This window comes from Cornus florida, unplaced genomic scaffold, assembly GCF_030987335.1.
Source record: "Cornus florida cultivar Cherokee Brave unplaced genomic scaffold, ASM3098733v1 CherokeeBrave_3.0.0_Hap2_Chr06, whole genome shotgun sequence".
Taxonomy (NCBI): Eukaryota; Viridiplantae; Streptophyta; class Magnoliopsida; order Cornales; family Cornaceae; genus Cornus; species Cornus florida.
Genome location: NW_026775576.1, coordinates 46,914,158 through 46,986,246, shown reverse-complemented (window position 1 = coordinate 46,986,246; position 72,089 = coordinate 46,914,158). Strand labels below are relative to the sequence as shown.

The following is a 72,089-nucleotide window of genomic DNA, read 5'->3' as shown; positions in this document are numbered from 1 at the left end:
AGTAATTAATCTGTGGGGCGATCAAGTCGCAGCGAAGGAATGCTATATGTTGACACAAGTTGAAGCAAAGAGGGTGTCGACTCAACAGCAACCAGGTGTGGCTTCCAAAACTGGACCCAAATAGCAATTACAGAGCCCTCTGCCCAAGTATCTTAAGGTAGAAGAGGAAGAGGAAATTGCGAAGCCCACCGAGGAGACCCTTGAAGCCGTGGAAGTTTTCCTCAGCAACCCTCAGAAGGTTACTTATCTAGGCTTTTCCTCCGCGTCTGAAGAAAAGGAAGCGTTAATTGATGTTATCCAGAGCAATGCAGATGCTTTTGCGTAGGATCACTCGGACATGGTAGGGATCGATCCCTTAGTTTCCTGCCATAGTTTAAAGGTGGATCCGGAGTTCAAACCGGTTAAGCAGAAACACCGAAGGTTTGCCCCCGAACGCAATCACATTATAGCTGAAGAAGTGAGCAAATTGTTGCAAGCAGGTTTCATTCAAGAAGTGCAATATCCCCAGTGGTTGTCAAACATGGTAGTCGTACAAAAGAAGAATGGAAAGTGGAGGGTTTGTGTAGACTATACCAACCTTAACAAAGCCTGCCTAAAGATAGCTTCCCTCTGCCCAAGATAGATCAGATGGTTGATGCTACCACCGGCTACTAGAGGCTGACATTCCTTGATGCATACTCGGGATACAATCAAATTCCTATGAACCCCGAAGATGAAGAAAAAACGGCTTTCATTACAGAAAAGGGGACTTATTGTTACAGAGTCATGCCCTTCAGACTGAAGAATGCTGGAGCTACTTATCAATGTCTTGTTAACAAGATATTTGATAATCTATTGGGAAAGACAGTTGTAGCATATATAGATGACATAGTGGTTAAAAGTGTGAAGAAAGAAGATCATCCGAAGCATCTACAGGAAGTTTTCAATACCTTGAAGAAGTACAACATGAAGCTGAATCCATCCAAGTGCTCCTTCGTGGTATCATCAGGTCAATTCCTCGGCCACATAGTGAATAAAAGGGGGATAGAGGTAAGTCCGACTCAGGCTAAGGCCCTCATCCAGAATCAGGAACCAAAAAATCGCAGGGAGGTGCAGGTTCTTACCGGTCGGATCACAGCCCTCAGCCGATTTATACCCCGATTGTCAAATAAGTGCAAACTATTCTTCGATGCTATACGATCTAAGAATAAAGATATATAGGGACCTCAGCAGCAGGAGGTCTTCAGTCAGTTGAAAGGTTACATGGCCGAACCACCAATTCTATCCGCTCCAAAACCCGGGGAGGTTCTTATTATGTATTTGGCAATTTCTAATATAGCGACAAGTGCAGCATTGATTAGAAAGGAAGGAAAGAGGCAATATCCAGTCTTCTACACAAGTAAGACCATGACAGTTGCGGAGACACGATATAACAAAGCAGAAAAAGTCATCTTAGCCTTGGTCTATGCCAAGAGAAAGCTTCGGCATTATTTTGAATCTCATAACATTGTGGTACTCACCAACTATCCTATACGGGGTATACTCTCTAAGCCCAATCTATCTGGGAGAATTACCAGGTGGGCTATCGAGCTTAGTTCCTTCGACATAACTTATGAGCCAAAGGTGTCGCACAAAGGGTAGGCCGTAGCAGACTTTCTTCTCGAATATGAAGACACTCCCGAAGAGCCGGTACACCCTGAACCACAGTGGGAACTTCGAGTCGATGGCTCCTTAAATCAAGCAAGTGCAGGGGTAGGAGTTGTAATGTTAACACCCGAAGGCACCAAGTTGCAGCAATCTATTTGTTTGAAGTTCCCGGCTACAAACAATGAGGCCGAGTACGAGGCGTTACTTGCTAGTCTTCGATTGGCCAGCAGCCTCCAGGTACGTTGTTTAAAGGTTTTTAGTGACTTACAACTTGTTATAAATCAAGTGACAGGTCAGTACCATCCCAAAGAGAAAAGAATGAAAGCATATAAAGAAGCTGTAGAGAACGCTGCACGGAGATTCGATCAGATCGAATTCTATCAGGTACCTCGTGTTGAGAATGCCGAAGCAGATCAATTGGCCACATCAAGGTCATCCTCAAATGAAGATCTGACTCGGATTGTGCCGATTGATGTCCTGGACGAGCCCAGCACTAATCCTCCGTAGGAAGTAATGGTGATTCCAGTTGTTCCTCGAGAACTGTGTTGGATTGATCCATTGGAAGCCTACCTCAAGCATGGAGTTCTTCCAAACCAGAAGTCCGAAGCACGGAAGCTCCGTCTCACCGCAGCTAAATATGCCATCATTAACAATCAGTTATACCGAAAGTCATTTTCAGGTCCTTACCTGAAATGTTTAAGCCCTACTGAGGCTCTTGTGGTGTTAAAACAAATCCATGATGGAGATTGTGGCAACCATTCTGGAGGTAGATCCCTTGCGCATGAAGTTCTGACTCAAGGTTACTTCTGACCGTACTTGGCCCGGAATACAGAAAAGTATACTCGGAGGTGTGACAAATGTCAACATCACGGTCCCATGAAGCATCAACCTGCTGAAGATTTGCATGTAATGGCAAATCCATGGCCATTCGCACAATGGGGGATTGATATGGTGGGTCCGTTACCCAAGACTGTGGAACAAAAGGAGTACGTGCTACTGGCTACCGATTATTTCACTAAATAGGTAGAAGCCGAGGCCTACTCAAGTGTGACCCATGAGCAGGTAAAAACTTTCCTTTGGAACAACATCATTTACCGGTCTGGGGTCCCAAAAGTCATTATGATGGACAATGGTAAGAACCTTGATAATAGAAGTACAAGAAAATTCTTCGCTGAGCATGGAATTATACAAAAGTTAGCTACAGTTAGTCATCCATAAGGGAATGAACAGGCTGAAATAACTATCAGTTGTTTAAAGAAGAAACTGGAGAAACTCAAAATGAAATGGTACAAGAATCTCCCTCAGGTGCTTTGGGCGTATCGAACCACACCACGGCGGCCCACGGGGAAGAGTCCATTTGCATTGGCTTATGGATCCGAAGCGGCGGTTCCAGCCCTTCGGACATCCTTGTTGCTTGAAGGAGACAATAGTCAGCAGCTCAAACATAGTCTTGACCTCCTCGATGAAAAAAGGGATGATGCAGCAATTAAGCTTGCTTCATATCAGCAGCAGCTGTGCAACAGTTATAACAAACGTGTTAGATTCCGGAGCTTTGCGGTAGGCGATTGGGTTCTGAAGTAAGAGAAAGCTTATGTAAAGAAACTGGAACCTAATTGGACTGGACCCTACAGGATTACCGAAGTAATGGGGAAGGGAGCATATCATTTGGCCGAAACTGACGGACGTCCCATTGTGCATCCTTGGAGTGCAATACACCTTAAACGGTATTTTCATTAGATAAGTTTGTCAATTTTATTAAGAATTCTTCACAAATAAGGCTGCGTAAGCCCACAGTTAGCCATGTTTTTTTTTATTTTGCTTCTATTTGTTTCTTTCCATAAAAATGGGGGCCATACCACCATTTTATGATCATGCAATTTTTATGCAAAGAAAGAAATTTGAAATTTTCAAATTTTATGCAAAGAAATTTTCATACTACACTATGATTATGCAATTTTTATGCTTTTATGCAAAGCAATGTTAGAAGCAAGTTATTAAAAAGCATGCGTTTTGACCTATGGTTAAAACTCTTTGTCCTACATCGGATAAACATATAAAGGAAATGTGGTCAATATATACGTAGTCCATTACATATGGTTGCCAAGAAGGGAGTATCAATGGAGGAAAGTCTCCAAAGTAAACAAATAGGAAACTTCCCAGCCATTGTTACTCGTTTTCTTGGCCTCCTATCATTTTTGAGTCCTCGGCAAGTTGTTTAAAAAAAAAAAAACGACGAAGAAAAGAATATATATATGAAAACTACCCTCAGGCTCATCGCCGGGGAGTAATTCATTCACCTCAGACCCTAAGTGTCCGGCTCGGCAAAATCTCGTTTCGGACCCTAAGTGTCCGGCTCGGCAAAATCTCGCCTCGGACCCTAAGTGTCCGGCTCGGCAAAATCTCGCGTCGGACCCTAAGTGTTCGGCTCGGCAAAATCTCGCCTCGGACCCTAAGTGTTCGGCTCGGCAAAATCTCGCCTCGGACCCTAAGTGTCCGGCTTGGAAAACTCCCTCAGGCTCAGCACCAGGGAGTCCCTCAGGCCCAGCGCCAGGGAGTAATCCATTCGCCTTAGACACTGAGTGTTCGGCTCGGAAAACCTCTTATTTATTTTGCTTCGGTCCAAAACAAATAAGGAACCTTCAGGCAAAGTACCTTCTTTTAAAATAATAATAATAATAATAATAATAATAATAATAATAATAATAATCTCTCAACAGAGTGTGTGCAATATCAGAAGCATACAAGCATACTCAATCGAAGCAGAATAAAAGAAACACAACTTAAGAAACAAGGTTATATTATTCAAATTTATCATTCTCAAAATTGTTTCATTACAAGGGAAAAAAAGGGAAAAAAAATAAATTTGCTTGATCTTACTTCTTCTTCGGATCAAATGGGGCAGATTCGAAAGCGTCTACTACAGCTGGACTTGCAGGTGGAGGGATTGAAGGACCAGGAGTTACAGGAGTTGATGAGCTTGGAGGATCTTCCGGGTGAGCCTTCACCATTTCAGCAAAAAGCACCTCAGCCTCCTGAGCCTTCGGACCCTCATTATAAGGGAAGGACACCCCCATGTTCACATCAAAGGCATCAGGATCCATCGTTTTGGGGCCTGAGCCTTGATTGAAGCCGGACCGATAGGCTTTTGCACTTGACAAGCGCACCAGACTAGAGTAACGACCTTGTATCTGCCTTCCGGCAATGATGCAAGTGCTAAGGGCATCATTCAAACGCTGGATTTCAGCCTCCAGCGACTCAACTTTTGCATCAGAAGCAGCCAGATGCTTCTTGTAAACATCCCGAGCCTCATATGCAATTTGTGCATTGGCAATGGCATGGGATGCCTTCTTCTCAGAGTTGCTGAGGTCTTTCTCCAGCTTCTTAAGAGAAATAGACTGAGCCTCAGTAGTAACACAGAGGGCCATAGTATGATACAAGCCCTGCGTCATGAGATAATAACAATGTAAGAAAATTTGTAAGACAATTATGACAATGGAAATGAAGGAAGGAGCAAACCTCTACGGCACGAACAGGGGCAGATGGGAGTAGCTATTCCAACCCCATTCTGCTGATAATTTCTTCATCCATGGGGAGCTACATTCCCCGAGCGACGGCAAGTGCTGTAGATGGGTCAGTGATCATAGAATCACCAACATGAAGGATGGACTTGTCAGCCCTCGAGAAGGAAGGAGTCCAAGGTGCCCCAACCTCGCCAAGGACGTAGGCGCTGACCTCATCCTCAAGGTTAATCTCCTCGGCTTTCTTCCTTTTGCTTTTTGGGTTGGAAGCAGCCTTGGGTTTCGTGGTTGAAGAAGGGTTCAGCCTTGCCCTTTTGTTCAAGGGGACTTCGTCAATCTCCTTCTCCTGCTCATTTGTACGCAATATAGTCAGCGGGGCATTCTCTGCAGCTTTCCTCTTTAAGGCTTCAGCCCTCTGTTTTTCTTCCTCAGTCATGGGGAAGCTGTCGAATGATGGAAGTGAGAGGTCTATGAGATCAGCGGTTACAGCTCTGGAAGCAACTGCTTTAAGACTTGCAGAAGTAAGTAAGCTCTCGACCGAGGGAGGGTCACTCCAAACCTGCCCTTCCAGGAAGGAAAGCCTCTTCTTGGCAGCCGAAGAAGGAAATGTTGCTGTAAAAACACTAAGAAACTCGTAAATATATCGAAAGAATAAGACTCAACATGGGAAACAGCCAGAACAATCTTCATGAAGAAAATAGGGATATTCTATACCTAACTTCCCGAACTTGCAAGGGATTGGGAGTTTGCTCGATTGGGGCACGGCAAATCTCCCTTTAACGATTATCATCCTCTCTTTCTACTTCTTCTCAAAAATAGGGAGGTCTGTACATATCCTTTTGTGCAAGGGGGAAGTGAAAAAGAAACGACAAGGTTCGGTCCCATGCTTAGAAATAGAATAAGTAATCAGCAAGTCAGCCAGAGTCAGGTCAAGACTCTCCTGCCACCGGCGAATGAGGAGTGCCGAGATTACTCGAAGGAAGTTAGGGTTTACTTGCAGGGGTGCAATCCCCAATTTGTTGAAGACTAAATGATAGAAAGGATGAAGGGGGAACCTAAGAGCGTTGAGATGCCCAACAAAGATGAGCAATTCGTCTTCTCCAACGCCCTTGCCGGCGCAAAAATCAGCGCCTTTGGGGTATTCTGCAATTTCTACCCCCTCGGGAATCTCGAATTCTTCCATTACGGATTCAATGGAGAACGGGATGTGACGAATAGATAAAATTACATTTCTTTCTTCCTTAATGAGGATATTATCCGACCTAGAGGTGGATGTTCAGCTTGGATCAGGGAAGCACCCGGCTGATTAGCCAAGTCATTTACAGGTTTAGGAAAGTTCGAAACCCTAGGTGGGGGAACCCTAATGAGATTAGGGGAAGACGAGGGAGTAGACTCAGAATCTATGATCTCTATACGCTCAAGAGTAGTCGAAGTACTCATAATGCAAGATCGAAGAGAAAAAGATGAAGAACTAACCTGATAAGACGACAGAATGAAGAACGCACGAAACGTAGTGAGAGCAAAAGAAACCCTTATGGAATCTCTTAAGGCAGAATGGCAATCGGCAATCTTCGAACCGTCTTTTTACAAAATAGACAACCGTGCAACTTCAATTCCCTTTTTAATAGAAGCCGCAATCCAATTAAAAAGGGAATTGGGGGCAAAGTGTGGAGGGAAAAATCTCCTTCTAATGAGAACTGTACACGTCATCGCAATATAAATACTCATCACAAATGTCAGAGGCCCATCCTGCTCAAAGCCCGGTCCAAGCTCGTTGACAACCCAAAATCATAATACACAAGCCCAAGGTCACAGCTAATTGATCTCTGTAGCATTGCTCAAGCCCGAAACAAGAGATCTAGCCCGTTAACAATGTCACATGGATCAGGTTACTTACAGCCCAAATCCATTGAAAGGAAATTAGTCCTATTAGAAGAAGGATACAACAAAGAAAGAAAATACTGCACAAGGAAAATTATACAAAGGAAGGAGCTATATTTGTAAAGAATTTCTGTCGGGAAAGAATTGGAGGACAAGCAATGCGAGTCCTACCATAATTCAACCAATCTTTTGTGTATAAATAGAGGCCCAGACCTCCAATAAAAAATAAAAATAAAAAGCAATTCTACGCTTCTCTATACACTGTTCTTATTTATTCTTAATGTTTTTTGAGTGAGTTTTTTATTTTTCTCAATCATTATTAGTTGAGCGAAATTTTGCACCTACAATAACTGAGTTTTCTGAAAATAATTTTCTATTCTCTGAATTTTTTAGAACTGTTTTCAGAATTACAAACCAGACAACCCAAAAATGACTTGAAGGAAAAATGAGTAATTTACTGAGGCCCCAATCCTAAACATTTTGTGTTTTTGTTTCTTAATAAAAACATAAACAATGTAATGTTATGAAAGTGTGTTCAATGGTGATGAGAATTATATTTGGTAATATAAAAAATTTTATAAGATTTTTAGAAGTAAAAATATAAAAATATTAGTAAAAAAATATTACAAGTTTGGAAAATAAAATGATTGGTTAAAAAGGATAACTAGATTTTTTTTTGGTGTTCTGTAGCAATACTTCAATGCGGAAACACTAAATTGGTGTTCTAGTTTTGGCAATTTTTTTTTTTCAAAAATAAATATGGTAAGTACAACAAAAGTTTTTATTTTTTATTTTTTATTTTTTAGGGAAGGTTAAGTAAACACACACCCATGCCTCTAAGACCCGACCTCTCATTTGTATATGAGACTTTGTACTAAAAAAGAGTAATGATACTCACACCGAACACTTGCAGTGAATTGTCTAACCGAATAATTTTTAATTAGCTATTTATACCAAATATAATTAAGTAGAATGTTCAACTTCCTTATTTATTGCATAATTAACTAATTAAAAGAGTAGGTTTATCAATTCACTACAATTATTCGGCCGCAAGAATCATTTTCACTAAGTAAAAGCAGTTACCAAACATGTCTTTAAGGAAGATTTTAAGCTGATGAATTTTTTACTCCTCCAAAAGTGATAGACAAGATAATTCTGGTTTATTTATTTATTTAAATAGTGAATTCTTGTCTTGTCCCTCACAAAATAAAACATATTATTTTCATTTCATATTTTTTCCCACAACTTTTCCAAATGCAAATAGAAAGTTTATTACTATCATTTTTTTCTCTTTTTTTGTTTTCCCTCTCCTAAAGTTTTCCAAATATGAAGAGTCGTCAGTGCTACGAAGTATTATTTTGTTTGATGACTTTAGAATATTTCATAACATGAGAAGAATAATAGAAATGTGGCCTATATTTAGAAATTTTGAAATTTCCTTCAAAATATGAACTGCTGCAAATAAGACCTAAATTGAGATTTTTATAATCTCTTAGGGACCATACGTCAAATCTTGTTAGTATTTTGAAAAAGACTATTTATTAAAAATGGAGAACTACAATGATATTGAATTAGGTTCTTATTTTTATCATTTTATAAAAAATTAAAGTTCAAACTAATCATTGATATGTTAAACATTTAGTTAATGAAAAATTATATATATATATATATATATAGATAAATAGCTCGTCCTTGTATATATATTTATACACACACACACTAGTATTGTATAGTCTACACGTGGTGTAAGATGATTGGACAGCACATTCCCACATGCTACCAATCTTCATTTGCTTGGCTTTGCTTGGCAAGTTTTGTTAATAACGAGATTAAATGGTGAAAAGTAGAATAGAAGTAAACTGATGGAAGTTTTTCACCATAATGAGAAAATGAAGATAGTTTTTTCTGTAAGGATGTGTTTGGACAAGTGAGTATCTGGTTTGAATGATGGAAATGAGAGGATAATAAATAGAAGGATTTTGGAGGATAGGGAAAAAGATTAAAGATAAAGGAGGGCTTCACTTACGCTTTTCAGAGTGATTTTTTTTTTTATTTTTTATTTTTTTATTCTTCCAAAAGTGGAAGAAAACAGATCAATTTTACTTTTTTTATTTTTTTATTTTTGGTTGTAACCATGAATGCCTATCTTATCACTTGCAAAATAAAACATATATATATATATATATAGTTTCTCCATTATCTTTTCCACAAAAAAAAAAAAAAAAAAAAATTACTACTAATTTTTTTTTTTTTTTTCCATAATTGGCGTTGTATTAACAGAAATAATAATTACATATGCAACGAGGGCATACATTCATAAATAAAAGGAAAAACTAATATACAACCAAAGCTTCAATGAAGCTCAAAACAAAAACAGATTTCGAAAAATAGAACTACAAAAAACCAACACCCAAGAAAGAATATCAGTCAATGTAGCTTTCTGAACTTAAAGAACCTCCATCAATATATTCCTAGCCACTTCCTCTTGAGAATTTGAAGCAGAACCATGAAGCTTGTCATTTCTCTCCCTCCATATAACCCACAAGACAACAGCAAACAGGCTTCTTAAAATTTTGAAGCATGATATAATTGATCACGCCATAAGAATAACTCCTCAAAAGACGAGACAGCAGCAAACTGGGCCAAATTTCAGTGTAGAACTACGCCTAACCATGACCAAATAGCCTAAGTGAAAGCACAGGTGAGGAACAAATGATCTTTAGTATCCACAGCGCTATTACATAGAGAGCATCTAGGTGCCAAATGAACCTTTCTTCTCTGCAAATTTACCATACTTGGCAACCTATTCTGCATTGCGAAAACAACAGTAGGAGACCACCTTGGTCTAGCTCTCCCCCAACACAAATGGTACCATTGAACATCTTCTACAGCAACCCTGCAACTTTCCCATGCAACTTTCCCAAGCATTCTTGAAAGAGAACTTTCCCCCAGCCCACAAAAGTTTATCCTCATGTGGGCTAATCTATAATGACACAATATAATGCGAGTTAGGCGGTGCGGAATGTGTTAGTTGATTTAGTTGTGATTAAATCCCTAAATGACCTAGATGAGAATATTAGGTCAACTTGTCCAATTTTTGTGATTGATTAATTTATCTAAACAATATAATCAATTAAATATCCACAATCAGAAAGATAAATACTGAAAAGTAAAGCAAGTAAAGTTAGAGAAATGACACCCCTAGCGAGGAAATCAATTGGAAAACCTCAAGGTTTTATGCGCTATCCTAAGCGTAAAAAGATCCACTATATATGAAGTACAGTACACCGAACTCTGACTTAAACTCAAACCCCTTCACTCTACCAAGACTCAATCTGCTAAATGTCTCTGACTTTGCGACTTCCTATCCAATAGCTCTCGACTTTAGATTCATGTCTCAAACCCTGTAGAAAGTTGTTGGTAGATCAACAACACTTTGCAAGTGCCTTGATCCCTTCAAAGTGTGATCTGAAATTCTTCTTGTTGAATCTGAATTTGATGTAGAAAAAGTAGATCTGCTTTTCAGAATTTCTGAATCTTCAATTATGCTCAAATTCTAATGAGATAGAGAACAACACTTTTAAATACTTGTGTACATATGTGTGTGCTATCAAAATATAAACAGAAAAATCAAATTTGATTTTCTGAAAAATATCTCTCAAAAGGCTCTTTCAAAATAATGAATTTTTTGTTCCGAAGAGTCGTACATCAATGTTGAATAAAAGAGAGATTATATAGAAGTTTGGAAGGCCTAAAAATACTTGGAAACCAAGTCAATTTCGTGCACAGATTTTTGGAAAGAAGTCTACCCTCAAAAGGAATCAAAACAGGGCGGGATGATAAGTTACCAAAACAGATCTGTAAGCCTTGAACCGGTTCAGAAAAGTGGAACCGGTTCAAGATGGCCATGTAAAAATCGAAGTACACTTTTGATTCTTGACCCGGTTCAGGATGATTGAACCGGTTCAAGATGGTCAATCTTGAATAATACCAAAAAGCCTCAGATGTTAAACCTGTTCCAAGATTCTTGAACCAATTCAAGTTTGGCAGAATGTAAATTCTTCATAAAACCCTAAGTTTCAACCTCCCAAGTGTACTCACACACTCTCTTACCTCTCTAAAGTATTGTTCTCATCATCCTGGAGTGTATTAAGGCATGAACACTTGAACTTCTTCAAATCCGCTTCCGATCTTCAATCTTGAAATTATAAACCGAAATATTACAACTCGATCAGATTTGTTTTGACAACAAAATTAGCCAATTACAAAATATATATATCTCACAATCTCCCCCTTTAGCAATTTCTTGACAAAACCCTAAAAACAAATTTATAATCTACCCAAGCAGAAAAAGAAAATTACAATTTGTTAAAGAAATACAACGGAATTCTTCTTGAACCTCATGAAGCTTCAACACTTGTAGAAACCTGTGATCTGCACATCATCTCAACAAAAACTACCCGTGAAGCTTACTCAAGAAACAATACACACAAGCATAAAATAGCAATGAAAGCTAATAATGCCCAAAAGTCAATGCAATGCAAATGCAATGATCAAATATTCACCCTTTCAATGTAAATAGTATCTCTCCCCCTAAATGATAACTCTCAACTCTCTCCCCCTTTTTGTCAGAAATTGACAAGGGTCTAAATGAAGAAATATTCTAGAAGAAAGAAGCAATCAACCATATAGAACTTGTAAATTGAACCCAATGAGAATATAGACTCCACATGACTATATGAATAAAGAAACCATAACTAAGATCAATTAATTCATTGAAGTTCCATAAACTTAGTAAGTGTAGTAAAATCACCACCAAGTTCTAATTTGTCAATTATTTCAATTTCAAATAATAAATCAGTGATATCACATATCCTAAGTCAAACAATTAACATGTGCAAAAGATTCCTTTTTTTCTCTCTCTTTTTGTACTCCATTTTTCTTTTTGTACACATGACGACTTTCACACTGTATGAGTAGTTATGATTGTTACTTAGCTCTCTCCCCTAAACTTCCAAAGGAAGTATTGTGCTAATATAATGTATATTTATGTATATCTACATATACGTGTCTTTTGTGTGTGAAAGCAAGTGTTGTTAGCAAAAAGTATCTCATCTGTCAAAAGGAGAAAACTTATAGTATTTACATTAAAACTATCCACTTTTTCATTTACTAAAAAAAAACAAAATAGAGATTTTTGATTGAGAGGAGTATCACATGTCAAAATATTTCCGAGTAAAACTTCTCATATAATGAGATTATTTTGTTAACTTATATCAACATATTTTCTTTTTCTATGCTTATATAGTTATATGTCTATTCATGTAAAGCAAGTTGGCCAAGATCACAAGGTGCCAAAAAAAACAAAAAAAAAAGTTCACAAGCTTCCCTTGGTATAACCAAATTGCTATTTATGTGATGTCATTCTTATGTCATGGGCATTACTTAGAAACAACATATAAATATGTCTCTTGCAAAGTCCACTGTTTTGGAGACCAAGAATTATATACATATGCATATTTGACACACACACTTAACACGTACACTTCTCACCATTTGCTGAACCAGCTAGTTTGAGATAGTTTTTTGGAACTCCGGGTTGGGTACGAATCAGTTGCCACTTAGGTAGAATTAGAACATATTTTCATATAATAGAAACAAATATTGGGAGAGTCAAATTTAGTTCTCTTGGATCCCGTTGGGCCACAAACGTCTTGCGGTTATATTTATTCAATCTTTATGAATGTTTCAAATCTTGAGTTAAAAGTGTGTACCAGTCTATGTATTGAAAGCTGGAAAAAAAAAAAAAAAAAAAAAAAAAAAAGAAGAAAAGAAAAAATGAAGAAGCTATGTTTTAAAGGTTGATGCTTAACAAAAGCTGTTCTCAACAGCTTTAACGTAAAAATAAAAAATAAAATAAAAATAAAATTGAGCTAAATTGAATTAAAGAATTGAATAAAAGTTGTTGTCAACAGCTTTAACTTATATGATTAGAAGTTACGCTTGCAGTAGTACACTAACAAAAAAAATTAGATAGTTTTTAGCCAACTTTTTAAAACACCAACCTTGCTCAAGTTTGTTATATTTTCTAAAAAAATTCGGTGGCACTAGGCTGGTGAAATAGTAAATAGATGCCTAATATTTTTGTCTATCAAGTCTTGCCACTATAATTTTGTTGTTGATAAATTATACTAACTTGGTAAAATAGAGCAATGAGTGAGCCATTTAAAAGGCTCACTGACTGTTATATGTTATATAGTTAGTAAAGCGGTGAATATAAGTTTTTTTTAAGCAAGAAAGGAAGGAGAAATCAAACAATAACCAAGAAGGATAAGATGAAATAGAAGATGAATCAAGCGATGCAGACATCATCAATTTAATGAAGTACAATATGATTGAAGTCTGGTAGATTTTAAAAAAAATAAAGTCGAATATGAAGATAATTATAATGTCTAGTTATATATCAATATATGCTATCATAGACAACTAAAGTGTGATTGGAGGCAAAACCACAATTTTAGACAACATGTACATCTCATGGATAACTTTTTGCAATGTTAGTAAGATTAGTTAGGGTAGTTTAGAGAATTAGTTTCTAAACAGATGGTAATAAAGCTAGAATTAGAGGTGTAGCCATTTGCAAATCAAAACTCAATAGCTTGGTTTTAAGAGACAATGTAAAGATATTAGAGCAATATCTTTTTTTTCAATTTAAAAAATATTATTCAAATAAAGTTTTTGTGAGATGTAATGAATATGGGGGCTTATAATCTTTTGGAAGACCATGTTAGTTTGATAATAGATTGCCCACCTTTGCAAAAAATAGATAATTACATTTACCTACCTTGTATATTACCTAAAATTAATAACAGGAAACTCTTATATAGTTTCAAATATAACACTTACCTCTCGTGTCAGTGTTGAGTTCATTGACTTTGACTCGAAGGTGTTAAATGACTACTATACCCATTATACTTTTCTTCATGGACAAAATAACATTTTGAAGCTTTCTAAGGGCATTATCAGGTTTTAAGTAAATATTGAGCATGATATGAGCAGACATGAGTGTTAGATTTTATGATAAAGGAAGTTAGTATTATATGTGAAGGGAGATTATGTTATTGAAGATGCAAGAAAAATCATTCTCTATAATAGGAAAGATTTTCTCACACTCTAAACAATCTGCCTCTCTTTCCTTCCTAGCTTATATTTATAAAAGCTTACATTTGCCCTAATTTCTTACATTTTGGCCCTAGGTTAAAGGTTGATGGGCCTTCTTCCTTGGTGGGGTGATTCACTTACACCAAATAACCCAAATGGAGGCTGTTTTCACTATTTTTGACTAAACACTAATTGTGCTTGAACTATGGATCCTTCGGATGGTAAGCAACTCAGTCGGTTAGGTCTGTTGGGTTGCACCTGGCCTTGCCACATTTCCCAACTCTTCATCTGCACCTTTAATTTCCCCATAATGATTAGGGCGAGATTAATGTATAATGATAGTGATGAAGGCTATGATTGGACATGATGGTGTGGGGGATGTGTAAGGGCAAGCCGCGTTAGGTGCTTAAGTTTCCGAATCGTTAAAATTGTTGACTTCTCCATGTGAAAGCCTTAAACTTCTATAAATTGGAGATGGCTTTGTTCATTACCTTCTCTTGTCACTACCAAGTACTTCCCTTGCAATCTCTGTACACTAATCTTTAAGCTTCCCTACGGTAAGAATCTGTGTTTTCTGGCGATCTTCCTACTTTCCTGCTTTCTTCGTCTTCAAGGTTAGTCTTTTTTTTTTCTTTTTTTCTTTTTTTTTTTTTTTTTTTTTTTTTTTTTTTTTTTTGTAATCTCTTCTCTTTCTCATTTTTTTTCCAACCTTACTCCCATCACCACATGCATTAACATCGAAGCCCTTCGCCTTCGTTATAATATCCCCGACGGCATCACCACCCATCTTTACTCGAACGATAAGAGTGCCAGTACCGCGAGGGCCTTAAAAATGATGAAATCTTGTTTACCCCCTCCCAACTCTACGTGGTTAGGTTTCCCCTTCATCCTTTATTCCACTCGGTCCTCAATGCCCTAGGGTTAGCCACACTTCATGTAATGATCCTGATTTTTCCTATTTTCCATTTTTTGGATTTTTCTAATTTTTCGGGGTTGTTTCTATCTTGTCTCGTTTTACATGCCGGATACTGTGGGGTGTGCCGAATGCGTTGCGAGGGTTGGTTGGGCATTTCCTTAAGTTCAGGACTCTTGGAAATGCATTGGTTGTCATTTCGGTATTTTTTCATTTTTCAGGCTGGAAGGTCCCAGGTGGGACCCGTTATCGGTGTTGTGGAGCAATGGGATTGTGTTTCGGGTCTATTGCATTTCATGCATTGTTATTTTGTATAATTTTATGGGTACATATTTAAATGTGCAGTGGTATTATGTTTGTTGTATATATATATATGTTATAAAGTAAAATGAGATATTTTGGTAATTGTGGGACCCACCACTAAGTAAGCCATTATTTATAACCTTGGAATCACTTTAGATGATCATCAGATCATCTCTCTCTCGCACAGTGCACTTCTTCCTTCTCATTTTCTATTTTTTTTTTTAATTTCACCACACTTTGAACTTAGATCTAGGTTTTTCCATTGGAAATTTGATATTGTCACCGAAGACAAAGTCGATGAGTATGACGAGAACTCCATTTCGATTGGAGCAATTTTCGGTTTGGAGCTTCCTTGAATTTTGTGATTTTGGGTTTCTTGAGCTGATTTGGGACTTCTTGGATTCTTGGTCTCCAATTGAGGTAGTGGTCTTCCTAATGCCACAAGCTTTGCCTTTTAATTGAGCAATTCTAATTCTTCTTCTTATATTTTGAAAATTTGTGAAATGTGAAATGAAATTTCTGGCTTGTGTATGTTAACACTATGTTAAGTGTTTAAAGCATGATTGGTTTTCAATTATGTATCAAAGGCATACTTGATTTTATTCTATTGAAGTTATGTTAATGTATGGTTGATAGTATGATGTTGATTTGTGAGTGATTTTATATTAAGCATGCTTAAGGATAATTCTCGTAAATGCCTTGTTTACAAATAGTGAGTTGTGAATGCCATGTTGATGTGTTATTACTATATTGTTGATTTTGATGTTAAGAAGATGTGACATGGTGCATTGCATGACATGGCATAAAAAAAGGGGTTTTGAAAAATGTTTTAAGAGAAGGAAGTTCATACCAAGGAAAGATTTAGCTTGAAATGGGAAGTGAATTTTTTAAAATTGAACTGGATTTTGTGAGTTCGGGGTTATCTTGACCTAGAGGGAGCGCAGTCCGGTGTAGGGCATGAAAAGTTTGATACTAGGCCCTTTAACGGTTGTTAGGCCTTACCAGAATTGGAACCAGGGACAGTTGTCAATCTCGCCTTGGTAAAGTCAGTTAGCAAGTTTTCAAAAAAGTGTGAGTTGGGCCGGTATAGACCAAGTTGGGACGGGGTGCATTACATTTCATATCATACACGATATTTTGTAGATTATGTTATGTGATTGAGAACACTGTTTGTCATATTATAAATGTTAGACGGATTGCCAATGTATAATCCCATTTTCTATTATTTCTTTATATGTTACGTAGCTCAAGGGAGTCCAAAGTTGGCGCCTTAGGCGACTTCTACTGAGCGGTTGTGCTCACCGCATTATTTTACTATTTTTAGGATACAGAAAAGAAGTGGTGGACGATAATCCACCACAAGTTTAGTATGGATTAGAAGACTGTTTTTGGTTACATTTTATAGTTAAACACCATTTTGTAAAACCTTATTATGACATGTATAATTTTGTGACATGGGGACTGTAATTGTAACCATTTTCATTTTGTTGTAACTTAAACTAAAGGGTTATGGCCATTGAAGCATGTAACAGACTTCATTTTTTTCCTCTTCCTCGCATTCAGGTATTCTTTGATGGTTAGTCGACTACTATACATGGGTAGTCTACTGGGGTTAGCTGACTACCATACCGGGGTAGTCTACTGAGGGTTAGCTGACTATAGCATAGGGGTAGTCTACTGGGTATCATTTAAAATGAAATAACAAAAAAATAAAAAATATATAAAATTTTCCTTATATTCACGTGCTGGACCTTTATAATTAGGGTCATTCCACCAATGAGTACTAGAAGGATCTATGAATTGTACTAGTTACATCTTAACCTTAAAAATGACAACATTACCCCTAAATGATCTCGTGTTCGGGTAAGAACCCGGTTAGTGATTCGGACCCTCAGGTTCGAGTCATTATAAATTTGGTATTAGAGTCTGACCAGCCGGAAGTGTGGCCAATGAGAACGTTGGGGCCCAAAGGGGGGTGATTGTGGCGACTTTGTGGGCAGGTGTGTGTGAACATATACAGGTGACACCAGTAGGCTACCACACTAGGCGAGCTATAGGTGCACAATCCCATATCACCTGGGGTGTGGAGGGGGTAAATGTTATATATAGATTCAACACCCTTCTATGGCACGACGCTTTTTAAAGTCGCGATGGCTGTGAACATACTAGAACTCCAAAATTAAGCGTGCTTAACTTAGAGTAGTACGAGGATAGGTGACCCCCTGGGAAGTTTCTAGTCCAGGGGAGCCAAAAACAGATAATATTGTGTCTAGCTAGGGTGAGGGTCTTTACAAATAGTATCAAAGCGATGGTTCGAAAACCATTAGGACGACAGGTAGAGGCCTACCTAGGGTTGGGTGAAAGTTGAATTGCATTGTTTATGTACTTATGTGTTAAAGTGTTTGTTGTTTGAGAAGCATGTTTATTTACTTAATTGCTTATGTGTTTACGTTTTTGAAAGGTATGCTTACTTATTAAGTGTTCATATGTTTATGTGTTTAAATGTCATGGTAATGTATACGGAATAATTATGTGATAATGATTAAAAGCATGCTGATTTTGATAAGATGACTAGTGTGAAGAGTATGGTGACTGCAAGTGGTAGGCACGGTGTGTGTAATTTTATTTTAAATAATAATGTGGCAAATAGTGAGCACGGTATGTGCAAGCATGTTTAGTATGGTATTATGACGGTTATTTAAGTTTGGTTTATGCAAGCATTTTCTTATGAAAAATCGGGTGTTTAATTTTTTTTTTTTAAATGAAAGGACATGATTATATCATGGTATGTGGTACGGTTATCATATATGTGTTTATGTGTGCATATATGGTTGGGTACGGGATGGTTGCTGGTACGGCAGAGTACTTGTTGCGGCATTGATGGTTGTGTAAGTTTTGACCTGAGTAGGCAAGGAGCTCGGTTGCTCCAGAGTTATTTGGGTGTCAGTTCTTATCAAATGAATATTGTAGGTCTTTAGCTCGCGGATTGGGCTATTAGGTACATTGTTGCTTCAGTTTTCTCATTATTTTTTTGGGCGTAGTGCTTGGGGTACGACTTTCGACCGATTGCGTATGGCACAGTGCGATGTCCAGGGTGAGACGTATGAGTTTCATGTGTTAGCGCGTGGGTTCCTGTGATCATAGAGGTCAGGTATACGATGTGAGGTTTTCGTGAGGCATGCATGACTTTTACAGGTTAGTGTTTGTGACTTAGGTCACGGTTTGGTACTGAGGTTCTCTTCGAACCAGTTTGTGGTGGGTGTGATGGAGGTTGCTCAAGTCACGAGTGTAGTCTATGGATTACAGACGTATATTTCAGATATTTTGGCACGGTCTAAGGAAGTGTGTTGGTTATGATTGTTGAGGAGATTTGTTAGACTCTGTAAGTTTAAGATGGCGTGGGCATTGACTGGAGTCATGCAAGTGCTGGGTAACCGATTGATAGATGTAGTTCAGTGTGTGATCTTGCAAGAGTATATTTTAGAGACTGGTTTATTGATGAGTGATTCCCATTTCGGATAGCTATAGGAGTACGGCAGGTAATTGACTCTCGGTGAGTTGATTGCATAACTCGGTGGATGAGCAGGGTTATAGGTTGTCACGGTTGTCGAGAGAGTCTCGAGGTGGTGTATTGTGGTTAGTTTTGGCTGTGTAGTGTAGGATTGCACGATAAGGCAGGTAGTAGGTGGTCATTGAAGTGCTTGGTTGTTTGCGGATGAAGTGATAAATGATGGGTACTATGTTACCAAATGGATTATTGTTTGGAGTGATTTGGGACGAGGGTGATCTCGTAAGTATAGCAGGTAGCCCCATTTAACTTTTGTTAGGGCCAAGGGTGTTCTGAGGAATGGTGAAGAGAGAAGGTGATGGTGTTGATGCTAGGGCGTAAGGTTCCTTTGGCTGAATGTGTAGGTTGTCTTGGGAGGAATGGTTGAAGTATCCGATGAAGTGTTAGTAACTGATTGTGTTGTTAATGGCTTTGAGGGGACAGTTGGGTGTTGAGCATTCTAGGTTTTGTGCTCATTTTTCTTTTGAGATTTGTTGGCATATATGGAATTGCCGTATAGAAGTTCTTTTCTGCTAATAAGTAGTGGTTGTTGTGGGAAGTATTGAGAGTGGGGCATACTCTCTTGTTGTGATAGTGTCATCCTAGGGATGTTTGAAGGGAGATTGTTTGGTGGTAGCCTGTTGAGTTGGTGGGACGTGAGTTCAAGTTGTCATTTGAGAATGATGGTAGTAAAGGCATTATGGAGGGATGTTTTGCACTTGTGAACAGAATAGTTTAAGGTATGATCTGAGGGTAGATTAGAGAGTATGAGTTGTTTGTTATGTGTTGTCAAGTAGGTGATGGAATTGTGCACCAGTTGAGGCGATTGTGGACGATTTAGTCTTTAGAGCCGGTGAAGGCGGTGTTGCCATGTAGGCGCATTTTTTTCTGACGAGTTAGTGGGTTGCTGTGATCGAGTTCACGGGTCTTGTGTGCACGTTGTTTGAGGCAGTGTTGTCGGGGAAAGTAGAGATGGAATAGGTGTTGAGGTGTCATTTCACGACATAAAGGGTATCGATTGGGAATGACTGGTTCCAGATGGAAAGGGACGCAATGTCCGAAGGGTTATAATTGTTTCTAGTGTTAGTATGTTGTGAGCATTAATGCTCTTATCTGATGGTCATATTGTGGGATATACCTTAGTACTCGACGAATGGGTGGTATAGATCTGATTTGTTTTGGCTAGCATGAGTATCGCGGTGTAGTGTATTCGAGGTTCCGGTGTTGATAGTGTTTGGCGGTCCGTTAGTGGCGAGATCACCTAGATTTGAGTTTGTAGTCTTGTACGGGCATCCAATTAGCTTTTCTCCTTGTGTGTAAAGAGTTTAGTTTATCTCAGGTGAGATTGGGTGTCCACGGCTGGGCAAATGATGAGCAACGTGTGATAGGGTGTCAGGTGCAATCAGGTACAAGTCGTCAATCTCTTGTTAGAGCGGGGTTTGTTACCTTTTCCATTTGTTCTAGTCTTAACAAGGACGTCGTTTGTCATATGCCTTGTCCTCTATCTAGGAGTTGAGCGCTTCCGCGGATGGGCTAACCCGTGTGAGGGTTGTTATGTTATTAGAGTTCACTGGTAAAGGTTTGGTTGAATGGGTCGACTCACTCCCATGGAGGGAATGGAGTCTTTGGTTTTTGTTATGCTTATTCTGAGGGTAGTTTTAACTAATGGTGTGTGAGGCACGAGTTACCGAATAGGGATTGTGTGTTTCTAATTTCTGGTATTAGCGGTGATGGCTAGGGGATGCGTTATGAACTGTAAGTTTGAGGATGATTAGGTAATGTGATGTGAGTCATGCACTCAGATCTTTTTATAGGCGTTTAATTCGAGCAATGTCTTGAGGACAAGTGTCGATGTTGCCTTTAAATTACGTGATTAGAGAAAGTGAAAGTGGGATTTCATTGAGGAATAATGGGAAAGATTGACTTTGGTTTTGAGATCTCAGGCATGAGTTAGTCGCATTGTGTGTTTTGATAAGGTAAGAATTGAATCGAGTGATGTTATGGAGTTGTTTAACTGGTATGGGTGTTATGAGGAGATTAGAGAGCTTTTATGCTAGTCGATAATTATGACATTTGGTGCTGTGTTATTTTTAGATTGTTACGGGTTGTGTGATTAAAGCATGATTGAGATTTTTAGAACAGGAATATGACTGTATAGTTATTGAGGTGTAGAGCGACGGATTGATAGTGAGTGGATATCATGTTTGTCTTGTGGGCTGTGTGAGGTTGTGTTTGGGGTTTGGACTTGAGGACAGAAATGACATCTGTGTTGAGACCGGATTGATGATAAGAATGGCCTGGCCAATCATTTCTCCTGAATCAGTCCTTCTTTAGCACGATGTCGGGTCAAAGGTTAATGATTATTTTAATTTGTCAGGGACAGTGAGAGCATGGTACTGTGCGTTGTATCGGTATGACAGTGTGGATTCAAATGATTAATTTATCTCGGGTGACGAGGTATGTTAGGTAAGACCAAATGTCAGATAAAGGGTGGTGGTACGACCATTGATTATTGAAGATCTTATTTTGAGGATTTGCCTCCTGGGTATAGGATAGTTCGTTTTATTGTTCCAGTGACTCATGATTATGCAGTCATTGGGAGATTTGTTGTTTAGTCATCTTGAGGTTGTTAAGTGTAATGATTGCCAAATGGTGCAGTTAGTGGTCGTTTGTATCGAGATGTGATGGTGTAACTATGTATTAGATAGCGAGTGTTTGGTCTGACAGGGTTGTATAGATTTGGGTTTGAGCTTGGTTATGAGATGGATGAAATTCCTCGTATGGGATTTAGGATGTCTTTTAAAGGACGAGTTGAGATTGGATGTCTTCATGTTCAGTGGTCTGGTGACTGTGCTTCTTTCTAGCTTTGAAGCCTTGCGAAGTAGTGTAAAGTAGACCGATGTCCATTGTGTTATGATGTGGTGAGGGATGAATACCCTCATAGGGTGGTGAATATCGTGTTTTAGTGGCAGCATGGTGTGATTGCCTATTGACGTCCGATGTCAAAGGCAGTAAGGTTGGTGAGTTCATAACCTTGCAGCTTTGTGAAGTGTCTCTTGTGAAGGTTTGTGTCTGTGGGTCTCCTCTTTAAGGAGGGTCGATTTTGAGGACGGAATCTTTTTAAGGAGGGTGGAATGTAATGATCCTGATTTTTCCTATTTTCCATTTTCTGAATTTTTTAAATTTTTCGAGGTTATTTTTGTCTTATCTCGTTTTACGTGCCGGACACTGTGGGGTGTGCTGGGTGTGTTGCGAGGGTTGGTTTGGCATTTCCTTGAGTTCAAGTGTGATGACCCTGTGGGCGGATGTGCCGTGGGTGGGTGCGAGAGACACTAATAGGATACCACACTGGCGAGTTACGAGTGCACAAGTCCCACATCACCTGGGAAAGGGAATGTGAAGTGCTTATATATAGGTGTGTTATCTCCAATTGGTAGGAGGTTTTTTGGGATAAAGCCCAAGAGCAAAACCGTGTGGGTTCAGGCCCAAAGCGGACAATATCATACTATGTAGTGGAGTGGGTCGTTACAAATGGTATCAGAGCCTGACCCAGCCAGAAGTGTGCCGACGGGGACGTCGGGCCTCTAAGGAGGGTGGATTGTGATGACCTTGTAGGCGGGTGTGCCGTGGGCAGGTGCGAGAGACACTGTCAGGCTACCACACTGGCGAGCTACGGGTGCACAGTCCCACATTGCCTGGGTAGAGGAAAGGTGAAGTGCTTATATGTAAGTGTGTCATCTCCAATTGGTATGAGGCCTTTTGGGATAAAAGCCCAAGAGTAAAACCGTGCGGGCTCAGGCCCAAAGCGGACAATATCATACCATGTGGTGGAGTGGGTCATTACATCAGAACTCTTGAAAATGTATTGGTTGTCATTTTGGCATTTTTTTATTTTTCGGGCCAGAAGGTCCCAAGTGGGACCCGCTATCGGTGTTGTGGAGCACGGGGATTGTGTTTCGGGTCATTGTTATTTTGTATAATTTTGTGGGTACATGTTTAAATGTGTGGTGGTATTATGTTTGTTGTGTGTGTATATATATATATATGTTATAAAGTAAAATGAGATATTTGGTAATTGTGGGACCGCCACTAAGTAAGCCATTACTTATGACTTTGGAATCACTTTAGATGATGATCAGATTATCTCTCTCTCACACAATGCACTTTCTCCTTCTCATTTTCTATTTTCCTTTTCATTTCACCACATTTTGAAGCTTAGATTTAGGTTTTTCCATTGGGAATTTGACGTTGTCACCGAAGATAAAGTCGATGAGCACGACGAGAACTTCGTTTTGATCGGAGCAATTTTTGGTTTGGAACTACCTTAAATTTCATGATTTAGGGTTTCTTGAGCTGATTTGGGGCTTCTTGGGTTTTTCGTCTCCAATTAAGGTAGGGGTCTTCCTAAAGCCTCAAGATTTGCCTTTTAATTGAGCAATTCTAATACTTCTTCTTATATTTTGAAAATTTGTGAACTGTGAAATGAAATTTCCGCCTTGTGTTTTTAACACTATGTTAAGTGTTTAAAGCATGATTGGTTTTCAATTATGTGTCAAAGGCATGCTTGATTTTATTCTATAGAAGTTATGTTAATGTATGGTTGATAGTATGATGTTGATTTGTGAGTGATTTTATATTAAGCATGCTTAAGGATAATTCTTATAAATGTCGTGTTTACAAATAGTGAGCTGTGAATGCCATGTTGATGTGTTATTACTATATTGTTGATTTTGATGTCAAGAAGATGTGAGATGGTGCATTGCATGACATGGCATGAAAAGAGTTTGAAAAAGGTTTTGAGAAAAGGAAGTTCATACCAAGGAAAGGTTTAGCTTGAAATGCAAAGTGAATTTTTTTAAATCGAACTGGAATTCGCGAGTCCGGGGCTAGCTTGACCTAAAGGAAGCGTGGCCCAGTGTAAGGCATAAAAAAGTTGATACTAGGCCCTTTAACAGCTACCAAGCTTTGCCATAATTGTAATCGGGGATAGTTATTAATCTCGCCTTGGTAAAGTCAGTTAACGGGTTTTCAAAAAAGTGAGAGTTGGGTCGGTATAGACCAAGTTGGGACAGGGTGTATTACATTTCATATCATGCACGACATTTTGTAGAATTATGTTATGTGATTGAGAACACTGCTTATTATATTATAAATGTTATACGGACTCCCAATGTATGACCCCATTTTTTATTATTCCTTTATGTGTTACGTGACTCAAGGGAGTCCAAAGTTGGCGCCTTAGGTGACTTCTACTGAGCGGTTATGCTCACCCCATTATTTTACTATTTTCAGGATATGGAAAGGAAGTGGCGGACAATAATCCACCATAAGTTTAGTATTGATTAGAAGACTGTTTTTGGTTACCTTTTATAGTTAAACACCATTCTGTAAAACCTTATTATAACATGTATAATTTTGTGACATCGGGGCTGTAATTGTAACCATTTTCATTTTGTTGTAACTTAAACTAAAGGGTTATGGCCATTGAAGCATGTAATAGACTTCTTTTTTTTCCCTCTTCCTCGCATCCAGGTATTCCTTTACGGTTAGTCGACTACCATACAGGGGTAGTCTACTTGGGGTTAGCTGACTACCATACAGGGGTAGTCTATTAGGTACCATTTAAAATGAAATAACAAAAAAATAAAAATATAAAATTTTCCTTATATTCACATGCTGGACCTTTATAATTAGGGTCATTCCACCAATGAGTACTAGAAGGATCTGTGAATTGTACTAGTTATATCTTATCCTTAAAAATGACAGCATTACCCCTAGATGATCTCGGGTTTGGGTAACGACCCGGTTAGCGATTCGGATACTCGGGTTCGGGTCGCTACACTTTAGTTAAATCCTAACTTCTATAGGATTATTTCTGCCTTAATATTCTTAAATCTAGAACGGGGCCTTCAGTTAGATGCATTTAACCTTTTCTTTTGCTATAAAGTGATTAGGACCAGTAAAAATGGCGTTCGGTACCATCTCCATCCTATTACTAATCGAAAAATTTGCACTGACACTTCTGATTCGAACAAGAATTGGAAGAAGAATCCTATTGTCATTCGGGGCAATTGGAAGTCCCCTCAGACCCCTTTTCCTACCATACCCAGAGAGTTCAGGATGAGTGCCCTTCCAACCTTCACTCCATATAAAACACATATATATGAGTGCACGTGTCAAGAGTGTCTTCCACACTTTTGTAGTTTTCTTGCCCATCACTTGGGATTTTTTTCTGACTTCTTTGATTTCGAGATTTGCAAAGCGAGGCTTAGGATTCTGCAGTCGTCTGTTTAGAACAACATCCCTAAAGCCTCAATTTTCTTAACATAAGTGGCTTTAAAGAAAATTACAGTTGTAGCAAGCCAAATCTTACCAATGGAAGATACTCCAATTCCCACCTTTGGCATGGCAAGGAGGAATGAAAGGCTTGCATTTGTTGACCTGAATGGCTTTCCTATCCCTCATTCTCTTTCTGCCTCCACCCAGACGACCTCCACTTAGGCTACCGTCCCCTCTTCTGCCATTTTTGATAAAGCCCTAGGCAAGAGGGTTGTTGAAGGAGATGTGAGGGGTGATGACAAAGGGTCAAGCCAAAGGCGGAAGGGAGTCGAGTCAAGGGATAGTGATCAGAAAGTGCCGTTCAGATGAACCCCCTCAAAATCCCAATGTCGTCTATCCCAATGCCGAAATTGTTATCCCCTTTAGGCCAGTTTTCATTAGAGATGATAGCTCCATGGTGTCTCTTGATGACACCATGTTCAGGGATGGGCCTACTACAAGAATATGTGGACTCTAAAGGACTTGGAGGCTAGGTTAAACTCAGCAGGGAGGAGATTTTTAGTCGGATCCTTCTTGAAGCAGTTGAGGTATGCCTTGCCCCTTCTCTTCTACTTTAATTCATAAATTCTTTTTGGGGATTAACCCATTGACTCATTTATTTTAACTCTCTAGATGCCTTTATTAGCCTTGCAGACTTTGTTCGGCATTACAGCTATGCAAAGGACGATTGAGCAGAGTGACAAAACGGTCAGTCAGTTAGCCTCCCGAGAAAAAATGGATGAGGATGACCTGAAGGGTGCTTAGACTCGGGTTCGACTTACCAAAGAGAAGTTTACTACTGTAGACAATGCTCGAGCTGAGCTGGTTGGTCAGCTAGAGGCAGAGAGGGTTGCTCAGCTTGCCTTGGAGCAAAAGAATGATGAGCTCAATGGGGAGATAGTCTGTCTTCTTGAGCTCCTGAGCAGAGTGAAGACGGGGAAAAAAGCCATGCACGAACGGTTTTCCCAGATTGGGGCTGTTCGCTTTACCAATGGTTATAGAGACAGGTTTATAAACCACAGTAATTTGACTGACCCTGGTGATAAGCGCTGGAATGTGCACATTTAAACCCCTTAATCATGAATGTTCTAGGACCTTTATCTATCTTATTTTCCCGTTTTAGTCTAATTTCATGTTATTCCCCTTTTCAGACACTTATCTCTAAAACATGTAAAATCAGTTAAATTAGAGCACTGGAGGAAGCAATCTAAAGTCTAGTTAAAAAAAAGGAGCAAAGTGGAAACAAAGTGGTGAAAAAGTCCTCTATGATTAATCGAACAGGGCCATGATCGATTGCACTACGATCGTTCCAACCATGCCATGATGGATCGAACCCCTTGTCCTTATCCTCAGGAAAATTTCCTTTTCGATCGATCCAACCTTTCCTTCGATCGATCGAATCTTTTGATCTTATCTTCACCAACCACTTTTGTCCTTTTCCCATAAATATCTCAGCCTTGTCCTTATCCAAATAAATGCACCGCCTCACTTCGATCGATCAGAGCAACCATATGATCGATCGAACTGCCTCAAAATGCGTGAAAAACAGATTTCAAGCTGAATTGAAGGTGTGTTAGTGGTGTAATCATTTGGAGGTCCTAGTGCACGAGGTCTGACCATTGGGTGTGATATTTGAGTTACCTATATAAGGAATTTGGTTATTTTTAGCATGTAGGTGGGTTAGTTTAGAGATTGGCTAGAGATTAGAGAGAAAACATTACATTTTTAGGAGAGTTCTTCATTCTTTTAGGGTTTCCACTAAGAACACCAAGGAGGAAGATGAATTTAACCATGGAGGAAGCCCTTGAGGGTTGGGTGACACCAATCATGAGTGGCTAGACTATTCTCTTAGGGTTAGAGATAACCCTAAGCATACTTCCTAGACTTTGATGATTGTAATTAATGGGGATTTGATTTGTAACTATTGTTTTGAGCTCTTTTATATAAATCTTGTTTTTACATGATTTGTGTAGTTTAATACTTCCAATTGATCTTTTAATTCTATTCATATGTCTATGTATATTGGAATGAATGGTCATATGCTTTACACTTGATTCTTTACACTTGATGCATGTCTATGTGTATTAAATTGATGAGTCTAGTGTGGGTCAAGGCATGGTGCTTAATGGATTACTCTTGTGGTTTATTTGATGGTTCATACTTATTTCTTGATGGATTATACCACCTCCTTAGTTTAATTAGTTTAATTTTCATGTCATTAGCATAGTTGTAGTTTAATTGTCTTAATTACCTAGATAGGTGGACATTCCATTCTTGTTGTTTGATGATCCATGCTTATGAGTACAAGTAGTATATTTCTCTAGATTGTTGAGTGTGCATTGATTGTGGGCTTATGGAAGGATTAATGGCTTAATTTGATATATTGTGCTATCCACTTGATTGTTTGGACAATGTATGCTTACTTGGCCATCCAAGTTTATCAATCCAATCAATTGCACACACCTTGTTTACAACATATAATCTCCCTAATTTATCAAATGTTGAATGTCTAGAAAATCAATGCTTAGTGATGAACTCTATGTCCCAAGAACCCTCTCTCATTCTCTACATCTCACTTATTTTACTTGCTTTATATTGCATTACTTTAGTTTACATTGTAGTATAATTAAACCAACAAAACCCCTTTTGATTATTCGACCTACTAATCTAACATTAATTCCGGAATACCTTCTCTTTCCCTTGGGACGATCCCTACTCACTCTTGTTACTTTAGTAGTTAGTAGTGATAGTGGTATTTTACAAATTTAAGTTTGGCCACAATCTTTATCGCACTTTGAGTGTTGGTTGTCAATCGCGCAGTCACCTGGTAAGGTGTATGATGGACCGAATGACTATGAACAGAATCTGAAGATTGACCCTCTTGGTACTTACGTGAATCCTCTTCCTGACGATCTTGAAGAGGTCTTTGTCGAATGCAAAAAGGTAGTTGAGGCTGCAGATGGCTCTCTGACCCTTCGTTCTCCTTCTACTGGGAAAGGACGGACCTGCTCCTGTTGCTCCAACCCTTCCTACCCCCTGATGGATCTGATGAAGTAGAGATCATAGAGGATGCAACCTAGCTTTATGGCCCCTTTACTTTATTTTTTCCCTTACTTCCCTTTTTTTTTTTTTTTTAAATGTAATTGAAGAGAGGGATGACTATTTGTACTTGAAATGAATTAATAAAAGAGTTTTTTTTGTTGAATCCAGAGATCTTCAATTCTTGTTTTGAATTTCTTGCCAAGTGTTTTTGTTTGAAAAATTTTCTAAGTGTTTGGCGTCATATTTGTGTTTACAATTAAACTTCAATTTTGTTTGAAAAATTTTCTAAGTGTTTGGCGATTGGCCACTCTGCCACTTCACTTTTATTGAATTTTTTTTAAGTGTTTGGCATTCTCCCTTCATAGAGTCCCTACGATTTGCATCAGGTCATCGTGCCTAACCTGTTGGTTCTCTTCTTGCTGGCGGGAGCCTTCATCTCCAATCATAGCTCTCGATCGGAGCTGTGTCATTCGTTGCTGAAATTAATGAATCATTCTATCTTTCCCATAGACGGCGCCAGATGAAGATGCAAGAAAAATCACTCTCTATATATAGGAAATATTTTATCACACTCCAAACAATTTGTCTCTCTTTCTTTTTCTAGCTTCTATTTATAGAAGCCTATATTTGCCCTAATTTCTTATGTTTTGCCCCTAAGTTGAAGATTGATGGTCTTCTTCCTTGGTGGAGTGATTCACTTACACCAAACATGCCCAAATAGATGCCTACTTTCACTATTTTTGACTAAACACCAATTGGTCTTGAACTATGGATCCTTCAGATGGTGAGCTGCCTAGCCGGTCGGGTCTATTGGACTGCACCTAGCCCAGCCTACGCTTGTTCACATTTCCCAACCCTTCAGATATTTAGACAATCTCAGAAAAAAAGATAGTGTAATTATCCTTTGGAATATATATTTTTTTATGCCTTTTATACAATGAATTTTTTTTTTTTTCGAATTATACAATGAAGTTAATTCAAAAAAAAGAAAGAAAGGGCATGCTTACTTTTTTTCTTATTATTATTATTTTTTAGGTGATCTTGAACTTGGGTTAAATGTTGATTCGGAAATTTTATCGACCACACTGTCTTAATGATACTGAATCCTCTATTTTCGTTTAATTAATAACGCATTAATATGACCTTACAATTCCGAAAAAATAAAAAATAAAAAAATAATATGATCTTCCAAGAAAAAAAGAAGAAGGTAATTACTACGTGTTACTTTGCACGGCGTCGTTCTTGTGCAAAATGCATTTCTCTCTCTTGGATTTCCTTCTCTCTTCCCCATTCAAAACCTCTTCATTGCACTCATTTTAAATCTAAGAAACCCAAATCGATTCAATTCTCTTTACCCATATTTTTCTTGGTTTTTGATTGTTGTGAATAGAAAGAGATCGTGCGTGAGGGAGTCCCAAGGTTTTCAATTGGAGTCCGCAGTTTGAGTTCGTCGGCATTAGTCGGGTTTGCCGCCTCCACCGCCACATCGCCACCATAGCCGGCGGTGGCACTCCTAAGGGTCTTCTTTCACTTCTAGGTACGTTTCATTTGCGAAATCGTTTTACTGCTAGAACATAATTGATTTATTTATTTATTTATTTTTAAATTTTAAAATTGCTTGCATGTTGAACTGATATACATCACAAAGTTTCACAAGGTAAAAATTGTAAAATTGCTTAAATGGTTTTGGATTGATCTGAATGAAGACATTTTATTTGAAATTGAAGATTGTTGGAAGCAATAACATAAAATAATGAAACGGCTATCATCCTCCTTGTACTCTCTAAGCCATTTTCTACCCTGTAACATGTAATAGAATTGTGCTAATTAATTAGTATTATCACCTAAGGCGTTTTGACTTTCATGGAGTTGAGACCAAATTGCAATAGAGTGTGTGGACCAAACGGTGGTGGATAAATTAAGAGGGTCAGTTGTAAAGTATGTTTTGTGACGGAACATGTAGAGAGGATCAAGTACATTGTGTGGAGCAAACGGATTGCCGATAACAAGTTGCAGTAGATTGTGTAAAGTTGGAGCATTAGGTGGATCAAGTAACAACATCCATTCCAGCCACCTGCTACACATAGAGAGCACAATCTTAATATAGACATGCATCAAACCAGGAAATTCCCAGCTAGAACTATCAGGTCCAAGCATCCAAATACTATCCTCCCATGCTCTTCTTTAGATCAGATAAGCCAATCCCCATAGTGCCACAAACCTAAAAAATAATTGATTTTGAAGCATTTTAAGAAATTCCACTATGTAACCTTCCATTTTTTCTTTGGACTGCCCCTATCATGAACCAACTTGATCAACAGTTTCAAATTGCCTCCATTGCCAATTTAGAAAATCAAACATTCCTATCCAAACTTGCTGAACATAAGAACATTTGACAAACAGATGGTCTATTGAGTCACCATCGTGCATGCAGTTAAAACATACAGGTACTACAATTATTCATCTCCTTTTAAGGTTCGATAAGGAAGGAAATTTATTTTGAATCATTAAACAAGTTGTACTACTAGCAGCAGGTCTGCATCTATTCCTGATCAAGAGATACCAATCTTTTTTTGAGTAAGGAAAACTGCGGCAATTTCAAAAGGCTTTAAAGGAACAGTTACTTTTTTTTTTTCAAAGAGATCAAGCCTGGGCCATGGTGAATCTCAGTAGAAGAAATCTGATCCCTTGTGAGTTTTTTTTTTTTTTTTTTTTTTTGGGTACTCACACACACGTGCCTCCACCGAGGTTCGAACCCCTGAACTTTGGGAAGTAGGAGCCTAGTACCGCTAGACCACTAGCCTGTTGGTGATCCCTTATGAGTTCTGCAGCTGAATCTAGGAATTAGGCCTCACCCACCTGCCGTCTTGAAGAATACTACACAGATCAGCATCTTTAGGGATATCAAATTGCCTCTCAATATTATGCCCAAATATTTGAATTAGAGACGAGCCTTTCCACCAAGGGTCAAGAAACAGATTTAATGATTTATCATCACCAATTTTGAATTCTAAGTTTGCAATTAAAATCTGTATAACCTCAATTAAACTTTTCCAGTTTCTAGAATGATGATTTTTTGGAACACAATACCAAACAGATGGTTTATGTAGATTCATAGCTTTGATCCAAGCTATCCACAGTCTTTGTTTTGTATAAAATCCCAAAGCAATGCACACTTTGCAGCCTTGTTTATATTTGCAACCTTCCTTATCCCAATTCCCCCTTCAGCTTTTGGTCTGGTAACATCATCCATTTCTTCAAATGAAGTTGTCTGACATTTAAACAGCTTCTCAATTTGCCCTATAGCAGCCATTGGCAATTTGAAAGCATGAAGCTACTGTTTTCAATAATTCCACTCTACCAGCCAAGGAAACATTTAAAGAACTCCAGCTATTCAGTTTTGCAATCCCCATTCGTAATCCCTTCGTCTGTCATCGGTAAACCCAAGTATATGATGGGGAGAGTACCCATTCTCATGTTTATCATTATAATAATTCTTCACTTCCTTCTCACTGAGTTGGAGAAATAAACTCGACTCTTTTCCACATTCACAGCAAGCCAAGATAATTTTTTGAATATGTCAAGACAATTTGAAATACTTCTATTAGATCCCATATGAGCTTTTGCTACTATAAGCAGTTCATCAACATCGAAGCAATGAAGGAAACCAATGCGAGCTTTTTTAACTGGAGCGCAAGATTGAAATATACTTTACCTCAGTTTGCATTTGAAGCTGATAATAGCTCATTAGGTCTTAAGAACTTGAAATTTACACATTTACAATACATGGTTAAGCATTCGATTGGTCAAGTCTAGCCTTCGTTCAATTTCTTAAATCTTGCTTTTAGATTATAAGAACTTGGACGCCAAAAATTATAGTGTTGCAGTTAAGCGTTGAATTTGCGAAGTCGGGCATTCAAATATGTGGGTGTTGATCAGCATGCCCTAAAAAAATTGGGATATATATATATATATATATATTTTTTGGATAAGTAAAAATATATTAAAAAAACGTTCAAAAGGGGAATGTGTCCCTAATACACAAAAATGAAAGAGCAAAAGCCAAACCTACGGACCAACAGAGTCCAATAGAACAAAAAAATCATCAATCGAGGAGCAAGCGCTGCCTCTAACATAACAGAAAAGAGAGCGAAGAATAAGAGACTTAAGGTTTGCAAAAGACGATTCCTTCCCTTCAAAGTTTCTGTTATTTCGCTCTTTCCAAATACTCCACCAAACACAATGTGGGGAGACCCTCCAAAAATCACGAGCATGACCAGAAACAGGGCAGCTTCTGCAAGCGTTAATTAATTGGAAAGAGTGCTTAGGCATTACCCACTGAACGCCAAAAATACTGAATATGAGATTCCAACAATCAGATGCAACAGGACAATGCATAAGAAGATGGTTCACGGACTCACCATCAGCTTTACAGAGATAGCACCAGTTAACAACGGTATTACCTCTCTTACGCAGATTATCCAATGTTAGAATTTTCCCCAGGTAGCAGTCTAAACAAAGAAGGCAACTCTAATAGGAGCTTTAGAGTGCCAAATACACTTCCATGGGAAATTATGTCCAATAAAATTAGACAAACACAAGAACATGGATCGAACTTCGTATCTACCATGAAAAAAGGGGGTCCACAAAAGATCATCACAACCTCTGTCAACATCCTTCTGTCTATACAACAGGTCCAAAAAGACGCAAACTTCTGCTATCTCCCAATCCTGAAAAGAACGCCTAAAACGTACATCCCACGTAACTCCATTGTTATCAAGATGATAACAATCAATTACATAAGCATGCTTATTCTCGGCAATGCTAAAGAGACGAGGAAAGGAAAGAGACAACAACTTATCACCACACCATAAGTCTTCCCAAAATCTTACATTCATACCATTACAAACCTTGAACTGAATATGGGTGGAAAACACATCCCAACTTTTTCGAATGAACTTCCAAATAATAGAAAGAGGACGAGAGGACCAACCTCCACTCTCCTCCCCAAAATGACACGAGATAACTCTTCTCCATTGTCGATGATGCTCTTTACCAAACCTCCATAACCACTTCCCCAATAAGGCTCTATTAAAAGGGACCAACTTTCGGATACCTAACCCGCCAAACTTCAATGGTTTGCAAACCTGCTCCCAATTAACAAGATGATACTTAAACTCCTCTCCTTTTCCACCCTAAAGAAAATCTCTCTGAATTTTTTCAATTCGTTCAGCAACAGAGCACGGAACAGAGATAAGAAATATGTGGGAAGGGACGAGAGGGTGATCTTAATAAGAGTGACCTTCCCCCCTTTCGAAAGATACTGTTTTTTCTATCCCGTTAATCTTTTTTCATACTTGTTAATCACTGGATCCCAAGTCCCCACTCTACTGAGATTCCTAAAGGTAATCCCAGATAAGGGAGTGGAAAAGCATCCACTCCACACCCAAGAATAGCAGCTAAAGAGGAAATATTAGAAACCTCCCCCACTGGGACAAGCACACTCTTTCCAACATTAATCTTAAGACCAGACACTGCTTGGAAGCATGTAAGATTGCACCTCAAATACCTGAGTTGGGAAACATCAGCGTTACAGAAAACCAAGGTATCATCTGCAAACAACAAATGGGATATCTCAATCTGGTTAGCAACATCTTTGCCAATAGTGAATCCCCTTATGTACCCCAAATCCTCTGCCTTTTTCATTAATCTACTCATTCCCTCCGTGACAATAAGGAAAAGAAAAGACGACAAAGGATCTCCTTGTCTCAAACCACGCGAGCTCGGAAAAAAACCAACAGGAGAGCCGTTCACAAGCACAGAGAACATTACTGACGAGATACAAGATTCAATCCATTTTATCCATCGATCCCCAAACCCCATTCTTCGAAGCAAGTAAAGAAAAAATTTCCTATTCACGTGATCATAAGCTTTCTCGATGTCAAGTTTGCATAATACACCAGGAACTTCACTCTTAAACCCGGAGTCGACACATTCTTCTGCGATAAGAACGGAGTCTAAAATCTGTCTACCAACAACAAAAGCATTTTGTGACTCTGAGATAATTCCATCCAAAACATTTCGCATTCTAAGAATAAGGACCTTGGCAATAAGCTTATACATACACTCCACTAGACTGATTGGCCGGAAGTCCTTAATTTCAGAGGCGTTGCCCTTCTTAGGAATAAGAGCAATGAAAGATGCATTTAATGATTTCTCAAATGTTCCATGAGAATGAAATTCCTGAAAAGTGCCCATTACCTCATTACGCACCACCTCCCAGCTCTCCTTCAGAAACCGCATAGTGAATCCGTCTGGCCTGGAGCTTTATCACCATTACAACTGGATAACGCCTTGAGAACTTCCTCTTCAGAGAACGGAACCTCAAGCATATCACTATCCAGCAAAGAAATAGCATCGAAATGCCAACCATCAAGTTTTGGTCTCCATTCCAAAGTCTCGGTATAAAGCTGCTGATAAATAGAAACAATACCCCCACGCACCTCATCTTCTTTCCGTAACTCTAAACCATTAACACGAATACGCCCAATGTTATTGTATCTTCTATGAGCGTTAGCAAGCTTGTGAAAGAATTTAGTATTGCGGTCACCTTCTTTAAGCTATAAAGCCCGAGATTTCTGACGCCACGAAATCTCCTCCATAGTAGCTATCTCAGCAAAAGTCGCTTGACAAGACACTCTTCTAGAGTGTAGAGATTCCGTGACTTGCCCTATCTCATCAAGACGATCAATCTCAGCAATATCAGCCAGGACTCTATTTTTCTGCCATTCAAGATTCCCAAACACATCTTTGTTCCACTTCTTAAGCTCAGATTTGAGAATCTGAAACTTCTTAGCAAGCACATAGCTAGTAGAGCCAGTAAACGTTGCTTCCTCCCACCAGGACTGGACCTTCCCTTGGAAGTCCTCAGCTCTCAACCACATATTTTCGAAACGAAATGGAGTCCGTCTAGATCTCATACCTCCACAATCAAGAACTAAGGGCACATGATCAGACGTGACTCTAACCAAAGTTGCCTGAGTGACATCCGAGAACTTCTCCTCCCAATCTCTAGAAATCAGGAATCTGTTGAGCCTCGATAAAGTAACTGAGTCTCTGCCGCTAGACCAAGTGAAAGTTGCCCCTTCCAATGGCAAATCAATTAGAAGGTGACCATCAATAAAGTCGGAGAACTGGGTAATCTCCGAAGACCACCTCCCCCTTGTGGATCTCTCAAATGGAGGCCGAACAGAATTGAAATCCCCACCTAAGCACCAAGGCAATGACCACAATTCCTTAATGTAGCTAAGTTCCGACCAAAAAACAGGTCTATCACAATCAATAATGGGTCCATAAACTCCAGAAAAGACCCAACTGAAATTATCATCTTCCATCTGAAACACGCATGACAAAGAAAAAAGCCCTTTCCAGATATTCGTTCTGGACATCCATCTACGATCCCACATAATAAGAATGCCACCTGATGTACCAGAGGTGTTCAAGGCTTCCCAATCCACGAACCTACTTCCCCAAAGGCTTCTAACCACATCATCAGAAATAGAAGCCAACTTGGTTTTTTGCAAACAAATAACATGGGCATTACACTTCTTCAAAACAACTTTAACCACCTTTCTTTTGTCCGGATCATTTAATCCACGGACGTTCCATGTAATAATTCGTATCTTCATTGAGAACCAAAAATAATCCGTTCCCCTCCACCCTGCTTCCCACTTCTGGTCCTTCCCCTTTCTTTATTCACCCTATCCTTCCCTTCGTAATTGACATTGGAAATAAGGTTCTTAACCTTCTGATCACCTTTCCGATGTGCATGTTTCCTATTTTTAACAACTTTTGTGCTTTTAGAGGTCTCTGTATTATTGTTTCCTGCCACAATATCATGAAGAATGGTTTGTGTTCGATCATCATCTCCTTCCAAAGAGACACCCAAAGCTTCGCTGACCTCGCCAATATTATCCAACACCCAGTCCATACCCAAATCGTTAACCGTCTCTAAGCAATCACGGTGCACAGTTGCTAAGGGTTCCATGATGTCCACATCAGATTGATCAATATCCCAGGCAAGAGGACAGATCTGTTGAGACTGATCTACAAAGTCCTCCCCTTTGCTTTCAATACTATGCTGATACAAGTTTAATTGTAGATTCAACTTTGTTCCAGGGTCATCCGTAAAATTTGTCATCAAATCATGGGTATAGTTCGTCCCAGTCACGGAGGGTAGACCATTTAAGCCTTTTAGAGCAACAGAGAGCTTAAGTTCATTAAGTAAAGTCATGGCTAAATCATCTGTCAGCTTAAAATGAAGGTCTCGTCCAACACAAACTGTCACCCTGTTGGAACAACCAATACTTTCGGACTTGGTCATTGAAGACGGTGATTCTGCATCCCGTGGAATAATGGCTTCAGAAAGACCTCTCCTTTGATCCAAACGATCCTCCACTCCACCTTCACCATTTCCCATCACCTCACACGAAGAAGGGGTAGAAGATAAGTTCTTAGGATGAGAGACAGAGGTCGAACCTAGAGAAGGAGAAGGAGAGCGTGCTACTCATTTCTGTTTTTCAGTATGAGTCTATTGAGTACCACGTCGAACAGCTGAGGCAACCGACCATCTCCACTTTTCTTTCTCAGTCTGACGCTGAAATGAAGAAGAGGAGAGATTTTGATAATGGGCTTGAGTGTGAACCTGAGCTTTTCTTGGATCTGGTTCGTTAAGAACTGAAACAGAAAATGAGTTGGGTCCTCTAAGAACTCGTCTTTTAGTGTGGGCTGGCTTAGGCCCAAAATCAGGCTTGAACCTTAACACTTTAGTTTGCCCATAACCCTTCCGGCCCAAATCAACTTTAGGCCAATCTGTGTGGCCCAACCCAGCCTCCTTACCAACCCTTGTAGATAAGGATAGGGTCGAATTTGGAATTGAGTCTCTACGAGCGCCACGTGTAAATTTATCCTTGTCAACTATGACGTGCGTGACCGGCGCGTGTCGTTTACTTGGTCTTCCTCGCACCCATTCTTCCTCCAGCATATGATGAGACCCTTCGCCGCCTTCAATACTCTCTGTCAAGGGAACCAACGCCGGCGCAATTTCTTCCCAGATCGCCACCTTATAACAGAAAGTCTCATCATTAATAAACACAAATTGCGGACAGGTCGATCATATTCTCACTATAATTCGAACACTTTCGGCGTCCCTTGTTTCATTAGCAGCAACTCCCACAAATCCGCTACACAACTCTCCTACTTCAACAAATAAAGCATTACACCATAGGTCAAGGGGAAGTCCAAACATCCGAATCTGTTTGAGACCTTTTTCTCTAAGGAAGCTGCAACAACCAACCCTAAAAGACCATACATCGATCCGCAGGGTTGTAGATCCCCATTGACGCCGGCCTTCCTTCAACACATGATGGGCTTTGGCCTGAGAAGGAAACCTGAAAAGGAGTAGCGAATCAGATAATGGAGTAACACCCACTCCACATGACGTATTCCATGCTCTCGCCGCCCATTCCTCCACACAATCACATCCCCCAACTTCCTTGTCAAAACGCCCGACCAAGCCAGATGAGAGAACTGATTTCCTCCCTGCGACGGACTCCCCGTCGATGTACAAAGACGGTCCTCGATGTGGAACTGCCGACTTCACATCCCCAGTTAGTGAAATTCTTGGAATCCTTGCAGTCTCTAAATAAGATTTCATCGCGAACGAAAACAAAAAAAGAAAGAAAAGGACAAAGTCACTATCGCCTTGAAATCGCCCCTAGTGGGGTGAAATCGCCCATAGTGACGTCATCAATATCTCTTGGTCCAATATGAAAGTGAAAAATTGACAAGTCTAAATAAGATTTCAATATATATATATATATTTGACAAGTCTCGAAAAATTGGGATGATTGTTTAAAGTAAACCATATACTTTTTGTAGTAATTGTCTTTTGATTAGACTAAAAGAAATGGTTGTTATAGAAAAAAGTAAAAGAAAGCGCAAATGATCTAAATCCTAATTATTAAAAGAAATACATACCATAAACACAAGCCAGTAACCCTACAACTAGAGACAAAATGAATACAACTAATAGTGCTGCAAATACATAGGTTTTTTCAATAAAATGCAAAATTAAATATATTACATAGAAATTAAACAGTAGAGAGATAGAATTCCTAACCCTAATGGCCTAATCCGAGTGGGACATAGAAAAGTAAGAGAACGGAGAAATGCTTTACTAAGAACTTACATTGCTGGAAATAGGACATGGTAATATTCTGAAACGTTCTGTCTTTCCTTTTATTTTTCCTTCTACCCACTTTTTTTTTCCCATCCTCCCTTTCCATCTCTTGTCTTTCCTTTGGATGAGAAAACCTTGAATTTTTTATTGGATGAGAAAGACTTATTATTATTATTATTATTTTTTTTCATTTTGGGCTTTGAGATCAAAGGCCAACACAAACCCGCTAATTTTGAATTTGGGTTTGAGTCATGTTGACGGGTTGTGCCAATCTAAAAGCATTGATCAAATAGAGGGGGAGGCATAGAGATACAATGGTTCCAGCTGTGAAAGAGAAAAGAAGGGGAGGCTTAGAGAGAGAAAATGGGTTTAGCCGTGCAAGAAAAAAACAAATGCAAAGAGAGAGAAAATGAGTTTGGCCATTCGGTAATGGCATTGATGAATCTGGCACTCAAAACGACGTCTTTTGAAGATATTTCCTTGAGTGTCAGAAGTGGTGTCTTATAAATTGTACTTCTGTGTAACATAAGAAGTGCCAACATCTTAAGGTAATTCTTACCCTAGAAATCAGTACTCATTGGCATGCTTGAATTAGAAGATTCAATTGTTTGAAAACATAGTAGATCATTCATGTATTGTCATCTTTCGTAATTTTTTGTACATTATTGTTTTTATATAAACCCTAGCTAGTTTTATTGCATAAATCTCACTACATCAACGCTGGAATGGTCACATTGCCATTTTGGATCTTTGACATGTTTCCTCTGTTTGTTTTGAATTAGAATGGTTCTTCCAAGTAATTTGTTGAAATATTAATGTTAGGAATCCATTTACATTGACTGGTGTTTTATAAGTGATGCTGTTTTCTTAATCTTTAATTCATGTGGTTGATGAATATTCCCGAAACGCTCACTTAAACAGTCTATCTAATGGGTTCAGCTGGAAAGAAATTAATTTCTCAGAAAAATCTCAATCCAAACAGACATGGGTCGTGCAAAAAAATATATCTTGTGAAACATTTCATGTTCAATTAAAACATAGCTTCAGGATTTGATGAATTTTACTGTAACTAATACCGCTTTGAGGATTATTGCTGTTTATATTAGAAAGAACTTGAATGCCTACTGTTTCATTTCTTGGTAGTTTGGAGACAGTTTCTCTTTCATTTTATTGTAGATTGGAGGCCAATTCCAACTTTTTACGTTATCAGTCTGCGATGATATAACTTTATCACTTTACTGTAGAAATCAAACTCTTAACCTTTTTCAATTAAAACTAAAAGAGACTTGAGTTAAGTAGTAGTTTGGAAAGGCTTTGTTTGGTTGAGTTGAGTTTAAAATTTGTTATGAGGAATTTTTCAGGAAAGCTTTCATTTTGAATTATGTGGTAACCTGTTAGACCTTGAAACGAGATAGAAAAAGGGGTAGCTCAGTGCATGAGGCTCCTGCCACTGTGGGCTCTAGGGTGGATTAGATGTACACGGCCTTACCTCCGCATGTGGAGAGGTTGTTTGCTTTTTCAAACCCGCGACCTCCAGCTCAAATTGGAGCAACCTTACCGTTGCGCCAAGGCCCGCCCTCAAACCTTGAAACAAGATACTTTGGAAAAGTTAATCTATTTCTATATGTTATTTTATTGTTTTTTGCAGAGTATGTTTTGTGCTTAATAAAGTTTAAATTACCCGTGGGCACTTGTTTTGTTTTATTACTTTCCCAGATTCTTGTAATAACAATTGGAATATCAAGTATATAATATTTCTCCCTTGACTCATTAGTGCAGATATGGTCATTCTGTTACCAAGATCAAGGAACTGATGCTACAAGCATGCCGTCCTTTTCTCAGTTTGTTGCCTCCAATGGCAATATGTTCTGGGGATGGTTCTTTCTCATATTTGGCTCTATATTCTTTCTAGGTTTCTTCTACACAGCAATTATGTCAAAGTTTCTTCCACCATCAGAGAATGTTTTCTTATCTGCCATACAAAATGATAGGTAAAATTCTGTTGCACTGGGTTCCATCTCTAGACAAATTATTGAAAAATTTGACATTGCTGATTCCTATATTAAGCAATGTAATATTCTTCTAATTTTCTAAACTATTGTTTACCCAAGGGAATGATGTGTTTCGCTCAATGTTCGGCAAATTAGCTAGTTTTGAATTATTATTGTAGCACTGTATTGTCACACTTCTTAATATTGAAATCATATACTTGCTTCTGTTTATTGTATATTGGGGTGCATTGCATTCAATTAATGGAGTATCTTTAGGGTTGTTTGTGGTGCTCAGAGTTACACAAAATTCGTGATACAAGTATACATATGATTAAAAAAATTGTGATTTAAGTTCACCAAGTAAATATTAGATAGACGTCTGATTCTTTTTGCTATGTCTTAGTGACGGAGATCAGGACATGGCTCGAACACATGAATTGCACACAACTCGCACCTATGTTTGGAAAATGGGCAAGGACAGATAGATTTTATAGTTTTCCTTTATATTTTAGGAATTATAATAAATAAGAGTTAGCTTTACAATATTTCTTGGGTTAATTTCACTGACACCTCCTTAGGTTTGGCCAAATATCACCCTCAAACATCTTTTGAAAATAACTATCATTTAGGTCCATTTTCACTTTTCTGTCATTTTCCGTTAAAAATATGTAAAAAGACAATTTTGCCCCTAAATTCCCTTTGACTTGGTCAAAAGTGCTCCCTAACTTAAAAAAATTAAATGAAAAGGCTACAATACCCCTAAATACACTACAAATTTACAATTATATATATATCACATATATCTATATATATATATACCGAGCAGGAACCTAAACGAGCGACTTGCAGTAGGTACGGCGGTGAACAAGTCGCTGCCACCACCATTCTCATGCCGACCAATCCCTGCCCAAAAGCAGCAACCAAACTTGGTTGCTTTTCTGAAACAACCTTCAACAACGGTTGTCGCTGTCCATGGCGTGACCCTTGGTTGCTTTTACGACCCCCACTTTCACTATGAACACGGCGGATGCCCCTTTGGCCGTAGAGATCGACCTTAGGTGTGGGTCGATTGCGACCTAGTAGCTGTTATGATCTCGATGATTACAACAAAATTTTCATTGAACTCTTCAAAGCATCTATTAATCAGCTAGCGCTTTTGATTTGATATAATCTGAACAAATACAGCTTTGTTGAATTGCTTTATGGATTTTGTTTGTAATCTCATTTGAATTTGTGCTTTTCTCAGATTCTCTACCGAAACATATCTCAACCTATCATTCATATACTACTCAATTTGGCATAGAAATTGAACTTTACCTCAAATCTCCCGCCAATGAAATTTCAGCAAAATCAAATCTATATATGCAATCTTTAACCAATTCATAAACGCTTCGAATAATATTTCTACTTCAGCTCAAAACCAAACAAATTTTGTCTGCAATGATTCTCATCTATGAACTTCAGTTAAACTGCAAAAGCAATCATTACACCCCCTCCCCCCCCCCCCCCCTTCTCTCGCTCTCTCTAAAAACCATACAAACTCTTCGCCAATCCTCTACTTCTCTCTCTCTCACTTTCTCTCTATAGATAAGATAGAGATTAAGCAGCAGCAGCAACAACAACAACAAAAGAAGGTAAAAGATGAGAGGAGGCAAAAACATAGTAGTCGCAAAGCATGTCTGTTAGCTTTAAAAACAAACACCTTTAGAAAAACAATTAAAAATAAAGAAAATTAGACTTTCTCTCTCCTAATCTACGTGATCTATCGTGACCCATTTTAACCACGGTTCTGTTTCCTAATCGTGGTTGTTATTGTTACCCTATTGGGCACCGACGGTGGTGGACGATGATGACACCGACGGTAGTGGACGCTGATGACACTGACGATTGTGCTACGTGATATTTATCTTCAACAGCGGTGATGGTGGTGGTGGTTGTAGTGGTGGAGAGAGAGGAACGGTGGTGGTGGAGAGAGAGAGGAGTATATATGTCTTGTGTAATATATATATATATATATATATATATATATATATATACATGTATATATATATGTCAGGTATATTTATATAATTTGTAAATTTATAAAATTTTAGGGATATTTTAGTATTTTCGAAAGATGTTTGAGGGTGATATTTGGACAAACCTGAGGGGGTGTCAGTGAAATTAACTCTATTTCTTTTAATTAGTATTAGGACTAAGTTTGCCTATGAATAAGGTCTGGAGCTTGGTTGGACTGAACAGAGCTATTTTTGCAGCAACTATTGTGGACCTTAAAGTTTTTTGTATTGCCTATATATACATAGGCATATGTATTGTATTGATCACCTTTTATGAATATTGAAATTGAGTATTGATTGTAGATTTTTGCTCCCTCAGATTCTTCTTCCTTCCTCTCATTCCCTTTCCCTTCTATCTCTTTTTATCACTCTCCTTCTCTCTTCTGGTTCTAAATCACTCACACTACCTTCTTCTACATCAGTTGGTATCAGAGCTCACTACCCTTCCTGCATCAATTGGTATTAGAGCAAAAGGATCCATAGCACTCTCTGTCACTTTCAACTACACCCCGTAAGCCACAAACATCATCAGTCTCTTTCACCTAAACCCAATATCAAAGCCTCAAACAATTCCAACAGAACAGCCCCAACCCCTGTTGTGGAACCCCAACCAGCTCACCATCTTCATCCACAACCATTAACCATAACATCTTCACTGCAACCAACCAAACCCATTTAAACCCCCAAATAACCGAAGAACAAACAACTCGTACCATCAATTTCACCCACTGCTACACCTTTACAAAAACCCATCAACATTACAAACCCTAGTCATACAATAATTCAGGCTAACCACAGCCCCATTGCAAAACCCGATCATCGATGAGTCCCACAGTCCCTATAACCCTAAGCAGACCTTCACTGACTGCAAAAAAGAAAAATAAAATAAAATAAAATAAAATAAATAAAAATAAAAGGAAGAAGAAGAAGTCGATCAGTGAAGAACAACTCACTGGGACTTCAGACGAAGTTTCTTCTTACCGTCGGCCTCTTCTCGCCGACTTCTTTGTCATCGATATTTCATCATCGAAGTGCTGCTGTTGTCACCTGTTTCTTCACGCAATCTCTTGCCTTCACTCTCCAGATCACTAGTGTTTATTTGCAAGAGGCAAAATTGTCAGTGGGATATTAATGTCCCAAATCTTACCCGTATCCACTTTACCCATACCCACTTTAAGATTCAGGCCGTTTTTTTTTTTTACTTTTGCCCAGCAGCCGCTTTTTATTTAAGTCCAGTAATTTATTTTTATTTTTTTTTCTTAGTTGGTACTCACACACATATGCCTTCACTGAGGCTTAAACCCCTGACCTTTCTTTGGAAAGTAAGGGCCCAACACCGCTAGGCCAGGCCACTGGCCCCTTTTTTTTTTAGTAAGCAAGAAATGCATAGAAAGCGCTCAAAAGGGGAGTGCGTCCCAAAAAAACCAAAAAACCACTAAGCCTTCAAAGAGGCCAAAATTCGACAATCTCCTCACTAGATTTAAAATCTCTCCATGAAATCCAACAAAAAATAGTGGAAAGAATAGAGAACTTAAGAAAAGAAATAGTCCTCTCATTTCCCTCGAAATATCTCCTATTCCTCTCGAGCCAAATACACCACCATACATAAAGAGGCGTAGCCCTCCAAGCATTACGAATATGAGCCCCCACAGAACAACCTTTCTAAGCCTCCATCAACCCTCTAGCGGATCCAGGCATGACCCAGTGAATCCCAAACAAACCAAGCATCAAAACCCAACAGTCCCTAACCATGGTGCAATGTAAAAGAAGGTGATCCACTGTCTCCTCATCACGAAGGCACATGTAACAACGATTGACCACCACCTGATTCCTCTTTCTCAAATTATCCTGGGTTAAAATCTTCCCGAAGACAGTGGTCCAAGCAAAGAATTGAGAGGAGCCTTTGAGCGCCAAACTGACTTCCAAGGAAAAAAATCTCCAGGCTCATCTGAAAGACACTTGAAGAAGGACCGAACATTGAAACGGCCCTGAGAGCCAGAAGCCCAAATCCAACTATCAGAATCCGTGGCCATAACTCCTTGCCGATAAAGTAACTCCAAAAAACGAGTGACATCCTCAATCTCCCAGTCCTGAAAAAGCAGTCTGAATCAAACATCCCAAACCAGTCTCCCGCTATCAAGATGATAATAGTTGACCACCATGACCTGCCTATTTGTAGCAATCCTAAAGAGTTGAGGGAAAGTGAGAGCAAGAGAAATATCCCCACATAAACATCCTCCCAAAAACTGATCCTCCTACCATCCCTCAGACGAAACCGAATATGTTTGGAAAATTCATCATAACCCTTCCTAATGAACTTCCAAACCCCCACACCCCTTGGACCACGCACCTCAAGAGAACACCTCCCTCTTTTGCTCTCCCCATACCTACACGCAACAACCCTCCTCTACAGCCAATGCCTTTCCACCGCAAACCTCCACAACCATTTCCCAAGGAGAGCTTTATTGAAAGGCACTAATCTCCCAAACCCCAAACCTCCACTCCGAATCGGCCTGCACATTTGCTCCCAACGAACCAAATGAAACTTGAACTCCTCCCCTCTACCCCCCCACAGAAAATTCTGCTGTAATCTCTTTATCCTTTCAGCCACAGAAGAAGGGATTTGGAAAAGAGAGATAAAATAAGTGGGAAGGCAAGAAAGGGTGCTCTTAATCAGAGTAACCCGACCACCCTTAGAAAGGTACTGTTTCTTCTAACCCGCCAGCCTCCTCTCAAACCTGTTCACGATAGGATCCCACACCTCCACACATCTCGAAGGAGCTCCCAAAGGCATCCCTAAGTAAGAGATGGGAAAAGTGCCAGTATAGCAGCCAAGGATACTAGCAAGCATAGTAATATCAAGGACCTCTCCAACTGGCGCCAAGACGCTCTTACCAACATTCACCTTTAGGCCGGAGATAACTTGGAACCAGATCAAAATGCATCTCAAATAGCGAAGCTTGGACAAATTAGCAACACGAATCACTAAAGTATCATCTGCAACTAAGAAGCACGGACACGGATATGAGACACGGATACGACACGACACGGACATGGTGACACGGCAAATCCAAAAAAATTAGGATACGGACACGGCGGGGACACGAGGAATAGTATATATATATATATATATATATATATATATATATGATGTAGTACTTTAAAAATTACTGAGTGTTACTATTTTTCATCAACCTTACAATGAAAAAAAAAACACAAATCATAACTCATAACTAATAAACTATAAAAGAACAATGTTGCTGAGTTATAAAACCAAATAAAAAACAAGACATTAGAATAATAACTAGTATCATTTAATCATCATTGCAACTTTACTCCAAATACAAAAGCATAGATAGAAAGGATTATTAACATTCATGACTGTTTAACATTCAGGACTTTACTGTTAGCACTTAACATTCACAAAAACCTAAAGGCTAGTCCCAAAAAAGATACAAAAATAAGTCAGTGTACTATCATCTATTCCCATCCATTATTTGACCTAGTACTTTTACCATTTACAATACCAAAAGGGTAGTACAAAACAAAAAACAGAACATATCAGCATTCAAAAAAAAAAAAAAAATTCCAGACACGCGGAGTGTCCGTGCCGTGTCCGAGCTGTGTCCGAAAACTCAAAAAAAAGAAAAAATTCCAGACACATTTTTTGGTGTGTCCGACACGTGTTGGGGCGTGTCTGACGCGTGTCGGACACGGATTATTCGTCCATTTTGGAGTGTCCGTGCTTCCTAAATCCTCAAACATCAAGTGGGATATCTCCAACTGACTAGCAACATCCCTGCCCACCCGAAAACCTCTCAGAAAACCAAACTCAATAGCCCTCCTCAACAAGCTACTAAGGGCCTCCATCACAAAGAGGAACAAAAAAAGGGAAAGCGGATCCCCCTGTATCAAGCCCCTTGAGCTAGTAAAAAAACCTGTTGGAGCTCCATTCACAAGAATAGAGAACCAAGCACTGGAGATACAAAAATGAATCCATTTCCTCTAACGAACTCCAAACCCCATCTTCTCCATTAGGTAGAGAAGGAAGCTCCAACTTACATGGTCATATGCCTTCTCAATGTCAAGCTTACACAAAACACCCGGAATTCCACTACGCAATCTGGAGTCCACACACTCGCTAGCAATAAGAACTGAATCCAGAATTTGACGGCCTCCCACAAAGGCATTCTAAGAGTCAGAGATAACGTCATCCAATACTTTCCTCAATCTAAAAGCAAGGACGTTGGCAATCAACTTGTAGATGCATCCCACCAAACTAATAGGGCGAAAATCCCTAACATCCATCGCCCCCCCTTCTTCGGAATGAGAGCAATGAAAGTGGCATTTAAGCTCTTCTCAAATGAGCCCTGAGCATGGAAAGCATGAAAGGTGCTCATCACCTCCCCTCTAACCACCTCCCAGCACTTCAAAAGGAATCTTAAGGTAAACCCATCTGGACCTGGGGCTTTATCCCCATTACAACTCTTTTAAGCCACCAGAACTTCCTCCTCAGAAAAAGGCTCCTCCAGACCAGAGCACTCCTCACCAGAAATAAAGTCAAACTGAAGCCCTTCAAGTAAGGGTCTCCACCCAGTCGACTCAGTGAACAACTTAGCATAGAACTCAGCAATACCCTTGCAAACCTCATCCTTCTTGCATAATCACACCCTTACCACCCGAATCCTCCCAATATGATTGCCCCTTCTATGGGTATTGGCCAATTTATGGAAAAACTTCGTGTTCTTGTCACCCTCCTTTAGCCACAAAGTTCTGGACTTCTGTTTTCACGAAATCTCCTCCATGATAGCAATCTCAGCATATTTCGCCTTACACAGCACCCTCCTAGCCTTCAAGGAATCCACCAGGACCCCTTGACCCTCCATCTGATTAATATCAGCAATCTCAGAAAAGACCCGATTCTTCCTCCAAATAAGATTCCCGAAGACCTCTTTGTTCCAAATCTTGAGACTTTCCTTAAGAAAACGAAGCGTATGACTTGGGGTGCCGACCACCCCAAACCCATCCCACCATAAACGGACCCTCTTAAGAAAGCCCTCAGCTCAAAGTCACATATTCTCGAATCTGAAAGGAGAACGACGTCTGCGCAACCCACCACAATCCAACATCAATGGACTATGGTCAAAGATAGGACGTGCCAAAGTAGCCTGAACAACATCGGAAAACTTTTCCTATTCTCCCGAAACAAGGAATCTATCAAGCTGAGAGAGAGTAGGAGGAGAGTGACCACTAGACCGAGTAAAGCATCCACCTCCAAAGGCAAATCCACCAGCTTAGAACCATCAATCAACGACGAGAAGGATTTCATGTCAGACGTCCACCTTCTTCCCAACGATCTCTCAAAAGGAGAACACAACATTAAAATCCCCTCCAATACACCACGGCAACAACCATCTCCTCCTGATATCCCCAGCTCCTCCCACAGCAAAGGACGCACACTGTCCTTCGTAGGCCCGTAAACTCCAGAAAAGACCCAATGAAAACCATCCTCCACTAAAGAGAGAACGCACGAAACAGAGAATCTCCCAATCTGAGAATCCTCCAAAGACACCCATCTGTTATCCCACATAATAAGAATTCCACCCACAGAACCACAAGCATCCAAGGCACACCACTCCACAAATCTTCCACCCCATAGGCTTCTCACAATCATATCCGTCATCGATGCGATCTTGGTTTCTTACAGACACACCACATGACCTCCCCCTTTACTAATCACCGCCTTTACCACTTTTCTCCTCACCGGGTCATTGAGACCCTGAACATTCCATGATAAGATTTGTAGCATCATAGGGAAACAGTAGTAAATGCATTCCCTCTCCTCTTCCCACTGTGCCTCTTCCTGGGCCCTAATCCTCCTTTCATACGTAATAAAATCATTGGAACTCCGCACCTCCCTCCCTCCCAACCTATCCTGAACCCCACCCCTGCTTCTCCCTATCCATTATCTGAGAATTAAACATCATGGAACAAACTCAACGCCTCCTCCATCCTACCCTCGAAAGACACACCCAAAGGAACAACCATCTCCACATTCGGCTTAAAACCATCCCACTGAACCAACCCTTTATCCCCATCAAGTGAAGAACATGAGACACCCTTTTAATCCTCAAGAACATAATTAGAAGGAGAATAACAAGGCCGCGGAGTCCCGATCTCCTCTTCAGACACACAATCCCTTGAATTGCCCTGAAAGCTTTTCAAGGCTATGTGAACTCGCAGCTCCTTTAACAAAACAGCGGCAGAAACCTCATCCAGATTGATCCGCACATCTCGCCCAACACATACAGTAACTCCCTCGCAGGTCTTCTTAGGAAACCGAGAGGAACCCATCCTAGTAACCTGTCTTCCACATCGACTCTTATCCACTGCCATCTCCGTATCCATCTCAAAAATCGAATCCAACCTTTTAGAAACAGAGGACATCACTCATTTTTCTAACCCCGAGCAGCGCCTCGACACCCCACAAGAAGGTGTAAAGGAAGAAGAAGAATGATTAAGAAGAGGGAGACCAGGCAAAGGGTTGGGCATACCCGGATCAGAAATGGAATCCTTATGCTTCACCCACTTTTGCTTCTCCTTACGTGTCCACCTTTTGCGAATAACTGGAAGAACAATCTTCTTCTTAGATCTTAAACGGTGACCTTGCATAGGGAGCTTAGCACGCCGTCCAGCTTTGAAGCACTCACCGAGCAGACCCGAAGGCTGTGTCTCAAAGCCATCCGTTAAAGAAGACAGAGGCCCAAACCTATTGCCCACATCCAGCCCAGACCCACCAGAACTAGACCCCAGCCTAACCTTCAAATCACAGCCCAAACTAGAGGAATCACCAATTGAGCACCCAGCATCAAAAACTTGGGCCTTCGCCGCTCTAACCAGTCCACAAGAACTTGTGTCAAGACTGTTAACCAACAAAGACCTAGCAACCGACCCATGAGAAGATGGAAAACAATCACAAGGAACAAAGGCCCCAATCTCCGGCCCAACAATGGGCCCATTCTTATAAGAGGCCTGCTTAGCCTTTCGGGCTCGAGAATTCGAAAAAGAATTTGAATAAAACGTGGATACAGCTATATCCCTTTGTGAACGGGCAAACCTTGCTTGCCAACCACGTGTCCTTTCCCCATGCCTTTCCCACCCACGCAGTGAAGGCATGTGCAGACCACCTCGCTTTCTTCTCCGTTCCCCTTTCTGCAAATCTGGCTGACAGCCATGACCACTGTATCCTCCACCCCTTTGAAAAACCCAGAGACCTGCTTTCCGGCTATGATCCGTCAAAGAAGATAAACCTTCTCTCCTCCTCTGAGTGAAGATCCTTCTGAAACACTCCGAATTATGGATCCAGAGCTCATCACGCCACACCTTCCATTTTTGAAAATTGGCCAACCCCATCTGTCCTATAGACTCCCATCTCAGCCATTCCACCTCCTTTAACAAGTGCGAGCCGTCTCCTCCTTCCAGACTATTCGTCGTTGGAACAAGCTTGGGTGCTTCTCCTCCGATATAGCCACTTTGTAGCAGAAACTGTCATCGTGAATGAAGATAAAAGGAGGGCAAACACGACCGTCAGAAACAGTGATGCGAACCCTTTCTGCATCCAAGGATTCATCAGCGTCCACCCAAATAAAACCACCACAGAGATCTCCAACCGCCACAAACAAGGCATGACTCCAGAGGTGAATAGGGAGGCCATACAGCGTCACCTTCTTCAGCCCCTTTTCTTTCAAAACCTCAGAACAACCCACCTTGAAACTCTGTGTGTCAACGCGAAGAGTGGCCCTACCCCAGTCACGGCGACCCTCCTTGAGCACATGTGCTGCCTCTGTCGAAGAGGGAAGACGAAAGAGGAACAAAGAATCCGGCAAAGGCGAAACCACCACCTCCGAGGAGACATTCCAAGCTCGAGATGCCCAAGCAGCAATCTGTGCCCTATCACCCACATCCTTATCAACCGTAACGGGTGGGTGCTTCGGGATACCAACCGTGACGGGTGGGTGCTTTGGGATATCGGATCGTGGACTGGGTCTGACTCTGATACCAACCGTAATGGGTGGGTGCTTCGGGATCAGACTTAAATGCTTAAACTATTAGGTGGGGTTAATAGCCAACCCATTTATACTCATTACATTTCCCATCTGGATCCACTGTGGGACAAGTCCTACTTGTAACACCAGGCACAACACTTGCACCTGTTGTGTGCCCAGGACCGCCTTTGACAACATTTGCACTTTCATAATGGAATATGAATATGTTTTAATAGTAATTTAATTTTTCAATTGTGCATCTCGCTTCACTCAGGCTCGCGCCTAGGCTCCAAAGGACCAATAGTGCCTTGGTAGAAGTGATTTCTTAAAATGCAACTTGAACATAATATGTGATGGAAAAGGGAATTCTTATTTCATGTCCTGAATAGTGATTGCGGTGGATGATGTACATAACTTTATTTCGAGGGAACTATAACCACATAAAAATTTAAATGAATGAAAAACGTAAATGATGAAGCATAAGTAATTGATACTAGGGTGAATGGCCATTAATTCATTTAAAAGGTACTATAATGGTGCGGAAGAGTTGAGGTTGAGTCTTTCCTATCTTTAGAGTTGAAAGTCTTCCTTGTTTTAGAGTCTAGATGAATGTGATTTTTATGGAATATCATAAAATGCATGAGATTAATTTATGTTTAGCCACATCCTTAAAATGTTAAATGCTAGTAATAACACTATAATGAAACTAAAAAGTGTAGTTTGTCAGAAGAAAATTGAGAATCAATGTCAGATCACACATGGAAGATAAATGTTGTTTAAAGCAGTGGCCATTCTTTTGTTCTTGTAAAAAATTGTCATAAATGAGACTTAATCCATTTCATTTTGGCAACAATACTTGATATTTGAAAGAAATAAATTTGAGTAACAAAATGAGAAAGTTAAGACTAAATTTTTAAATAATTTATCTTAAGCAACTTTGACTTGAGATTTCAAAATGTGAAAGTTTGGAATGAAATTTTAAAAGAAGTATGGGAGAAAGGATGTAACATAAATGGAGAATTTTATTTATTTAATTAGTTTGAAAATGATTCTTGTTTTGATTTAATTTACTTTTTATTATGTTTAAAAATAGGTGCTTACAGAGACTGATTTTTTAAAAATTTTTAATTACAAAAATATATGCTTTTACGAACTTCTGAAGTATTGTCTCAAAAATGCACTGCAGACATTAGGTGCGTTTATGCCTGAACAATGTTTTTTATTTCATGTTTAATAGATCAATATACATTTACTTTTCTATGATGTTAATCCTATAGTGTAAAATCATTTTGGAACTACTTTAAGTTTGAACATTTTATCACATAATATAGTTGGAAGTCATATAGAATAACTTTTATATATAAGAAGCACTTTGCAGGTCTTATATATTCAGCTGCTCTTATTCTTTAGTTTTATCCTGTAACTTGTATATTTTTCATATAAATGCAATTATAGTATGTGTTACATTTGTCTATGGATGCGGTATGCCAAGTTTGGGTCGAGTTAGGTTGCGGAAGATCGTATCTCAATATTTTTCAACCAAATTGCAATCCATTCCTACCTTAGGTTGGATTGGCATTTGCCTTTTCCATTTACAGCTGGAGCTTTGTAGTAGAACTTCAGTTCAATTTTGTGCAAGGGAGTGGGTTCAAAATGCCAATGTTTCAGCTTTACATGCACTGTGTGTGTGATTGTTTGTTGTTGTTGTATGTATTGGATTTTTAATGGTTTCCGGTAATTACATTATAATGTTTTGTTATACATATTTCCCTGATTAGTTTTGTTTTTTATGACAGGTATTATTGCCTTTTGGTGCCCTTGACTCTTCCAATTCTTGTGTTTGTTGTATATTTTCACTGGCTGAGTATGAAATTGTTTAAGCATGCATGATCTCGTACTCATACTGTTAAAGCATATATGCTGCTAGCAAAGGAGTCAAAGTATGGACATCGTTGATCTATATTATACATTTTGTTTTCGATCTTTAATATAATAAACATCGTAGCTTTCGACTCTTTTCTTTCTCCCTTCTCTCGCTATATATATATAAATTTGTATGTATTTATATTCTCTCTATACCCATATCCAATTGTCTGAGACCGTTGAATGATTTTATCTTAACTTCTTCCTATTCATTTTCCTTATTCAGTTGATATCTTTTCATTACTAGGTGTATAATAGTCAAATAACGTTTAAAGTATGTTTAATGAAATGTAGTAGTAAATAATTCAAGAACAAAAAATCTTGCAAGTACTTTCAGAAAATATTTAGAAAAACAACTCTTTTGGTAGAAAAATATGTTAATTTTTTAAACTAAATAATAGTTTATTAATTTTTTTTCCTAGTTGGTACTCGCACACCCCCCCCTCCAAGGAATTGTTTGCACTTAGCAGGAATCAATCCTAAGACCTAATATTTCATGAGGCACTATGGCCCAAGTATTTTCCAACTAGGCCAACCCCTTGGGGTTAAGTAATAGTTTATTAAGAAAAGAAAAAATAATTTTAGATATACTCCGTGTTGTACAGTATTGTATGAGTTGTCATGTTGTACAGTATTGTATGAGTTGTCACACGTGTACAATTTGTATTGTATGAGTTGTCATCTACCCCTCATTACCATACATAGAATTACCATGTATAGGGTTTACTTATTCTCCACTCACTCCCGTAGCTTCTCCTATATAAACACATTGTATTATTGTATTACTCAATAACATATACATTTTCATATATTCTCTCTCTCTCTCTCTCTCTCTCTCTCTCTCTTAACATGGAATCAGAGCAGAAATCAATCCCTCTTAATTTATTTTTTTAAGTCTTATTTAGACTCTCCGATCTTGATTCCATCTCGGCTTTCTCTCAACAATCTCTTCTCGGCGATCTCTCCTCGGTGATCTCAGTTCTCATCTCGGCAATCTCTCTTGGATCCCTCCTCGATAATTTCTCTCGGGTTATCTCCGTTAGATATTGGTTTTCTTATCTCGGCTCCCGCTCACTACTATACCTTATTTGTTCGGCCGCTCTTGTGATGGATACTAAGGAATCCCATCTTCTTGGGTCAATCACCATCACCAAACTGAAAGGCTCGAACTACCTTCAATGGTTTTGAGCCGTAGAGGTGTTCTTACAGGCTCGAGGAAAACTGTCCTATCTTAAATCAACCAAACCCACCAGTGATGAAAAGATCATTGAGGCTTGGGAGAAAGAAGATGCTCAGAATGACTTAGTTATGGAATAACTTGGAGCTTGAGATCTTCAACGTGTTATTCCTAGAATCTACCAAAGATATCTCAGGGACATGTATTCTTCAAAGATGAATATTTCTCGTATTTATCAGTTGTATCAGGATATTTTTAATCTCCAGCATGGAGATTGTTTTGTTGAAGATTATTACTCAGGACTGAAGGGCATGTGGGAAGAATTGAATTTCTACGAACCATTGACTACAGACATAGAACAACAAAAACTGCTTTCGGGTGGCAAAATTTTTATCTGGACTTAAACCTGAACCCTGAACTCGCTTCGAGCAATTCGCAGCTTTTGTCTGCCAAGGAGATACTCACAACAAGTGAGACTTTTGCTCGAGTTCGAAGAACATCTATTCATGCCTCTGTGATTGAGAAGGACAACCACTTTGCTCTTGTTGTTTCTACTGAGCGACATGATACTTTCCAACCCAGGGTGTGGTACTTGTGGTGACAGAGGGGGTCGCGGCAGCAAGAAGTGTACTCATTATGGCCGAAACAGTCACTCTGTTGACTTGTGTTGGGCTCTTCATGGCAAGCCAGCTTGCGCTAATCAAGCTTCGGTTTCAGAGGAGACTACTCCCACTCCTGCGAATGAACAAGTCGTTCTTTCTAAAGACGAATATGATTTTCTGGTAAAGCGTGAGCGTGTAAATCATCCCTCCTCCATCGCTACTATCGTTACTTCAGGTATGCATGAGTTCTGCCTACAAAAGTCAGTCTCGCTCTTACTAATGAAAGTCAGCGATCAATGCTTTCTACTTCAATTGTGTAAATATTGCAAAGCCCCGGTATTTATTACTGGTCAGAATTGGACCATAATGGAATTTCGGTCTAAGATTTGTTTCTCCGGAGTACCAAAAGCAAGCATGACATCATTATGAACATAAAGTCCCAAGGTATGAACCCCATAAAGAGGCTGGCCCAACTCCATGCTTCATCTTCTATACCTTGGATCATTGATTCAGGGGTATCCGATCACATGACAGGTAACCCATCTCTTCTTTATGATATTTCTCATATTTTCTCACCATTGATTGTTACTGTAGTGAATGGTGCCAAATCACCTGTTCATGGAATTGGTACCTTCCGCACTTCGGGTCTCACTTTTTCATCAGTTTTATATATCCCTCAATTTTCATTCAATTTATTGTCAGTTCGCAAAATCATATCAGATTTAAATTGCTCAGTTACTTTTTTTTCTTCCCGTTGTGTCTTTCAGGATCTCAAGATGAAGAAGACGATTGGTGGGGGGTTTGAGAAGGATGGTCCTTACTACTTCCAGCCAACTACTACTCCGACAACTCTACATTCCACCTCCTCTTCAGCTTACTAGTGGCATTGCCGCCTTGGGCATTCCTCTTTAAATAGTCTTCGAGCCTTGGTCCCTTATTTAGTTGATTTTTCTAAGTGTAATTATACTACTTGCGAACTTAGTAAACATCGTCGGGCTACTTTTAAGTCTCGTTTTGATAATAAAAGTTTAAAACCTTTTGAGTTAGTACATTCAGATGTTTGGGGACCAGCTCGTACTACTGGTTTATTTGGTGCTCGTTATTTTGTGTCATTTATTGATGATTATTCACATTTAACTTGGGTTTATATTCTTAAAGATATATCTCAAGTATTTTCTGTTTTTCAATCCTTTTATGTTGAAATTCAAAATTAGTTTGATGCAAAATTACTTATTCTTCGAACTGACAATGCCCTTGAATATAAACTTAAGTGTTTTTCAAAAGTTTCTTGAGTCGAGGGGCATTATCCATCAAACATCTTGTGTTGATACCCCGCAACAAAAGGGAGTTGCTGAACTGAAGAATGGCCCACTCCTAGCTATCGCATGTGCCTTAATAATTCAAATGCATGTTCCAAAACATTTTTGGGCAGATTCAGTTCTAGTTGTTGCTCATCTTTTAAACTGCATGCCTTTTAGGGTTCTTCATGGAAAATCACCCTTCCAAATGATGTTTTATGACAACAACCCTTTTTCCATTCCTCCAAAGGTGTTTGGGTGTGTCTCTTTTGTTCATAATCTAAGCCCGGAACGAGACAAACTTGATCCTCGTGCTCACAAATGTATTTTCTTGGGTTATTCTCGCACTCAAAAAGGATATAAATGCTACAGTCCAACTGTTCGTAAACAATTTGTGTGTGTAGATGTAACTTTCTTTAAGGATGTTCCTTATTATTCCCAGGAATGGAGGACTCTGTTCTTCAAGAGTCTGTTCTTCCAACTTCAGTTTTTGATTCTAACTTCCCACCAGCTCTTCTTGTCTTCGCTCGTTGCCGAAAAAGAGTAGTTAATCATGTTCCAACGACTAAAGTAGTAAACCCAGCCTTGCCACTTCCACCAGTCGATTCAACGCCTGGAGATTCTCCCATCTCTGCGGATTTTGATTTTGATCAACATGTTGCTGTTCGGAAAGGTAAACGATTTTGTACCAATCACCCTATCTCCAATTTTGTATCGTATAATAAATTATCCTCCTCCTTTCAAGCTTTTTCTTTGTTATATCCTCTATTGCTCTTCTTAAGTCCTACAGGGAGAGACTTTCTCATCTAGGGTGGAGGAAAGCTATGGAAGAAGAAATAAACGCTTTAAAATTGAATCATACTTGGGACCTTGTTCCTAAGCCTGCCGATACTTAGGTTGTTGGTTGTCGTTGGGTTTTTACTATTAAACAGAAGCCTGATGGTACTGTTGACCATCTCAAAGCTCAACTTGTTGCTAAAGGCTACACGCAGACTTATGGCTTTGATTATACTAAGACGTTCTCTCCTGTGGCCAAACTAAATTCTGTTCGTATGATAATCTCTCTTGCAGCTAATCTAGATTGGCCACTTCATCAACTTGATGTTAAAATGCCTTTTTGCACGGTGACCTTACCGAGACAGTCTATATGACTCAACCACCTGGGTTTGAGTATAAGGGAGAGTGTGTGTGTCATCTCAAGAAGTCTATCTATGGACTCAAACAGTCCCCTCGTGGATGGTTTGATAAGTTCAGTAAAGCAGTGGTAGCTCATGGTGTGACCAGAAGCCAGGCTGACCACTCTCTCTTTTTTAAGAAAACGAAATGTGGTATTGTGATTCTTGTGGTGTATGTAGATGATATCGTTATCACCGGCAGTGACAAAGATGGGATACAAGTTCTAATCCATCACTTGAGTTCTAGTTTCCTTACCAAGGATTTGGGCAAACTTTAGTATTTTCTAAGAATTGAGGTGGCTCGGTTGAAGCAAGGCATTAGTCTTTCTTTGCGGAAGTAGACTCTTGATCTCTTTTAGGATACTGGATATCTTGGTTCGAAACCTGTAGCTACACCCATGGAGACTAATGTAAAACTTAAGGTGGATGATGGTGACCCACTCGATGATCCAGAGATGTATCAAAGACTTGTAGGTAAACTTATTTACCTCACAATCACTTGTCTAGACATCCTATGTAGTCAATGTTGTGAGCCAGTTCATGACCAGTCCTTGGGTACCTCACATGGAGGCAGTTGTACGCATCTTAAAGTATCTCAAAGCTGCTTTGGGATGTGGTCTGCTTTATCGATCTTCTGGACATCTTCGGATTGAGGGATACATAGATGCAGATTGGCCGGTTCTCCTTCTGATCGACGGTTAACCACGGGTTACTGCACCTTCATAGGAGGAAATCTAGTAACTTGGAGGAGTAAGAAACAATCAGTTACCTTTTCCTTTTTTCCCGCCTAAATAAAACTTATATATGGTACTAGTTATATTGAGAGGAGAAAATTCTAGAAAATACACCAAATGCATAAGATCAACTTAATTCGACAAAACATTCCCAAACTATTTGGGGTCAACTGAATGTTTCCTTTTTCACTATTTAGCTCTATTAAGGCTGTAACTTATGCATTAGTTTTAATATTTTGCCCCTTTCTCATAAGATTACTCTCGATATGGACCACATCACTCTTTGTTACCGATGCTACTATTGGTTTTCCCTCTACATGGTCAACCAATTTTCTCTTAATTGATTTTTCTCTTGTTCTGTCTTCCATGGATGCTACTTCAGCCGTTTGAAGAAGAAATTGAATGTAAGCCTAGGAGGGGAAAAAAAATGAAGAATTCATACAACTGGTTAATCTATAACTAAAGTGCACGTCAAAACTATAAATATTATTATTTCAACTTTGAGTCCAGCAAAATAGAGAAATGAGTTATGCAACCATAATTTGAGTCCAATCTTCTATAATCCATTTCAAGTTCGAATATTACAAGATTCTACTAAAGAGATAGGAACATATACTAAAAATATAAATAAAGTAATGCCAATATGATTACAGATGCATAGGTTCCCCCCTCCCAAGCAGCAAAAAAAAAATAAAAATTGACAGATGTTATTAAGCTCAATATACCTATCTATTAGAACATATAATTTCAAATCTGATAATGACAAAAAGTTTTTTTTTTTTTAAAGAAAGAATCAACATTATAAAGAATTGATTCTAGTCATTCCAATTTGATGTAGAATACGAAGAATGAAACACATTCTAGAAATTAAAATATATTCAAGCAACAGGACCACCTATATTGAAACACGAGTATTTATAACAGAAATTATGAGGATTTCAATCTTAACTGAGTTGCCAACTTGTTTCAGAGTATCTAATAGGATGTCTAATTTGCAATTTTTTGTCAGTAAGCAAAATGATCTTTAGGAAAGATTGAATGTTATTTAAATTCCCCTCTAAAATCTTACTGTGTTTTTATTTTATTTTCTTAAACCTATTTAAATAAACTGAGATATGCCTAGTTAATTATTAATCATTTCATACATATTTTAATTGAGTATTTGCACATATATAATACCACTAGTATCTATGACTGAACCAAGTTTTAATTTGGACTTCTTTTGATGAACTTTCAAGTCCGTAAGTTTTAACCAAGTCTAGTTAGTTGTGAGTGAACCAAGTCTTGTACCTTTACATTTTCTTTGCCCGGTCTTTGTGTAGTTGGTTTTGGAAATCTACCAATGGCTGGAGGATTGTTCAATTCCACCAACTCGTTTTTAAGCTCCTACTCAAGTATTAGGAAGTAGTCGTTGATGATTTTGAATGATATTTTGAGTTCTTAAGATGGAGTTCTTTTCTCTATTTTTTTGTCTGTCATATGCTATTACCTATTGTTTACTTCATTATTTTTTTGGTCTAATGGAAAGGCGACATTGGCGAGTTCCAATGAACTTGCCACACACTAGATTGGTACTCTAATATCCAAAAGAGGAAGTGTAGTGTAATAGTATTAAGGATTGATTTTTGTGTTATCCACCAATAAGGAGGAGGTATGTGGTGAGTTCCAATGGAACTTGCTATGCCAGATCGCAACTTCTGGAAAATTCCATTCTGAGTGTTTAAATTATGTGGAAGCAAGGACTGTGAGGGCCCACCAGAGTCTTATTATGCAAAATTCTCTATTATTAGAAGGAAAGAGGCAAGTCCAATTAGGATTTGCCATCTTTAAAAGTGAGGGCTCGCATCTTACTATTTGGAATGAGTTTTACTACATACGGTGAGTTCTACTGAGCTTCCTATGGTGCTTACCGTTGTGGATCAATTCTTTTAAGGGATTGTTATCATAGTAAAATGGAGACTTGCCAAATATGGTAAAAGTTGGTTTAGCCAGAAGAAGGAGAACGTGGGGTTGGTTTTCTCCTTATTTTTAGGAGACTTCAACGATGGTTTAGCCAAGTCAAACAATATTGCTAAAAGGAAGGAGATGTGGGAGTTTAATTTATTTTTATAAATATATATGTGAATATATATTTATGTATCAGATTCAACCCACGATGAAGTAACAACTGTAAAGGAGGAGTCCATGGCGCCAAGAGTTCTAAATCCAGATGAGGTAAGGCTGAAGGGAAGTTGCTAAAGGTAAGGGGATGTGATTGGCAAATGTGGAGGATGATATATCTATGTATGTAATAAACAACCCGTGATAGAAGCTAAAATCAAGGAAGTGTGACACAACCATAACCCACGATGTAAAGTTAGTGGAAGAATGGAAAATAACGACGACGCCATGAAGCCAGGATGGAAAGCTCGGCCAAAGAAGGATACCTAAAATTAAGGAGGTGTGGTCTACAGAAGAGAAGGGTAATGTGGGTTTGCAAATAACTTCTATGTATATACATGATATATATATATATATATATATATATATATAGTTGTACAAGAATGAAACTTCCGCAGAAGAGAAGACTTTTGAAATCGTGGGACACTTGGCTAAATAAGGACATGACTGTTGAAGGTGGTGGTATTTCATGCAACTGCTACCACTAGCTGAAGAAAAGTTGTCGTAAATCATGGATGGTGAGGCTGATGAAATCGTGTCTGAAGGGGAAGATGTTTACGGCAAGAGAAAGGGAAGACAAGTGGAGGATAGGATATAAGAAGATGGAAGGAAGAAGTTATAACTGCCAAGAGAACATGGGACACTTGGCAGTTCGAAATCAATACAAGTGGAAGTTGCTAAGGCTGCTGTGCATGCATGGAAAACTCTATAAATGCAACACTTAGGCTTCACTTGCAAACTCTGTTCAAATCACACAGCCCAACAACATTTTAATTTCTTTACGTTCATGTTATCTTTACATTCTTGCAATGCACCTTCAATATGTTTAATTCAAGTTCTGCACTTATTATTCCTACTTTCCAGCACTTTAGTTTGAAGTCCTGCACTTTCAATACTGCTTTCCTTTCCACTAGCCATAGAATAGTCCAGAAGTTCTTTTTCAAGGCAAAAAGAACCTTCGAAGGTGGTAATTCCAGTCCTTCGTACAATCGCTTAATCCCTACAATCTCCTACTGGATAATTGTTCGGATATCCACTTTGGAACGACAACAGTTCCTGGCACGCCCGACATTCACCCTCCTTTCCGCACTTGGAAAGGACCACGGTTTTTAGGAGCCGAACACCTATTTTGTTCTTTTAAGCATTTTGGATGTCCATCATTTTGTCCTTCATGCTCATGAGTTTTCTTTCACTCATCATAAATGGATCTTGGTTATTTTTAATTAGAGAGCTAGCCATCCGATTCCTCGTAGTATCACAAAAGAAATCGGATTAGAGAGATCCGACCCTTAAAATTCTTTCATAAAGTCGGTGCTCTCATACTGGAAGGTCTGCAGCCAACACCTCACTCTTGTCAGTTCGATTATTACCATTTACCACTATACTAAACAATGAAAAAATAATAGAAACTAAAACGAAAATAATAATAGAAGCATAATATAGTTAAAATTCATAATTACCCATTTGCTATATTGTTTAAATCCCATCCGCTTAAGTTTGTTGCTTCCACCAAAGCTTTCCTCCATCTTTGCACCTTTTCTTTGTCATCCCCAAAATTTTCTTCATGTTTGGTAAGTGCTTATGCGAAACTCCCTGTTGTTTCCTTACTTTGGATGGATCCACATTGTAGAAGATAGGGAAAACTATCTGTCCTATCTTGTTCTTGCATTCAATGATCTCTACAAGTTCATCCAAGCACCATGAGGAAGAAGCATAGTTTTTAGAGGAAACGATAACAGCAAATCTTGATTCCTTAATTGCCGTCAGGAGTGCTGTTGAAATCGATTTTCCTCTCTCAATTTTTTCGTCATCTTTGAAGGTGTCGATTCCTTTTTGTTGTATGGCTGCATGGAGATGGTCGACAAAGTTCTTGCGTGTGTCTTCGCCTCTAAAACTTAAGAACACATCATATTTCCGTTGAGGTATGGAAGAAGAAGAAGAAGCCATTGAAGCTTACAAAATTACTGAGAGCCGGAGATCTGGAGATTAGTAATGATATTTCAGAAAGCTATTCTATATCCTAGCAGATGGCTGAGCTTGATGTCCAGGTAACTTCCTACTTTGCTTTGGAGAATGAGTTTACATATGGGGAAGATGGTGGTGACTTGCCAAGAAACTTCATAGTAGGAAGAAAAAGTGATGATCTCTTTCTAAGAGAAAGTGAGAAGTAGAGAGGAAGCTCCAAAGGTGTGAAACAAATAAACGACGACCACCACCTAGTCAGAAGGTATATAATCTCTTATTCCTTTTGTTTTGATGGGGTTTGAGGGGATGGATTTAATTTATTGAATATGAGATGAGTAACTTACATTTAAGGTATAGCATGTACCCACTTCTGATGTCACCCTGCTGAATGTGGGTCTTACTTAATAGGAGTGAATGATTCTTAGTTTCATTGTGTTTTGGGGCCAACCATAATCGCCACAGGCCAAGTGAAGCAAGCATGAGCCTTGGTAAATATGTAGGTCTGTTGGATTTGGTGGAAGCATATTATCGGAACCATCCACCGCCTCTAGAACATGCAAACTCAGTCAGGCCGTGACGTAGAAATCCTCCGAAACTAATATTAAAGAACCACGTGTCCTAATTAAAGATAAGAAATCTTGTCCATATACAACGTGGAATAAATCTAAGGCAACCGTCAGATATCACTGCCAACTGTCATGGTGACCAAAACATTTCTCATTATTTTAACCGCGGTGGAATTTGGAAATGTAGCCTGTTGTTTTTCTTTTTTGAACCTAACCATGGTTTAAAAACTGGACAATGGTTAAAGACCCCACTCCTCCAGCAGTTTGTATACAAACCAGAGCAAGACGGTTCGTTGCTGTAACATCTAGAGACAACATATCAAGATGATGATCAGGGAGCAAAATCATATGAATCCGATGGTCCATTCGAAGAATTATTCTTCCCAGTGAGGAAAGGACACAAGGGTTTGCCGCCCCTTTACTCTTAAACGATCATCAATGAATCCGTTGAACGCTCTGAGGGCCCCCTATTACAATTAAGTATTAGGTTTAGACTCACACATTTTATTCTGAGGGGTTTTGATTGTCTATGGTCAAAAGAAACATGACCAAACTTGTACCACTTTTCATGCTTTGAAATTTATGGCACGTGTAGTTGCAAAACCACCTTGATATTGATGTTGTTACGAAAACAAACTGAGGTTATGATAAAATATCTGACTTTGGATGTCAGTTTCGAAATCTAGTTGAGAAAGTGAAGGTGCTTTGATAAGTAAATGCGTTCAAGAATTAATTATTGTAAGAAAATGTGGTTACTCTTCCTTATTTTGAAATTTATGGCTCCATTTTGATAAGTGAATGAATTTGATTTAAAGGAATTTGTAACTCTTGCTTGATTATAGGAGAGATACATCTGAACTCTCTCTATATACATCTCAACTATTGAATCAAAAGATTTTCTTCACAAATTCTGAATTTATTTTTTTAAGCTCTGATCCTGTTTTGGTAAAAGGTATCTAACATCTTGTTAGTGCGTGGTCCTTGTGGAAGAAAGTAACATTTACGAATGAATTATTGTTGGGGAAGAAGGTCATAGCAAATGGGGACATTTGGTTATTTTTGATGATGTAACTTAGATTTGAAGGGTTTATTTATTTATTATTATAAATGAGAATTTTTCAATAGTCAATGCCTTTATTTCTTCCTCACACTTGGGCTGTTTTTACGCTCTAAGGTCTCTTATTCCTTTGTTTCTCTTTCTATATTGTGTTTTGGGAGCAGTAGTTTTAATTTCCTTGAACATGATGAGGAACTTCAATTTCAGTGGAGTATCATGTAAGACTAGGTGATTATTAATTTCAGAGTGGTTTGTGGTCAAACTTGCAATTACTAGAGGCCAAGTGCGCCAGGCATGATCTTTGTAAATATGTAGGCTTGCTGGATTTGGCGTAACTGTATTAGGGTCCTAGCCCTCTCCAGGCTTCGTAGGCGAGAGTCTCGTACATTGTGTTTGCCCTTTTTATTGGTCCATGGTCACAAGAAGCATGACCAAAGTTCATGCTTTGAAATTAGGAACTTGAAGAAATACCTTGAAATTAATGGTGTTGTTTATTTATCAAAGGATAAAAATGAGAATAAATTAATATTATGAATAAATGTGGAGCCACTAAAAAAAAAATACCACTTTGAATGTTGGTTGAGAAAGTGAAAGTTCCAGGAATTAATTGCCAGGAAAAAATAAATAAAATGTTGTAGAATGAATGCATGCTTGTGCATGAAGTTCATTCTTTTTCCTTTTTTGTTTCTTCTTTTATCTTTTTTTATCATTATGATATGAAATTAAACAAAGTTCCTTCTTATTTGTGCTTATTTTTCAAGCGACAGAGTTTAAACAAACAGTATTAGTTCACATGCAAAAGTCTTGCATAAGCAAGCATGACAAGATCAAATCCTATACTGAAACAATAAATGTGACCCAAAAAAAAAAAAAAAAAAAAAAAAAAAAAAGCTAGATTTTCATACAAACAAAACACATTTTCATCACAACTGAAATTCTTAATTACATTAGAAAACAAAAATGAAATTGACAACGTACAGAAATATCTCTAAAAGGATCCTTTGCTGTTTCACAAACATAGAACCGTCTTCTTGGATTTCTGCTAAAATGGAGCCTTGGGTCTGCAATGGCTCTCCTCAGGACCCCTAATTAACATAGCCTATATAGATGAACAACAAACAGAAAAAGCCAAAGAATGAGCAAAAACCAATATTTGCACTCACTTGTGTGTGACACACCTTGCTCCGAGGTCTCAACTTACTCCTCCATAATTAGATGGACACCCAATTTCTTGACCTTCGGATTTTCTTTTAAGTTGTAGAAGTCTACTTTAGCCCGAATGTCAGAAGCATCATGAGGAATATTGGGAAGGCCAATGGGTCTTCGTCTGAGCAAATCTTTAATTGGTCGATGGACTTTTTTATCAACGTCATAATATTTGGTTTTGTGAATGAAAATGACGTGATCTGACCCAATATCTCCTACACCAATTCTGGTCTCATAAAACTTGATCCCGGACTCACCAATGACACGGAGTTTAAAGGACATCTGCCCGTACCATCCAAGGAAGGATCCTTCGAAAACAAGACAAAAGACAATTCCTTTAACGTTATTGTAAGAAGGTGGATGATGTACCCGGAAATACCGATTTGAAGATCCTTTAGCCTTACACTTATGGTTAAACCATTGCGGAATCTCACTTCCTGGAACAATTATTATACCCATTTCCTGTTCCATTCCATGCATTTATAAAGTTCGTCAACCTGATTTTTCACACACACACATATATATATATATATATAAAGAAAGAGACAGAGGAGGGATGGATGAACCTGAAGTTGACTTTGTGATAATAGATTTTGCATGTTGTAGCAGTGAGTGAATCTGAATATCCGATAGTCTGGACTGCCTACACTTGGTGGAAACCAATATTGTTCCAATGATTTGCAACCAGTTGCATCAACACACCTTATAGATGACGGAAGTGACGTCAACTTTCGGAGGCTTGTGCAATGTCTCAAATAAAGAGAATTGAGGTTTGTGAGTTGTTTGAAGCACGCTGGTATGCTTGCGAAATTGTTTTCACTTAGATTTAAAGTTTGCAACAAGGATAGGTGGCCAAAACTGGATAAGGATTCTTCAGACAAATTGCAACTTCCGAGATCTAAATAAGTTAAATTGCACAAACGGCCTTGCAAATCCAGTTGCAAATAAGTTGAATTAGCAACATTTGTTCTCTTTCCCAGCTGAATTGATTTTGTCATCCATGAACTTCCTCCATCATCATCATCATCATCCAGTTGCAAAGTGTTACTGAGATTGAGCGAAGTAAGCTTACTCAAGTGTAAAATGGATGATGGTACCTGGTTTATAAGAAGAGTTCCATCCATCTCAAGCTCGCCTAAATCCTTCATTCCAGAAAAAATGTTGTTTGGAATATTTTTAAGCTTACGGTTGACCGTTAGTTCTAAATGTTTAAGCCCAGTAAGATGTTCCATTGATGAGGGTAAATCTTTTATTGCAGTGTAGCCTAAACGAAGCACCTCCAAACTATCCATACCTTCCTGAACCTCTGGAAACTTCTCAAGTTTTGAGCATTCAAAGAGATCAAAATATTTCAATTTTTTCAACTTGATGCTTCTTGGGAGACGACTTAGTTTTTCACATCCAAAGAGATTCAACCTAACAAGCCTCTCATGAACTCCACTGGAAAGGTGAACCTCAACTAGATTTTCACAACATAGAAGATTTAATTCCTCAAGAAGTGGGAAATTGGACAGATCAGGAAATTTTTTCAAATATGGGGACCCGCTGAAATCGATATGTTTTAACATCCCCATAAACTGTTTAGCAAATAAGCAATGCAAGAAATAAATCAGTTTCAATACAACCAACAATACAATTCATATGTAAATAAACTGTCATCATACCTTGATGTCCATTGGAATTTGTTGGATTTGGCTACCAGGAAGGTGAAGTTGAACAAGATTTTCTGGATGGAAATTGGATGGCAAAAATCTTTCCGGGTAATCTTCCCAATGAAGATAACATAATTCATTTGGAAGATATGTAAGGCGTCCACGAGGCCGTATGCCACTGAGTTTGAGCAGTTTAAGTCTCTTCATTTTCACAAAGACATCAACATTTACATGTAACTCCTCTGGTGGATGGTGATGAGGCATGTTTAGCAGGATGCCTTTAATTTTTTCTGTCCCCTGATAACCAAGAACATAGTGTAAGTTACCACATTATGTTAAAGCAAAGCACAACCTATCTTTTTTTAATTATACAAGTTTTGGAGGAAAGCAAAACCTGATTAGAATTACATTGGAGCTGCTTATACGAAGAAAAAAGAGAAGGATTAATTTAAAGCAAAGCCTCTCTTTTTTGAACTACTTGCACTTGGAAAGAAACTTATAAGTAGGTGAACAAACCTTATTTTCTTTGAGTACTTTATAGATATCTTTATGAGAGTACAACCTACTTCGTTCGCCAGGATTATCAGGTGATTCTTGACGAACAATTTCTTTGCCCATTTCTTCTATCAAATCATGCATCCACAGCCTATTGTTGTCTGAGATAGTTATCAAGGACCGTTCCCTTAGAACTTCAATCCGTGGGGGAAACCCACTACTGCCCAATATACTGTTTACTTCATTTTCATGATACCCTTTAAAGAAACAAGCGATATCAAGGAATAGATCCTTCTCTGTATCCTCAAGGCCATCAAAACTTATCTTGAGAACTTCGTAAATTTTTTTATTTGGAATTTTTTTCAATCTCTCCAGTTCCTTTTCCCAGTATTCTATGCTTCTTTTAAGTAAAAGAGAACCCAAAACTTGAAGAGCTAATGGAAGCCCCTGAGCACAATCAATTACACTCTGTGAGAGTTTAAAATAATTCACTTCAAGATCCTTGTTCTTGAAGGCATGCCAACTAAAGAGTTGACTAGCTTCATTGTAATTCAACAGCTCAACCATGTAGATTTCAAGAACTTCACGCTGTTCCAACACGCGTTTGTCTCTACTTGTTATGATGATCTCACTTCCAAGACCAAACCAATCATTTTTCCCGACTAAACTTTCTAATTGCTCCAAACTATTCACATCGTCGATAACTACAAGAACTTTCTTGTGTTGGAGTCTTTCCTTTATCACATTGATCCCGTGGTGAACATTCCATATCTTTAAATCTTCTTCCATTAGGATTTCCTTCAAGAGTTTTTGTTGGAGATGTGCTAGACCATTTTTTTCTGACTCTTCTCTAACATCTGCAAGGAAACAATGACTTTCAAATTTATCAAATTTTCGGTTGAAAACAGCTTTAGCAATTGTTGTTTTTCCCATTCCCCCAGCTCCACAAATCCCTACAATGCGCACATCCTTTGAACCATTGGTCAACAAAGTGATCACTTCGTTTACACGGCGATCTATCCCCACCGGGTATTGGGCAACATTTAACGGTAGATGCTTCCCCAAAATTTTCATAATCTCTTGAGCAATTTTTTGAATAAATTGCGCCTCATGCCTATCAAGTACGAAACATATTAAAAAATAAATAAATCAATTGTGTGAGTTTGATGGTATTTATAAGAGATAAATTCTAAAGTTACTATAATGAATATTTCTGTCAGTTATAACTAATATATGAGACAACAATAATAAATAACAGTATACAAATTAAATTTATAGAAATAGATTAATACACGTTAATAATGTTGATAGCCATATAATAGTTATACAATAAAAGGGTAAATTTACAACCAAATTCATGATATCTTTTATATAGGTCCGTGCACGGTGGATGAAAAGTGGTCCTACTAAAAGTGAGGAGAATTCATAAAGGCCTAAAAGAAGGGAAAAACTGAAGAATTCATAACTTGTGCATGTCAATTGTCAATAAATAGTAGAAAATAAAACAATAAAGCTGAATACCGATGGAAACAAATGTAATAGTCTGTGTTGGTATTGTTTGAATCCCATCCAAAGCTATTATAACTAATACTGAAGTTACTATAATGAATATTTCTGTCAATTATAACTAATATATGAGACAATAGTAATAAACTACTGAACTCATAAATCAAATCAAATTGATAGAAATAGATGGAATAATACATGTTAAAAATGCTGATAACTATATGATAATGCATATTGTGGCCGAGGAACTTCTGCACATATATATAAAATCAATGGTTGAACAATATATACATCCATGCATATTCAGTTGAAGATTCATATAGGCCTAAAGAAGGAAAAGAGTATGAAAATTCATAGCCATAACTACTCAATCTAAAATCAAAAAGAACTTTAATCAACAAAATCGTTAATATAACTAAGTGTGTTAGTAAATAGTGGAAAATAAAACAATAAGCTGAATACTGATAGCAGATGTAGTAATTAATTACCCATTTTCAGTATTTTTTGAAACCCATCCGCTTAAGCTGGCGGCCTCAACCAAAGCTGCCCTCCACCTTTGCGCCTTTTCCTTGTCGTCCCCAAAAGCTTCTGCAAAACTTCTCTTTTGTTTCCGAATGTCTGAGGGGTCCACTTCGTAGAAGACCAGCAAAACTGTTTGTCGCACTGTGTTTTTACAGTCAATGATCTCCACCAGTTCATCTAAGCACCATGAGGAGGATGCGTAGTTTTTCGAGAACACGATGATAGAAATTCTGGACTCCTTAATAGCCTTGAGGAGTTCAGGAGAAATAGATTTTCCTCTCTCAAGTTTCTCATCATCTTTGAAAGTGTAAATTCCTCTCTGTGTCAGAGCCACATAGAGATGGTCCACAAAGTTCTTGCGAGTATCTTCGCCTCTGAAACTTAAGAAGACGTCATAATTCCATCGAGGCGAAGAAGAAGGAGGAGAAGAAGAAGAAGCCATTAGCACTGGGTGAATTTTTTTTTTTTTTTTTTTTTTTGTGCAAAATGACTAAAAGCAATTTTGGTACTTGAAATTAATATCTCTCTCCTCTTTATTATATATGGCTGTTGATGTCTATGTGTAACAATATCCAAGCAATTTCCTTCCTGTAAGACTCTGTCCACACAGAAAGTTGGTGGTGACTTGCTGTGAAACTTGGAGGAAGAAAATGTGTTAATGTGAAAATGTGTTAGTGATGGTTAGAGCTTGGGCTTCCACATCCGAGGCTCAGGTTCGACTCCTAGCCTCTGCGTTCCTGGACTCACCCGGAAGTGTCCTTGGGCAGAGCTCCACCCCCCAGGTTTGTACCCCACGGTGGGTCCCTAAGGGTCCCTGCGTGGGGGAGTTCCTGAGTCAAACAATATATATATATATATATATATATTAAAAGTGGGCCCAAACAGAAGACTAGCACTAAATAATGTCTGAAAGAAGCTCCAAAATGTAATAAATCCCCTCCACTAAATAATGTCAAGAATTAAATCACGTTATATTTGGACGAAGAGTCGGCAATTAAAGTCAGAAGATCTATCATTTCTCTTTGAATAATCATGGTAATTCAACTATAATATTATTGATTGAGTTATGATGTGTTGTCAGAATTTGAACAAATCAAAAAGGAAATATTTGTTTTTAAGTGGATTGGTGAATCCCATCACATAATGGTCCGAATTCTGACTATAATTATTATTTTAACACTTGACTTACTCATCAATTACTAGATGCATACCCCCCATTTCTTGACATTGAGTTGGACTTCTTTGTTGTTACCTTCCTTGATGCATTCGAGCTCAACTGTTGGATTCTTGTTCAATAAATGTCAATTGGCCTATTCATACTCATTGTAATATTTTGTTACATGAGTAAAAAAAACCTAAGCAGAGCTATAAATTAGCTGAGATTAAAGGTGTTTGAACTTGACTCAACTTATTTATGGAGGAATTCAAGCTGGATAGAATTGAGTTCAATGTTGATCAAGCTAGACTTGACATAATTTAGCTAAACTCAAGTTCAAGCTCAAGCTCAGCTCGACAAGCTCATTTACGGGCCATCAATATAGACGAACATAATCCCCAGATATATATGTTCACGCACTTTACATATATATATATATGCGCACAACTTTTTATGTATCAAGTTTGTGTGATTTGTTTTGAGTTTTTACCAACATCATCTCTTCAAATAGTGACACGTATCAACATTTTTTTGAAGACATTTTAGTCTGACTCATTCACTTGAGGGATTATTACACTTTATAAGTTTTTTTTGAATTATAAAGATATAATTTGCATATTATATATGAGTCTAAAATTTTTGGACTCCAACAGTAATAATTTTTTCCGAAGACAAAGAAGTAGTACCATTTGACTTGAAGATCGTTAAGTAAAGAAAAAAAATTGGTGTAAGAAAAAAATAAAAGTAAAAAATGAAATGAAAAATAAAATTGAAATTCAAATAAATTTCTATGAATTTTGGTCATTACTTTCACTTTTTCGTTTTAACTAAACAACTTTTAAGATGCTTCCGCACACAAAGTCCTGTTATAAAATAATTCGTAAATATTTAATTTAGGATGAACATTTTTTTAATATTTCTTACAAGGGTTACTGTTTAGTACAGTAACAAAATCTAACTTGACAGCACATATTTAATATAGTAACAGTCAATAATAATTTTTTTTTTTTTTTTTTTTCTAAATTCAGCATTTAATTCTAAACAGATTTAACACTTATTTAATTAAATGTATTTGATAATGCAATTTGTTAATTACTAAAAACTAACAAGTGTCGTAATGATTGGGTTAATCTCTGGTGTTTGAGATTTGCACCCTTCTTCTAATTACTAAACGCCTAACAATCTTGCCCAATATTACTTATCACTGAATTGGATTATTTTTATTTTTTTAATGAATCTGATCATTTAAAATTCAAAAGGATATTAATTTTTAGTAGTTAATTTTTATTAAACAAGAACTTATTAATGCTCCACAATTAGACTTCATGTAAAATTACTACTAAGTTTCTGCTATGTTCTATAAAGGACAAATAACATTTAGTATATGTTTTTTATTTGACCAATAAATCTTACTTTTACAATTCTTCTCTATTAAAGTTCTAAATCATTCAACTTTTTACCTATATACCCTTAGGACTTACATAATTAGATTAATTTTTTTAAAAATAAAAATAAAAATTTACCTTCACAAGTATGAGTAATTTTTATTTTATTTTTTTCTATTTAGTGGGTGCAAATGTAAAACAAATAAATGACGATTCCACCTTAGTCAAAAGATACAATTATTAGTGAGTTGTTGAAGCAGACATAATTTTTTTTTTTTCATTAAGGTAATAAATGTTAGATATTAAATTAACAGATGTAGAGAGTAAAGTCCATCGAAGACACTAACCTATTAGGCTATTAAAGCATCTCTAGCTTCTTCTGTTCATTGGATAAAGAAAGTGAAATACGTGAGGCATTTCTTTATTATTTATTTATTTATTTACCTGTAATTAATGTTTATTGTTGTCAATAAAAAAATATGTCAATAGGCAATACATTATTACTATTATTATTCTTCACTTTTGGCACTCCTTAACTTTGGCATATCTTATTCATTTCTTTTTTTCTTTTTCTATATACGGTATATTTTTTATGATTATGGGGGGATAAATTACATTTCAGTGATAAAGCTTTAGTCATCATATATCCATATTAATTTATTCTAAATATATAAGCAAGTTTTGATTCTATCAAGTTTTAAGTAAGATCTTGTATAGACTGATTATAAATTTAGGTGCTTATTATTATTATCATTTTTAAATCTTTAAAAAAGAAATGTCAGGCAAGAGTACTTTATAAACATGTATTTGTTGCTTAGATATTTTCCAGAGAAGTCCAACAAAAATTTAGATTCAAATAGTAACTTTG

At 38.3% G+C, this 72,089-nt stretch overlaps 3 protein-coding genes and 1 long non-coding RNA gene across 4 annotated transcripts in view; 2 read left to right on the top strand and 2 right to left on the bottom strand.

Annotated features, from left to right (window-relative positions):
- The window catches only part of LOC132314038 (uncharacterized), a 1,095-nt gene extending 770 nt beyond the window's left edge, over positions 1-325 (top strand). The window contains exons 1-2 of the mRNA XM_059812959.1: positions 1-95; positions 162-325. The exon at positions 1-95 is cut by the window's left edge and continues 770 nt beyond it. Of these exons, the coding sequence (XP_059668942.1) occupies positions 1-95; positions 162-325 (259 nt within the window). The remainder of the gene's footprint in view (positions 96-161) is intronic.
- A 28,824-nt stretch (positions 326-29,149) lies between these two features.
- On the top strand, positions 29,150-40,776 carry LOC132311433 (uncharacterized). Its single transcript, XR_009482996.1, has 2 exons — positions 29,150-29,846; positions 40,329-40,776. It is a non-coding gene; the product is annotated as an uncharacterized LOC132311433 (long non-coding RNA).
- Positions 40,777-61,202: 20,426 nt separating this feature from the next.
- LOC132314037 (disease resistance protein Roq1-like) lies at positions 61,203-61,658 on the bottom strand. The gene has a single exon (XM_059812958.1). The coding sequence runs from the start codon at positions 61,656-61,658 to the stop codon at positions 61,203-61,205; it is 456 nt and encodes a 151-aa protein (XP_059668941.1).
- Positions 61,659-64,195: 2,537 nt separating this feature from the next.
- LOC132311432 (disease resistance protein RUN1-like) lies at positions 64,196-69,414 on the bottom strand. The gene is made up of 5 exons (XM_059809335.1): positions 68,647-69,414; positions 66,674-67,766; positions 66,170-66,454; positions 65,072-66,082; positions 64,196-64,967 (listed from the first exon to the last, which is right to left on the bottom strand). The coding sequence occupies exons 1-5, from the start codon at positions 69,120-69,122 to the stop codon at positions 64,497-64,499; spliced, it is 3,336 nt and encodes a 1,111-aa protein (XP_059665318.1). The 5' UTR covers positions 69,123-69,414; the 3' UTR covers positions 64,196-64,496.
- Between the last annotated feature and the right edge of the window lie 2,675 nt (positions 69,415-72,089).

Excerpts from the sequence above, each read along its gene's own strand:
- LOC132311432 (XM_059809335.1), bottom strand. The coding sequence starts at position 69,122 with ATGGCTTCTTCTTCTTCTCCTCCTTCTTCTTCGCCTCGATGGAATTAT. Across the intron at positions 66,455-66,673 it reads AAGTACTCAAAGAAAATAAG|GGGACAGAAAAAATTAAAGG; the intron begins GTTTGTTCACCT and ends CTTGGTTATCAG. Across the intron at positions 66,083-66,169 it reads AAATTCCAATGGACATCAAG|TTTATGGGGATGTTAAAACA; the intron begins GTATGATGACAG and ends TTTGCTAAACAG.
- LOC132314037 (XM_059812958.1), bottom strand. The coding sequence starts at position 61,658 with ATGGCTTCTTCTTCTTCTTCCATACCTCAACGGAAATATGATGTGTTC.